This window comes from Gossypium arboreum, chromosome 7, assembly GCF_025698485.1.
Source record: "Gossypium arboreum isolate Shixiya-1 chromosome 7, ASM2569848v2, whole genome shotgun sequence".
NCBI classification, from domain to species: Eukaryota; Viridiplantae; Streptophyta; class Magnoliopsida; order Malvales; family Malvaceae; genus Gossypium; species Gossypium arboreum.
In genome coordinates, this window is record NC_069076.1 from 78840535 (window position 1) to 78912623 (window position 72089).

The 72089-nt window shown below is 32.9% G+C and overlaps 2 protein-coding genes, 1 non-coding gene and 1 pseudogene across 3 annotated transcripts; 1 reads left to right on the plus strand and 3 right to left on the minus strand.

Annotated features, from left to right (window-relative positions):
- Positions 1-18558: 18558 nt before the first annotated feature.
- On the minus strand, positions 18559-20097 carry LOC108486718 (uncharacterized; annotated as a pseudogene).
- Positions 20098-22225: 2128 nt separating this feature from the next.
- Positions 22226-25966, minus strand: LOC128279350 (uncharacterized). The gene is made up of 2 exons (XM_053031003.1): positions 25242-25966; positions 22226-22259 (listed from the first exon to the last, which is right to left on the minus strand). Exons 1-2 carry the CDS (start codon positions 25739-25741, stop codon positions 22226-22228), a joined length of 534 nt encoding a protein of 177 aa, XP_052886963.1. The 5' UTR covers positions 25742-25966.
- A 4346-nt stretch (positions 25967-30312) lies between these two features.
- On the minus strand, positions 30313-37654 carry LOC108453421 (uncharacterized). The gene is made up of 12 exons (XM_017751517.2): positions 36453-37654; positions 35004-35206; positions 34737-34934; positions 33996-34067; positions 33427-33522; positions 32972-33051; positions 32711-32786; positions 32358-32568; positions 32018-32214; positions 31613-31718; positions 31426-31509; positions 30313-31293 (listed from the first exon to the last, which is right to left on the minus strand). Exons 1-12 carry the CDS (start codon positions 36964-36966, stop codon positions 30542-30544), a joined length of 2589 nt encoding a protein of 862 aa, XP_017607006.1. The 5' UTR covers positions 36967-37654; the 3' UTR covers positions 30313-30541.
- Positions 37655-61283: 23629 nt separating this feature from the next.
- On the plus strand, positions 61284-61391 carry LOC128296016 (small nucleolar RNA R71). Its single transcript, XR_008286564.1, has one exon. It is a non-coding gene; the product is annotated as a small nucleolar RNA R71 (small nucleolar RNA).
- Positions 61392-72089: the final 10698 nt, after the last annotated feature.

Genomic DNA, 72089 nt, shown 5'->3' on the forward strand with positions numbered 1-72089 from the left:
TTTTATTACAGTTTTATCGACAACATCGAGACCACTATCGCATAAAAAATCGACAAAACAAACCCTACATTATCGTACTAAAATTGCAATAGTAAATCACAAATAAACAAAAAATCAAACCAAAAATGGAATTTATTTTCCCAACAAACCAAATAAGAAAGCACCTACCTTTAGATTTTGGGTTGCGAAAACTCTCACGACTGTTGAAGCTTTTTCGTTCCTAATAGTTTTAGGGATTCAAAGATTTGATTTGTAAAAATTTTAGGGATTTCAAGAAGATTTCGGAATGTTAACGATTTAGGTATTTCAAGATTTAAGGATTTGAATATTGTTATGGATTCAATGAAGATTTTGGAGATTAAAAATTTAAGGAATTTCATGATTTAGGGATTTTAGAAATTGGGAAGACAGTTTCGAATTTAGGGGTTTGGGGATTTAGGGTTTTTTTGTTTTATGATTATTAAATTTGTTTAATTTTTTTCCACGTCATCAGTCAACAGGAATGCCACGTAGACCAACTTTTTTGACCAGTTGTTGACTAACAGACAGCTGACGATTATCGTTTCAATTGGGTTGATGTCTAAAAAATCCATTACATTAGGGGTTGATTTTAGAAAAAAAAAAGGTTAGGGGCATATAGCCAAAAGCCCCCAAAGGTTGAGGGCTTTTTTGCAATTCTGCCTTTTTATATGGCAGCGATACTCGTTATTGCAGGTGAATTAAATGTTCTAGTTTTCACATCCTCAACTGCTTTTTTTATCTCTCCAACAACCACAATGGTTGGAATTCAATTCAGGGGTATAAATACCAGCTTCCAAATATCCTACAACAACAAGAAGTATACTCAAGCAAAAATCATCAATCAAACAACCTTTGTGTCCAATACTTCCAAAACTTTCTTGTACACACTTGTGAGCTTTTATTGTAATCCTTTTGCTCAAGTGTATTATTATCTATTTGTACTTAATTGGAAAATATTCTGATCTTGCAAGGATTATTTCTTTGTTTGCTTCTTTGTATTTCCTTGAGAGGGTTTGTATCCTAAGGTTTCGGTAAAAATCTTAAGGGAGTTGTAATGAATTTGGGAAAATCCTTAGTTGTAGAAAACCAAGATAGTGGAGTAGGCATTTGGGGTCGAACCACTCTAAATCGTTGTATTCATTATTCTATCCTTTCTTTCTAGCTTTCTTATATTTTTAAAAAAATCCAATTCACCCCCTCTTGGCGATTTTGGTTTGATGAATCGAGCTAACACAATCTATCAAATCAAATTCAAAAACCTTTTATTTAGTTCAAAATAAGTTGAAAATCAATTTAAAACAGCAAGTTAACTTAATATTTTGGATTTCACCATTTTTGAACCAAAATTCGATTTAAAAGCTTTAAGTATTTTAAAATCTAGTAATAGTTGATCAAATCTCAAATTATAAAAACAACAAACTTAGAATTATCAATAGGAATTTGTAACACCCTATATCTGACCCGACTGTCGAGTTTGGATACCGAGTGCCATAATCACCCAAATTTCTTAAAAAGTTCCTAGTTGAATATTTGCAAACCCAGCCAAATTATATACCCTTACCCATTACTCAATTTCATAAGAAATAATAATTTCTCATTTTAATTGTTGAAGCAATTATTATTCCATACATTTACTAAGCTCGTGTCGCCATTCCATCTTGAGAGACTCGAATAGTTATCATAGCTTAATAAGACTTATGACTTTGCTACTATTATATCCAATAATTTACTTAAGGCGTGACCTCAAAGAGTGCCCCTTTATATGCAAGAAATAGCTACCACCATTCATATGGACGTGGCTATGTCTAGCTTGATCCCCCTTCACGATCCTCGAGTCAACACTTGACCTTGCAACCATATATTTCTAACATAAGTTCAAATGAACTTAGTGAGATCTCATTTAATAATGTTACATAGATTCTCTAGTTCAAGAGATAATAAATGAAACACAAAATCTAAAACACCCTGTGTATTGTTAAAAGCACCACGGATTTCCTGGCTTAGCCAGCGCTTAGCATTCCTCGTTCTATAGTAGCAGGTTATTGGGTGATCCATCCCAATTGGCAGATCCTTACAGCGCTACCCTTATTATGTCCTTACAATTTAACATAGGTTAGAAACTTCCTTTAGAATAGCACCCTCTTTTCAATCATTCTCATCAGCCATCTTTCTGAGGGGATTTAGCGTATATATAAACTTTCATTTTCTTGCAATTTTGTACTTGCATAGTGACCCTATAAGACTTTCCCCACTTTTTGTTATCTTTCCATGTCATCCTCGAGGTGTCAGTCAGTATTCAACGACTAACTCTTCCTCAAGTTTTTCCTTGGCGAACTCATTTGACATGCTCATGGCACTATTCCATATCACCTTTGGCGGGTTCCCTTATTGTCCCGGAGGTCTATGCCTTTCGGGTGTCCATTGCTCGTCTATACTTTGTGGTTTATCGCGCCAGTCAAGTTGCCCTTATGGTTTCAGTTCTTGGTGTACCTACTGGATGACAAGCTCCCCCGTTGGGGTTTCCATGACTTACATCTTGGCAAACTTCTCCGCTTTTGCCATCTATGCAAACTACACAACCTAACCCCATGTTTAACGTTCTAGCGGACTATCTATTCTTATGTCTCGATGGATTCTTTTGGTTTCATTAGCCGAGTTAAGGTCTTACACCCTTATTATCACATATTGTAACACCGTGAATAATTTAATTTTATTTCCGTGAAACTTGAAAAATGTGTATCTGCTTCAGTGGTTAAGTGTTCCGAGTGTGTGTGTGAAGTCTTGGGTTCAAGTCTCACATTTGCAAATTCTGTTATTTTTTATCCTAGCCTAATCCCTACTAGGTAGGCTTTTGTAATATTATTTGTAAACTCATATCAGAATGAGCCTTTTGGTTCAAGTGGTAAGGAGTTAGCTTGTCAGAGGCCATGTGTTTGAATTCCCACGTGAGTGTGGGTGATAATTTTTAGCGATGGTGGTTGATAGTGGTTCAGTGGTAGTAGGATTTTGAGTTAGTTGGGTGGTTAATGGATGTGGATGTAGTGGGATTTGACTTAATCTTTTTATTTTATTTTATTTTATTCTATTTTTCCCAAAATTTCTCCATTTTCTAGTTTCTGAAGTTCTTTTTCTCTGTTCTTTCTTTCCATCAGAATTTCTTTTCTTTTTCTTTATTCTGTCAAAATTGTTCTTCCAAAATCGCGATGATACGATTTTTGAACTCTTCATGTGTCTGGTAAGTGAGGGTAATTATTTTTGTTCAAATTAGTGGTAATTGTTTTAATTGTTCTATACCAATTCTGGTCCTTTCAATAATGTGATTCCGGGTTGATTGGCAGTGAATCGTGAGGAACAAAATTCTTCTCCTACAAAATCGTAGTAGGGTTTGTTCATGTAGTTGGGTAAGTAGCAAGCTTTTGATTTTCACTTTTGAAGATTTTGTTGGTTTGGTTAAATTGTGGATTAAAAACTGATTTTGGGAGCATGTAATATTGTTTGTAGGTTCTGGTGGGCTCGGATTACTTTCGCATCAAAATCGAACTAGGTGTGTACCCTAAACACAAAAAATTAATGTTCGACGAAATTCAAAATAGGGGGTTGTCGATGCCTTATAGGTGTGTGCCAGGTCGTGTGGCTGGCCGTGTACAAGACACAATCGTGTAAATATCGTAGGTGTGGTCATGTGACAGCAATAGTATGGCCGTGTGGGCCACATGGGCTAGGCTAGATTTGGTATGTGGGCCTACACGGGCATGCCACATAGGCGTGTGGGCCCACATGGGCATGTGAGCCCAAAATTTTAAAAATTTCCTTAGAGTCGCATAGGTCGTTCCGATCGACTGTGGGCCTATCATAGGGTCGGTAAGGCCTAACCAAACCCTATTTCATGTTATTTGATACTCTAATAGTCTAATCTGAATAGGAAACTGATATGTATGTCTGACTATACTGTTAAGTATGTATTTATCTGTATACGAGCATGTTAAGCATGTTTATTCTGTTATTTTTGCATCTGTATTCTGTATCTGTGTTTGGAGTAGGATTTGTATATGTGGAGGAAGTGATCTGTACAGCGACATTTCGTCTATATTCTGACAGTTTGACTACATATTATCTGTTATGTGTCGCATTGACACTATATGGTGTGTAGGGATGGGTGGATGTTTTTAACCCCACATAGTGTGATGGGATGGACAGAGATTGTGTGTAGAGGATAGGGGTAGCATTTTGTACGTCTGATCTGTTATTTGATTATGATATCTATTTCTGTTATGGACTTAGGTTCGAATCTGTATCTGACTGTATATGAAATTCAGTGTATGTTGCATGACTATCTCTGTTGGGTTACACACTAAATTTACAAAAACTCACATATGTTTGTCTGTTCTGTTTAGGTAATCCACATACATAGGCAGGTCGGTGCAACGGAGGCTCAGCGGTGACCACTTGACAGAAATTATTTTCATTATTATTATTTAACAGTTTTACTGAAATTTTCGATTTTCGTGAGAGTTTTGTAATTTTTAGACTCTCTGGACTTTTTGGACTGTTTGGTTTGAATTTTTGGGTTTGATTGCGTTATGATTTCTAAACTGCGATGATTCGAAAAACTACCAATTTTATGCGGGTGGTTTTGTTTTAAACGATTTTCAAACTTCCGCTGCAAAATAATTGGTTAACTTTAAAGAACAACTTGTAACGATTTCAGTAATATATATAAATGAATATGTTTTATTAAACTTAGACGTTTTATCAAATAACTAAATATTGTTTTATCAAAGTATAATCAGTTTCAAAACCCTTCTTTCTAACACTCCCGGATTCGGCCATAATGTCTAGGCCAGTTTTGGGGTGTTACATGTATTCCCTTGGTTATGATGAACCACCCCGTGTTTACTGTCTCGGTGGATTATCTGTTCTGTGTTTATTGTCCCAGCAGACTATCTATTCTATGTTTACTATCTCAATGAAGTATTTTTGTGGATGCCATGGAGCTTTCATCAATGGTCTTACTCATTAGACCTGACTACCATAGCATCTTTCATCTATGGTCTTACATCGTATACCTTATACCTTGTACCATGCTACCATGTCGTCTTTCATCCATGGTCGTATGCTATGTACCTCATATTAGACTATCATAACGTCTTTCATCTATGATCTTATGCTATATACCGTCATCCTGGTGTCGTCTTGAAGGACCAGTCGATGTCGTCGTCACGATAAATCCCTTTCCATAATGCAGATTTCCCAAATCCTCCTCCCATTACCTCCTTTACACCATCTAACATTGATGCTCGAACATCACAATGTTCCCTCCACAAAGCCCAGATCTTTGCTTAAGGCGATAACTAATAGGATCACTCTCATTTTTCCCTTCCTAACTTCGTTTATCCCTTCAACTGTTTTCCCTACGGTTACCATGCAGTATATGCAAAATATTGACATACAACATAATAGCATGGAGTACATTGAATCCCCTAAATCATACCATGATCATTTTATGCATACTGGCATGCATTGATGAATACTTATGTTACCATGCATACATGTCATACTAACCCAATACAGAGATCATACCAACCGTGTTGGAGTATAGAATCTCACCTTGTTTCCTTATCCTTTGTAGGTTAGCTCGTTAAATTTACTAGATCCTCCCTTATCATGGAAATAGTTCCTTTTTTCTCTACTGTTAGACCTGGCTTCTCATGATGGTAACAACATGCAAAGCCTTTTACAGCTACATCATCCTCTTCTTCAATATTGTTTGAAGATGATACTTGGTTTAGAGAAGGAGAAGACGGGTGAACAGTGTAATGACCCATTTTCAGTGAAATCAAAATAATAGTTTCGTGTGAGCTAGAAAGAAAATTTATTTTAATATTGTGATACGGTCTATATTATGATAGGAAGGTTGCATGAAAATTTTAATAAGAAAATTTTATTGATTATATGATTAAATTGATTTAAAAGGATCAAGTTAAAAAATACATTCCTGGACTTCATTCCAAGAATCGGATTCGTAAATATTTATTATAAATATTTACGAAGTTAGTTGTGTGTCTAATTAGGTTTTGATTAGGTGAATTTGACTTAATTAGAAGTAATTAAGAAAAGGATTAGATTGAAATAAGTGTGAAAATTTAATTATAGATTAAAGAAAGTAAAAGAACTAAATAAGTAAATATGCCATTATTATAAATTGAGGCGGTTTAACATTGAAAAATCTAAGAAATTTTAATTTAAAATATATATTATATTATATTTATTTAATTAATAAGTATGTTATTATATTATTATAATATAATATAATATAATATTATATTATATTATATTATATTATATTATATTATTATAATATTATATTATATTATATTATATTATATTATATTGTATTATATTATATTTTATATATATAAAACAAAAGAAAGAATAGAAATAAGAAAGAAACAGAATCGAAACAGAGAGAACAGGAGAAAGAAAGAAGAAAGAAAAGAAAATTTAGGATTTCAAGGGTTCAAACTTAAATTGGTAAGTCAATTTAATTTATTTTCTTATAATTTTTGAGTTTTATGATCCTAAAACAAAATACTATTAGGTATATGTTGAAATTTTGAAAGTTAGTAGATTTTTAAATGTAGTTTATATTGAATTAATGGATGAATTGGAGATTGAATTGATGGAAATTCAAACTAGAATTGGGAAAAGGATTAAATTGTGAAATAAGTTATAAGTTCAATGCAATAAACACTAAATTGTAAGAAATTCGAGATTGGGGTTTATTAGTAAAAATTTGAGAGTTAAGTTAAGTTATAAGTAGAATTTAAGTAAAAATAACGTATAGATTGTGATAGAAATAGAAATAATTTTAGTTATGGATTAAATTGAAATGTGAGCTAAGGTAAGAAATGATAAATTTGTTATATCATACATGTTTATTTTTATTAATTAGTATAGGAAATTCATTTGATTGTTTTTCTCTAATATATAAATGTTATATGTTTTATATGAAATTGAAGAGAAAGAAAAGAAAAGAGAGGATCTAATTGAAGAAAAAGGAAAAGAGAAGGCTAAGGAGTGAAGAAAGACATCATCTCAACCTTTTTGTTGTAAGTACTACAAGTTTTTAAATTATTTTTATTTAAATGCTTATATTGCAAGATAGAATTATTTAGAAATAAAATGTAAAATATATATTTAAATTTGTGAATAAAAATAAAATAAAATAAAATAAAATATAATAAAATAATAGATTATTGAACTATGAAATTTGTAAGGAAAATTATAGAGGGAGAATATAAGATGGTATATTGTTTGAACATTAAGTAATAATGTTGTAACAAAAGTATATATGTGAAAAATGTGTGATATTTGTGAACTGTGAAATGTGCACTATATTGTAATGATGGAGAAATGAGAAATCATTTTCGAAATATTTGTGTGAAGTATTTAAATGTGTGAAATTCAGTTTTAATGCCCAAGTAGATGGAATTTAGAATTACTAAGATATTAGTGGCATACCATTAAGGAACCTTAGCGCGTGCTCTGATTATTAGCACGTCAGTGCTATTTGATTATTATCACGTTAGTGCTCTTTGATTAGCACATTTGTGCTCTCTGTATAGCACTTTAGTGCTCTCTGTTCATTAGTGCATAATAATGCACTTCTGTATTTTTTCCGTATATCTGGTGTATTCTATAAAATCTACTTTGGGCTAAGACTATGAGTTGTGAACAAAAATGAATCATCAACATGTTAAGGTATGTTTTATAACTTACAAAAAGATATATTAAATTTTATTAATATATAGCATAGCTAAAGAAACTTATATGTATGTAAATATGTATTAATGGAATGAGTTTAAAATATTTTATTAGGATTTATTTACCTATTTATTCTTGTAGTGCTTACTAAGCCTTCACCGGCTTAACGCGTTTAATTTTAACGCATAGGTACAGTTAGACTCGAAGAGGTAGAGTCGAATTAGAAGATTTCTCATCTTATCACATCCTCAAGAGCTTCAAAAGTAGGTACTATATTTTGAATTAAAATGACATGTACATAGGCAGTTCAGATGTGTTCCTATGTATTAGGGACTAAAATGTAAACTCTTGAAATTCTATCTATTTTGAGTTACTTGAAGTATTTTGGTATATATGAAATGAATTAGTGAAACTATAAGTATGTTTGCAAATATGGTTGGTAAGTTAAAATACTATGTACAAATATTTTAATTAAATAATATCTAGCCATAACCGTTTTGGCACCAAATGTAATAGTCTTATACCGGGTCTGTACGATTAGACCGGGTATAGGGTTGTTACAAATAGAATTATGAAGAATTTTGTTTCCAACTCGTCCTATTTATACTCCTTTAGCACGATCTCCACAGATCATTGCTATCACTCAGCCCTAATTATTGTGTCTTCCACTATAGAACTAGCCTGTTCTAATCTAACCAAACTAGTTTTGAGATTTAACTTTCCCTAACTAGCCACTTAAGTTTCTAAGTGCCTTATTAGTGCCCATGAATATCTATTCATATTCAATTAGATCCTTGACTCTTCCTCGAGTTCGGGTATTTAGGATAATTGGGTGTGACAGAATCAGAATGTTACCTCAATTTGAGAAGAACGACGAGTTTTAAATCTAATTCGGTGAAAAATGTTTGAAGAACAATAACGAAATTAATGAAGAATAGAGGAGTTTTCTTTAAAATTGAAGGAAGAATTGGTGTTTGGAGTATTAGAAAATCGGTAGGGATGAGTTAATTTGAGAGAAAATCTCAATTTTTTTTTTTATTTTAGAAAAATTTTCAAATGGAAAGATAAATGGAGGGAAAAAAACGTAGGTAGTTTACATAGGCAATCTAATTTTTAAAAATTGGAAATTGCTCTTTTGGCCCCTTTCAGTCTCCATTCTATTTCAAATCAGTCCTTTAATTCAAATTAAAACTCATTTCCTTAATTAATTTCAAATATGGTTTCATTTTTAAAATTTCGTTTTAAGAAAATTAATAACAGAACACTAAATTTTAAAAATTCTAACCTAAATTTTAATCTTGATTATTATTTTATGATATTTTATTTAGTTAATCATTGATCCTAATTTCGTAATCCGGATCGGATATTTGATCCACTAACCAGGATCCACTAACCCAGTTCTACTAACCTGAACCTGGACAACCATTTGTCCAGGTTTATCTTAGATGTGATTTTTAAATAAGTATTTGAAAAAATTACAGAAAAATTATAAATTTATTCAAAACTTTTAAAAATTATAAGAAATTATAAAATTTATTTAAAAGTAAAAATTATTTAAAACATGCCTAGAATGAACCTAGACAAGTAATTGTCTTGATGAATTTGAACTTGGACAACCATTTAATATTTTTAAATATTTTTTATTTTTACTAAAATTAATATTTTTTATAATTCCTAATAATTTTATATTATTTTATTATTTTAAATAATTATTAGAAAAAATCATATTTTCCCAAATTAATACTAAATGTGATTTTTTAAAAATTATTTATTTTTAGGGTTTTATTTTTAAAATATGTGCATGTGGATGTCATGTGCCATCGTCTAATTAGTTTGTCAGCCATGACAGTAAAATTTAACAAACAAACTTGGCTAATGTTAACAGTGAGACTTCATTGATAAACTTTTTATATTTAAGGGCTCAATTAGATGCACAATTTTTATGAAGACTTTATTGATTTTTTGCTGAGGACCTTTTTCGCTTTTAAGACTTTTATATCTAATACATTGTCAAATTTACCATTAAAAGATTTTTTCAAATTTTAAATATATATTTACAAAATAATTTTGGAGTTTAAATTTATAAAAAAGCGAGAAAAAAAGTACAACAATATTTTCACAATTTTATATATTTGAGCTAAGTATGTGTAAAATTTACAATTTATTTATTTAAATATTATAAAATATTCATTCTTTTAATTATACCGTGAATCTTTTGAATATGGCAGTTTATTATAGGGATTTGTATAGAGCAATATTATATGGTCAAAAGAATAGCTGTCTTTTAATTACTTAAATAAATTGTAATCAACAAAATTTTAGGATTAGTATAAATAAGTTTACAATTTAAATATTTAATCTTTTAAAAATTTATTTATTTAAATATGATAGTAAATGATTATTGTAATATAAAATATTTAAGGTTTAAAAATGTTTTTAGTAAAATTTGCCTAACAAAATAAAATATTTTACCTAGAATTATTCAAATACTCAAAAAAAAATCATAAAATCAATCCTTTTTTCAAAAGCTATTTTAGTAAACAAATACAACTTTATTCCTTTTCCTTTTAATTATTTTTATTCCTTTTCATAGGTAAATACAAATACAAACAAATAATAATTTATGCTATTAGAATAATTTTAGATTTATAATTAATTATAATATTATTTAATTGTAGTATAATTTTTTTATTTTTAATTTTCTTTTCTTTTTATATATATATATAAAATAATTTTATTATAATTTTAAAAATTAACAAAACTACTTTTTAAAAAGTAATAAGATAGTTTATAATTTAATAATGTTTATTTTCTTTCTTCCTATTATTCCTTTTTGGAAATAGTATTCTACTTCAAACTAGAACAAAACTAAATAAATTTATTGGCTTATACAAAACTTTAAAATATGTTAATTTAAATTTTTATTATACTTTTTATCGTATTATTTGTTTATAATAAATGCAAATAAAAGTAGGAAAAATTTTATTTATTTTTGGTATTCTCTAGATTTGTTTTATGAAACTTCATATTCGAGGTTTGTAGTTGCCCTCTAATAATGTCATATCTCTTTTTAGAATGCAGTGTTTATTATCACAGCAACCAACACTTGTTGGTAGGTAAACTATATATTAGTTAGTATAAAATTCATTTTAACTAATTTAATTATAAAAGATAAATATTAATAAAATGAAAATAAAAAGTTTATAAGTAATGTAAATAAAAGTTCATACTCCATAAATATTTTTTACATAATAATTTATTCAAGAAAGAAAAAAAGTTGACAACGAAAATAAATAATTGTTATGAATATTTTATTAAGTGGATATTCATTAAGATCTAGATAAGTTTTGATATACTTTAAATTCTAATAGTCATTAGAAGTAAAGTTCTATTTCATTTATATTTCGTTTGTCTATAAATATAGACTTTGGAGAAGCATTGTAAATATTCTCATTGATTAATAAAATATGCTCTTTCTTTTACTCTCCTATTTTCTTTGTTATTTACTTTCTGTCTTTTTATTTTATAACACGTTATCACCATGATTCTCTTTTATTTTATAATACGATTACTCCAAATCTGTTGCTCAAGTTGTTGTCAATTACCTTCTAGAGCTATTACAATTTCGGTCTTTAAATTGAGGCCTACGCACTATGGGTAATCATTATCTAAAGAAACTTATATAATCCTTATGTGGGTGATAACAATGATGTTAAAGATCTTCAAGTATATTTTACTATGATTTATTTATTATATCATATTTATTATAATTAGAGACTAATCATGACAACATGAATAGATAGATTCTGATTTGAAATCCATGTATGTTTGCGATGGTAATTATGAAATAAAGAATCTATTGGGACGTTTATAGGTTCATCCTAATAAATTTATTGCATTCCCCGAAGTGAACGAAACCATAAAAGAAAATAAAAACCATTATTCCAATATTTGGTAGTACAAAATTAGTCAAAAGCTCCAGAAGAACTAATATATTAATATCTTGTGATTGTTAATCCATTGGTTTAAAAAAAAATCATAATGGATCTCATATTGAGATTGTAAATGAGGAAAAGATTTACTTCATATGAATCAAAAGAGGGTTGAGTTATTGATTTATATTTATTACTCTTGTTATTAATTGAATTGACTGTTACTATCTTTTTTATCTTCTTTTGTCACCATCCCCATTAAAGGATTGAAAGCAAAATATTTGATTGTGAAAGGATCTACTTGTGAGCAATACAATATGGCAATTCTATCTAAAGCTTGTTATGGTTGGATGCACATGAAGTTGTAAGTTTTTTTTTTTTAAACTGTGAGTATAACTCTACAGTATTCAGAATAAGTTCTTAATTAAAATTACGTGGAAAAATATTACTGATGAGAACTTATAAGAAAGAAAACTTATGTATGAAAAGTCATTAGTTATGTACCTGTTGTACACCTGGAAAAGAGTGATTTAGATATTTCCAGTAGTAAAGATCACAATAGTACTTATATATGGATACAAAGTAGAATGAATGACAGTAAAATTATCAATTAGTCACTATTTATATTGACATTATTATTACAATTGAAATGCATATTAAAGTAAACCAAAAGTTTACTGATACAAATACATTTACTACTAAGCGTGACTAGTTAGACCATTTTGGATCATATATAATACGAAAATTAATTGAGAATTCATATGGACATTCATTAAACAACCAGAAGATTTTTTAATTTAAAGAATTCTCATTTGTTGCCTGTTCTCAATGAAAACTTCTTATTAGAAACTCATTAGCTAAAGTTGAAATTTAATGTCTTGCATTTCAGAAATGAACATGGGCCCACTTATCCACCATGTGGATGATTTTGATATTATATGATTCTTGGTAGATGCATCTACAAAATGATCACATATGTGTTATCAACTTGCAACATGTCGTTTGTAAGATTACTTGTTTAAATAATTAATTCCATATTATGCAATTAAGACAATTCATATTGTTAAAGCTGATGAGTTTATATCTCAGTCTTTTATTGATTGAGTTTGAAAAACTTTCGTAAAAGCTTGTTATTTATTCGAATAATGGTTTAGAGAAATTATTGATTGAACGCATCTGATTAATATCTAAACCATTACTTATGAGAACTAAACTTCCTATTTCAACATGAGATTATATTGATTTGCGTGCTGTGCACATCAAGCAAATAAGTTATAAAAACTCTCCATTACAATTGGTTTTTAGTCAATAGCTAAATATTTCTCATCTTTGAATTTTTGTATGTGCGTATACGTTCAAATTGCTCCATCACAACGCATAAAAATGAGTGAATCCTCAAAGAAGGTTGGGAATATATTTCAATTACAAGTCTCCTTGTATTATTAGATGTTTTGGAGATTCAATTATGACATGATTTGTAATTTCTATTTTGATTTGATAGTTTTCCCTATATTAGGGGGAGTGTAACACCCCAAACCCGACCTAGATGTTATGACCGAATCTAGCGATGCCGCATGGTAGTGTGTTTGAAAACATAGCTTGTGTTGAAAAACCGTAACTTAGCTTAAAACATTTTCTGTTTAGAACTCGTCATTATCTTTTATTAATTTCCAAAGTTGTGGTTTTGATTCAGTTGTTAGTTTTCAAAACATTATACATTGCGGAAGCTTTTTAAAACAGTTTGTGTCCTTGTAGGTATTTTGCTAAAACACAATGTTTTACCTACCTCTGGCAAATATAAAATAGAAAGCAGTATAAAATCCAAATTTAAAGCAAAAATCCATAGAGGCCATTATTAGAGTAAAATACCTCAAATAAAACTTTATAAATCTAATTAAGTACGAAACAGTGTAAAAAGAGGTCGTGTGGCCACTGCTGAGTCCTTCGCCGCTCCGATCCGTCTAAGTCTGGGGATTACTTGTACAGATAAAACAGAAGGGTGAGTTTACGAAAACTCAATGTGTAATTCCTATATAAACAAGTAGACAGAATGCAATCATAATCTGGCTCTAAGCCCATTTTAGTAACAGTTTCAGTTTCAAATAAGGCCTTAGCCCATTACAATAAAGAAACAGTTATGCATTTGGGCTTTGGCCCATATCAATATTCAGTACAGTAACAGATATATAATATCAAATCCTACTCAGCCAGCCTCTACACTCCAACTCCGTCCAACCTTACACTCCATGTAGGGATTTAATCAACTCACCCATCCTTACACTCCAAAAAATATCGAATGCGGTACTAAACAGTAGTTTGCAGCTGAACTGCCAGTAAATTAGGCTCGAGGCCTTTCAATAGACTTCCTCCGAATAATATAAACCCCCAGCCCAATGTAATGCCATATACAGATATGACATGCTATAACATGATATCATGAATGTAATCAGGGCATACAGTATTAAATCAGTGGAACATCATCATATATTTTTTTTCATATCAGTCATACAGTTATTTCAGTCAATTAGGGGTCTAGGTAAGTTTACCGACCCTACAATAGGTTTACAGTCGACTCGGGCAACTTGTGCAACCTTAATAGTCAAACAGTAAAAATGGGCCTATAAGCTTATGTTGTTTGTCCGTATGGGCCCATACGCCCGTGTGGCCCACATGGCCCAAAATGGCTTTAGACGTGTGGACCACAAGATCTGGCCTAAAAATCTCACACACCCGTGTGGTTCACCTTTGGGCCCATGTATCGCACATGGCTAGCCTCGTCGATCACATGTTGGTGTTCGATTATACGGCCTACCATATGGGCGGTCGCACACCCGTGTGGTGTCTGCAACCACATTTTTCGGCTTTTTACCGATTTCTATCTACAATGTTGTGGTTAGACACCTAATTTCGTTTTGAAGTTAAACTTTAATCCGAGTACTCCAAACCAAAAACAACCAAAATCACTCCATTGATTCCTTGAGGACGCACCAACCCACTTTTAGTATCCACTTAAAACGAGAGTCACAAAACCTTTTCGTTAAAGCCTTAATCACATTTCATATTAAATTTCAATTCAACCATACTTACCGATCAAGCACAACCGACTGTTGTTAGAGGAGAACCTTAGTTGAAAGAAACGAAGAAAGAAAGTGTAAGAGAGGAGTTGAAATTCCCTTGCTGGAAGAAGAAGAAATCGAAACAAGAAAATTAAAAAGCACACAATCAATTAAAAATCCAAGAATATAAATACAACCCTTCTATTAGCAATTTATAAAACGGAACAACGAAACACCTAAATCGCTTACCAAATTATCGACAAGGCAGAGTACAATTTAGCAACACAAGAGTAAACGAATTGAAAAGGGGAACTAATGACTGAAATAGGCAAAACAGAGGAGGTGACGACAAGAAGAAGAAAAAGAAAAACGATGGAAAAGGAAGTAAAAAACCGAAAAGGAACAAAATATGTAGTAGAAATTCACCTAGCAAAATTTGGGAAAGGGAAAAGGGAAATAAAAAGGTAGAGAAAATAGGAAAAGAAATGAGAGTTTCAGTAGCAACAAGGAGAAGCAATCGCCAGCAAAGAAAGGAAAAGATTTTGACAGTAAGGGGATTTGGGAAGAACAAAACGGAGGCAAGTAGGGAAAAAGAATGCAGAAATTTGGCAGAGAAAAACCAAAGGTAGAAAAAAGGAAACTATCAGAAAACTGAGAAGGTGAGAGAGAGTAGCCGAGCTTGTCGCCACCAAATTTGGTTATTTTCAAACTCCTCCATCCGTATTTTTCTCCCTATATCCCTTAATCCACTCCCTAAACCGTCCACCAAAAAATCCTCAACAACCGAATTCAAACCCCACCCAAACACTGTAAAATTTCAGTCAAACTACAACACTCACATGGCACCAACAGTAAAAATAAATCCCCTTGATCACGCAAAGATTCAAACTTCAGACCTCCACCCCCTTAACACTCCACTTAACCACTAAACCAGCAGGCCCATTTTGACATATTTTACCAACATTTATTAATAAGCCTACTGATTAGATATAGGAGTTTATTCATTTAAAAACAAAAAATTGCCCAAGCTAAGGTTTGAACTTGGAACCTCCCAAATACTCCCAAAACACATAACCACTAAAGTTGACAGATATTTGTGTCACAAACATACGAAAATAAATATATAAGAGATTTTTGGGGCGTTACAAAAAGGGAAATAATAGCTGAATGAAATCATTGCTTGTAATGAGTTATCATTATCTAGAACTTTATAGAGAGTAATTTGAACCAGAAGTTCAAAAAAGATAACTCACTTTATTATAAGTTAACTGTCAGATGTATTTACAAACTTAATGAGAATAACCAAGAATTATATACCATCTAATATTCTGAATCAAAGTTCCAGCTGGACAATCAGTTAGAATAAATAATAGATTGATTAGTTCCAAAGATGAATTCTGGCGAGTACTTCAGATTAAAATAATGAAACTGAATATTAAAATAACTAATAACTGAAACTCTATAAGAGATTTAGGTACCTGAAACTGATAACTAATAACTAATAACTAAAACTAAAACTCCATAAGAGATTTAGGTACCTGAAACTGAATATTAAAATGATAATGAAAATAAGAGATCTCGATAAGTTATGTCAATTTGAGAAAATTATTGAACCAATAATAAAACTGGTCGACAATGGTTTTGCATGCAATATTATTGTTGAAATAATGAAATAAAAGGAGAATCTTAAATAATTCTATTAAGAAATATAGATATGGAATAGATTGTTCAAAATAGAAAGACACAACTCCAATACAATTAAATTTGTGGAGTTTTTGGTCCAGTACTCCAAATATCTAAAGGTACAAAGCCAGTGAGGGTACAAATGAAATAGTTTTGCAAAAGCGGAATAAAAATTAAAGTTTTTCGCTAAGTCCTGATATTGATTATGAAAAGATATAATATTCTTTTATGATGAATGTAATAACCTTTAGATATATTATTAAACTGACAGTTTATAAAAGATTTAACTTGCGTCTAATGATTGTTGTTACAACCTTTTATAAATCACTATATAGTAAAGTTTATACTAAAATTCTTGAAGGATTTAGAATGCTAGAAGAATATTGAAATTCTCGAGAAATTGGTCATTTATATGAATTGAAATAATTTGAATATATGTGGTAAATTTGACTTAGTGAATAATAGTTAAAGAATGATTATAGAATGATCCAAAATACCTATTTGTGTTTTTAAAGAAGAATCATGATTACAGTTTGCTATGATTATTGTTGAAACTCCTGAATAAATTAAAATATATTTCCCCAAATTTTCTCTCATTCATAACTTTCAAAAGAACAGAGATATAAATGCTTAGCAATACATTCAAATAGTCATTTGAAAAGCTAGTATTCAAGATTGAATACGCAAAATATGAGACATAATGTGATGTTTCCATCAGGGAGAGTAAATATACATTGTACTCTTTTTTGCTTAATTGAGGTTTTGTCCCATTGGATTTTCCTGATAAAGTTTTAATGAGGCAGAATATTAGGCGTATTATAGATATGTGTACTCTTTTTCCTTCACTAGAATTTTTTTTCTCTCATAGGGGTTTTATCTTAGTAAGGTTTTAACGAGACACATTATCTACAAATGAACATTCAAGGGGGAATGTCCATCAAGATCTATATAAGTTTTGATATACCTTAAATTCTAATACTCATTAGAACTATAGTTCTATTTTATTTATACTTCTTATGTCTATAAGTCTAGAGTTTAGAAAGTATTGTAAATATTCCCATTGATCAATAAAATATGCTCTCTCTTTTGCTCTCTTATTTTCTTTATTCTTTACTTTTTTTCTTTTTCTTTTATAACAATAAAAAATAATTTTGTAAAATTTTCATAAATTATATATTAAAAAACTAATTTAAATTAGCATCTAAATTATTATTATTTATTTATTTATATAAAGAAAAGGAAATTAATAAAGCATTTTATAAAAAAATTAGAAATACTTTAATTGTAACATAAATGTTAATTGTAATTATTTATAAAAAAATGAATAGAAGAATAATTGAAAGAAAAGAATACAGAGAATAAAGTATAAAAGAAAAGGAAAACAAAATCAAGGAAACACTAACCTCTGTGCAATTAGTTGGCGACATGTCATCAACTAATATCCAACGGAAAAGCTAACACAATAGCTGATGAAAGGATTTAATTGGAGGGATGCAAATAGTATGCGGAGTGAATTGGAATATTTTGAAGTTTAGAGACCAATTTGAATTTAGGTAATAGTTTGTGGATGTCATGTGAAATTAATCCTTAATATATGAATAAATCAATCTAATTATGATTTTAGTCCTTCATTATGCTAACTTCGGAATTTGAAGAAGCCTCATCGTTTCAGGCCAGGAACCATGGCCTTAAGATAAATCAGAAAGTATCAGAAGAACATGGAGCTGCTGATTTGAAAGCTTCCATTTCAGAGGTTGGTGAGGGAAATCGCTCAGGATTTGAGGTTCCAAAGTAGTGCGGTGGCTGCCCTTCAGGAATTAGCCGACGCGTATCTAGTGGGGCTTTTCGAGGGTACTAATCTCTGTGCTATGCATGCGGAAAGACTTGCAATTATGCCCAAAGATATTCAGCTTGCTAGAAGGATTAGAGGAGGAAGAGCTTAAGCCATCATATGTTGGCTTGGATTTTAAGATTTAGGATTCCGTTAAAGTTTTTGTTAATCTACTGTTACGATATAAATAGACAAATTAAAATGCCCTTTTCCTTTATAAGTCTTCAGCTTGGCTGAAAATTTACGCTAATCCTGTTTTTGAGGTTGCCCACTCTGTATGTGTTTTTGTGTTTCTTTTGGAAGTTAATAAAAAAGCTTAAAGAAGATGATTTTTTTTAATAAAGAAATTAAATAGGTATACAATGTTAAGAAAACAACACGATAGGTGGCTATTGTAAACTCCAATTTATGAGCACATCCGAAATCTTATCCACAATGAAGCAGAGAATTGTACTAGGTGGTGCAAAAATCATACCCAGTTGTTTGGAAGGGAAAAATCATGAAATCTAAAGGAGGTCTCCCCAGCAGTGTCTCGCTGTAGTCTGCGATCGGGTTGCTGCTGCTGCTCTCTTGTGACTACGCTTTCACTCGGTTCATCAGGAGGTAGAGGCAGTATTTGATTACTATTAGGATGGTGGGCTAATCCAACTTCACTTGTCAATGGCAGCACTGAGGTAGAAGGAACACGAAGCCTGACACTACCAAAGCTACGGGAAACTAATGATGGATCCCAGGAGAAGACATGCATAAGAATTGGCACCTTGGCATGCCGGTGTAGTGTGACAGTTTCTGACTTAGGGAAACTGTATCAAAGCATCGAACCGCTCCAGTCGATGAAACCGTCCATGGAAGAACCTTTTGATTTGATAATCTTGAGACAACCAGCAGCCTAGATGCACTCATTGATTCTTTGTACAGAGTGCAGAGTCCTGATCTCGTTGAAGGCAAGTCTTCAACATCAATCACAGATGATATATAGATGAATCCCTGTTATCACACACAAAACTATAAGCAAATACTCTGTGTTGTTTCTCTATTCCATCATATAATCAGATGTGTAAGGTCAAACTGATGGAGAATGAAATGGTGCACCTCTTCAGTGCGGCTAATGGCGAATCCAAGTTTTGTGTCATCTTCTTCTAGTTTGATTTCAACTGCGATTTCTCTTGCAAGCGGGGTGTACCATAGGCGAACTGCTCGAACAACTCCAATGTCCACCCCATGGTAGTCCTCAAAACCGTATAGGGTTGCATTGCCTAGGTTTGCTAAATCAGATAAGGACCCCGCATTTACAGTGGCCGAGGCTGTCTCTCCTGAGATCTGCTCCAAATATTAAAGATCAGTCCTAAACGGTCATGTGATGGAAGGTAAAACAAAGAGGAGTGGGTATGGCTGCTTAAATTCAATAAGAACATTCAAGTAACAGCAACAATTCTTAAAACATTGTTGCAAGTGGGATTGTAAAGCATTGTACCTTAGTAAGCAGGAATTCAGTCTGAATATTGATGAAAAGAATGGGAACCCCGGAGGCCTGAGATGCAAGGAGCCAAGCATCAGCACGAGCTAGGGTATCCTCCAAGTCATTGTATCGGGAGGCCACTCGATCTGAAGCTTTTGGAAGGAGCAGAATAGAAAGAAAACAGCTTGAGTTTGGAACTGATAGTACCTCTTGCATCCTCCTCTGCCACGGATACCATACATATCCATCCTGGAGCCTTGTCCTCGATAGTTCACTCACAATCCTCGAGTTCCTTGAAACTGCAATTTCATTGTTTAACGTTGCATCACAAATTATCAAAGTGAATAACATGATTCAAGCTTTTTAGACGCATTTGGTCCTTTCTTGTCTTATCATTTCGATTAATTGTACAATAATTTCAATTTTATTTTCTAAAACTCCATCTTCTATAATTAAAATTCATATTAACGTACAAATTGGAAATTAAACTGAAACTAAAATTATTGTACAATTAATTTATATTAAAAGAGACATGTCAATAGGCACAAAAATAAATTTATTATACGATAAACTGAATCTTCACCATGTGCATTAATAATTACAAAACCATATAAGATGTAAACTAAATTAAAAAATATTAAAACTACAAATTAAGATTGGAATTAAATCAAAATCTAAAATTGAGGGACCTAAATAAAAATATCCCAAAATGTAATATAGCCTAAACCCTCCCTACCCACGTGAATTAGGTGTGGTTGTTGTTTATGCAACATATTTTTTTAAAAATGTATACCCAAAATTACTGTAGCTTTCATACAACTTTGGTAAGTGGTTTCTAACTTATATCATTTTCTAAATCAATTTTATTTTTCATATTATTTTAATAAAAAAACCTGAAATCAAATCCAGCAACTTTCCATAGTATTTTCCACATGTTATGGGTTGGTGCAAAACATTTATTAGCAGCTATAGAATTTCTATGCAAAAGACTACCTGTTAGCCAGAATAAAAAAGGGTAAAAAGTGAAATGATTATCAAAACCCTATTCCTCTACATATTCAATTACTCTACTCCACAGTATAAATCAAGAAAACCATATTACTATATAAATTGAGAACAGTGACCTTTTAGTAGCATTCATGCATGCATGCTTATAAAACTTATCCAAGCTTTTGCAGGTTACATCCATATTAGCATATAGCGATAAGGAAGATACAATTATAGGATATTCAAATAGCCAGAGAAGCAACATCATTCATTTTCTGTATGGACTAATTACAAACAATTTATATTCATCATTTCAAGTTATGAAATAGTCTAAGCCAAGAAAAGAAATAGATAAAGTTGGGTTTTGAATATTGATGTAATAGTGGAAGCCAGCAAAGATCTAACTCAGCTTTTCTAGTCTGAACTCTCTACTCTAAGGGGATCAGGTGTGAAAAACAAGAGCTGCTATCCGAGGTAGTTAAACTATCATGGCTGTACTCAATGCAAAAGCATCTTGTTAGGTCGATTAACACTACAAATTAAGAAACATCATTTCTTCATATATACAAAAAGCGAAACTAAGTTGACTATCATAAGCCCCCACAAAAGGTCAAGTTTCCATAAAAACTGGGAATTTTCTTTTCGAATGCCTTATATAAAAATAAGTTTTTATTTACATTATTTATTTCAGAATTTTATGAAGAGTGAATATTCTATTTATGATATATAACAATTTTGTTTTATGATTCTCAAACAACCGCGGGATAAGGTATTTGTTAGTGAAATTTACATTTTGTTGGAGTCAATAAAAACGGAATAATATAACACTTAAAAAGATTGGAATTAGTCATACATATTGTTTTTGAATTTTATAAAGATAGTAATATGAAATTGTTTAGACTTTATAGAGTTTAAACAATTAATAGTTTTAATACAACCTTGGAAAGTTCCGCCTCAATACAAAAAGCTTTTGATAAAGAAATATTTTTTTTCAAAAACAAAAAAAATTATACCGAAACTTGGGAACAGGATTAATCAACATTTGAAAAAAATAGAATTTTTCCATGGAATCTTAATTCAACCTATATCATTGTTATTAGAAAATATAAGTTTAAATAAAATAAATATGAAATTAATATATAAATTTTGAATTAAATTTTGGTTTTAATTCAATTTTATACGGTGAATACATACCTTTCTTCTTTTTTTTATGTATATGTATTGAATTAATATAATTATTTATATATCCAACATTTCAACATAAATCATGCTAATTTAATATATTATTAATAATTTATGAAAATTAAATTAAATAAAAAATTATACAAAATCAGAGCTTCTTTATATTTATCTCATGGTTTAGAACAAAAGTTTGTAGTTTGTTGGCTTGGAATTTCAAAATAAGTGGGGCCAAAATTCTTTTTAATAAAAGTCGTGAAGTTAGAAAAATTGCTTGGCAATTCCAAGCGGGAAAGTGTAATCACCCCAAAAATCATGTAAAAAGTTCCGACAGATGGGATTTCAACCTGCACAATATCTAAAAGACTTTAGGTCAAACCAAAAATATTCCCATTCTGTTTTTTTCCATTGGCCAAAAGCAGAAATTAGGAGAAACTCCACGGCCAAATTCGACGGATAAAACAGAACGCAAATTGCGATAAAATCTTTTATGGATGGACTGAATTAAATTTTTAAAATATCAGATATTTTATGCCTTTTATAATTTAATATATATTTTTATTATCGACTTAAAACTTGAATTAACAAAGATAGATACGTAAATAAAATATCAACAATGCTGCCATGTTTAAACCAAACCTTTTTTTAGTATATATATATTTGAAGTACTAATAATACACATATTTATATATTAGAATTTCTACTAAATGTAGATAGTTAACTTTGATGGAAAGACAAAAATAAAAATAAAACTTGTTAAGGGTTAAAGTATTCGCCTATTATTTAGAATTAAATTAAAATTTTAATAATAAAATAACTATTTTATTTAAATATAATTATAAAATACATTAATATAAACATAAATATTTTTAATAAGTGATATAAGTTAATAATTCGGTTAAGTCTTAATGGGCTTAGATAATTTATATATTCTATAAAATCAACTCTTTTGAGGGTCATTAGGAGTTAATAGGGTAATATAGTCATTGACTTATTTTTATTTCAAGTTGTTAAGTCTATATTTAAAATATAATTTGAACTCCTCTTTGATCCATGAGAGTTAATAAAGTTAAAATAGCAATTCAAACTCATCATCTTTTAATTCTTTACTCCTTTAATATATAAATTACTTTACAAGCATGAAATTAATTTCATAAACTCTATAAAGAAAATGTTTTGGGTGAAATTTATATCCTTAAGAAATTTACATGCAAATAATTTATCAAACATGCAAGCATATTATTTATTTTATTGAAAAAGTGTATTAATTTATTAAAGAGATTCTAACATATTGATAGTTTTAATACTATACAAATACAATTAAAAGATTGATGTAATAGTGCTAATACATCTATTGAAATATTAATTATTTCTAACTATTACATTAATGTTCAAAAGTCTAATTTATGTATAAAATACATTGAATAAGATAGAGAAAAGGAGAAAGTTGAAAATATCTCGAGAAACTGATGAGTTATTTATATTCGTTATTATTATAGTTTGGCTTCCTCCTTAAATGATTTATAACATTCCTTTGATTTATTAGAAATTTCAGTTTTATTTTCTTAATATTTATGGACTCCTTTTAGTTACTATTATGTGATGTATAAATAGTTTTATCTTTTATTTGAATAAATATGTATATATGGTCATAAACTTTTTTCTCATTATTTTCATGTTCCTAAATATTTAAGTTTTAAAATTTTTTCACAAATATTATTTACATTTTACGTTTTTTCATTTTTTTAGTAATTTTTATCTGTTAGTTATTTGATCTTAAGCTGTGTTAATCTTTTTTGTTGTTGTTATTTTAGATCATTAATGTTTGGAAATTATATGTTGAAGTATTGATTATTTTCCTTATTATTTTGGATGATGAATTGTTTTATTGTAATTAACCTAAATATATTGCTTCAATCACATTATTACTTAATTATTTGAGATAAAATGATCAAAAAAATTTTTATAGCATCTAAAAATGTAACCTCTAATCTTAATTTATTTAAAATTTCAATTTTTTAAATCTATAAATATAAGTTGATAATGTATATTGCTATAACAATCAAATTGAATATTCATTAAAGAATGTACAAACAATTACATTTCTTTTATCATATTTATTTGATTATTCAATGTATTTATCTAGAAGAAAGTTATATTCAATTTAGATATTTAAAAAAGAGAGTGAGAAAGTTTTAGATTAAATGTTAATAGTGTTAAATAACTCAAATTCAAAAACATTAAAAATCCTATTTATCCCATTCAAGAGGAAGCCAAACAGAATTTGATAATCCTAAGTTAATAAGTATCAAATAAATTTTAAAAATATATATTTTATAAAAACGAATAGAAAATATTGAAGAGGGAAGAGATAAATGAAAATTTAAAGAAAAATGTGAATGAATATATTGAGTTTTTTAGAAGGAATGATTAGGAAACATGCAAATTTATTTTGAAGTTAAAACCGAGATTTAAATCTAATTGATATTATTTAGTACTAATGAGGAATAAATTTTTATTTAACAGTGATTAACTTCTTTATTTAAATTATAATGAATAATTTTTAAAAATATATTACTCTATAATTAAGTATTATGTCGTAATTTAATTATATAGACCTTAAATTATATTTAATTGTGTTTTCATAATTTATAAATATCTAAAGAAAATTTACAATAAAATTTATTTAACGATTATGTGAAACTAAACATATATAATCTTTATATTAAAGTTTTTACTAAATTTAATACCACGAGTTAGTAGGTCTACCAAAAATAATTTTTTACTAAATTTAATGCCACCAGTTAAATCACACTAATCTAATAAAATGTATTAAATTATTGCACATGACATTTATGATGTGCATAAAAATCATATATCAAATTTATGTAAAATTAGTTTAATTGAAATAATAAATGTTAACCGTTTTGGTTTCAAATCATAAAATTTATGTCCTTAAAAAAATTTTATAATCCATTTTGTATATATTCTTTAAAATTTATGAAAATATAAATATTTTTAAAATTATATTTTTTGTTTTATAAAAATATTAATTTTTTACAATTTTATAACTAAATTGAGAATAGATTAATGGATAATGCTAACGCAATAAATTTTTAATATATAGTTTAAATATATATATATATATATATATAAAGTATAGATGAGCCAAAATAAATAATATACTTTTATAATATGTATTAATTAGATTTATATTTTTAAAAAACTATATATTCTATTGGTGTACTTTTTCTGATTGGCTTTACTCTCTTATATTTATTTTACTTTATTTATAATTATATAGATATTTATTTAATAATATTTCTAACAAATTAAGTGCGAGCAGAGGACTAGTTACTACGAAATGCATGCATTCAATCACTGAAAGAAAGACTAAATTTGATAAAAGAAACTCACCTTGCAACTCGAAGCACTCGGACTCGGAGCGATCCGAGAACCCGACAGTGTAATTGGGATCCGCTATAGACCTTAACATATATTGCTTTTTCCCGCCAGTCTCGTTAGGCACGATACATGCCTGTAACTGAGCGAACTCGTCGCTGGCTCGCCTGACCCGGACGAGGATCGAGGTCTCCTTGTTCCTATAGGAGGTGTGAAGGATCTTCTGAACTCCGCTCTTGCCGCCTTTAAAAGGTGCCTTATGGGAGAGAGCAGAGCCGGATCCAATTCGAATCTCTTCCACAATATCCCCCGTCTGGAGCATGTCTACGGTCCATTCGTCAGCTTTGGAGCTCCCTTTTATACATTCGATTGATAGTACAGTCGGCGATCTCATGCTCTCTGATTGTAGGGTTCGGTCCATCGGCATTTCCGGTTCCTGGTTCAAACTGAAAAAACTTGTGGAGTTTTCTCTTCTATATTTTTTCCCGAGAAAAAGAAAAAGTAGAGAAAATTCTTGAAAGAGAGAGGTTAATTTGAGGGAGGCTCTGGAGAAAGAATGGGAGAATTGAGTAATTGAAATAAACAAAGACTACGATTGATTACATGTTTTCGGATTGTAATAGATTTGAATAAAATATTTACAATTTCAGATTTGAATAGAATAGGATTAGATTTAGCCCATACAATCGATAAGGGGAGGGGTTTAATTGTCAAAACACGTAGTTTATTATTATGAGTTAATTACACTATACATCCCTAAATTATAATCTTTATTGTAAATTCACCTCAATACTTCCAAATATCATAATTTCTTTAATTTGAAATATATATCGTATGGGATACTTCGTTTTTCTTGATTGATGCATGTAAAACAAAATGTTGTTCCTCACGTGTTTCGTCTTTTATATATATATATATATATGGGTGAATTAATTTATGCTTGAGATAAAGTTGAATTTGGAACAAAGTGGAGTGACTCAGAGCTCAAAGGTGTCCTCCAATCGTGAGTTGACGTTGGTAGAAGCTGTAACATTCATTATTCAGCCCAATTGTCGGATTCGAGTAATAAAATGTTATGACAAAATTCAACAATCAACATATATTTTACAAAACAAAATTTCAAATACTTAATATCAAATCATATATAGTCAAGCATATTAAAATTTATAATCTACATGGACTTATTTGTGAAATTTAGGTATATGGTAGAATTAAATTGTAAAATTTAAGGTTTAAAAATCAATATTGAAAATTCACAGTTGATATTGATATCGAAACGATACATTATTAAAAATCGATACCAAAATTCAATTATGTTTTCTTTGCAAAATAAAGCTATCGATATTGGTATCGATATTTTATGAAAAAATATCGATACTTAAATAAAAATCGATACTATTTCTGCATTTTATTTGTTTGAAAATTATTCATTTGGTTAAATATCGATACTAGATGCAAAAGTATCGATATTTGAGTTAAAAAATGGTAAAAACTTATATTTAAAAGTTCCACTTATGCTCAAAATTTACTGAAAACTCACCTAGCATATTAACTTTTCAATCATTTAATCAATATCCATAAAATCAAACTACTTTGACAAGACATATTCAATATGATCAATGCTACCAACCACATACATACATATATGTAATACTAACAACATGGAAACCCAAATACCAACAAAATATAAAATGATAATTAAAATACAAAACTAACTTTATAACTCAAAAGACTTCCTAAATACATGCCAAAACCAAAATAAGAATATTACCAACACTTGAGTTCAAGATTGTCGCTTGATGCTGAGTCGACGTACAAGCTGAATAATACCTAACCTGTGCATGAACAACGATAACATATGCTGAGTATAACTCAGTGGTATTTCTATATCCAATAGTAAATTATAATATAAATTATGTAATGCATGAGTTAACAACAACATCAAGTACAAATTATTATTGGAAAGCTACATGTCATAATGCATCATTTAATGTTACAATTCTATTTACTTATAATAATTCAGTTTAACATAATTGTAACACATTTACATTTCTCCTATAAAAATCAAATAATTTTATCACATCAATATTATATACACATTCCGGACTTAAGTCCAATATCCTCTACTCAATTTCATATATAATCAATGTCTCAAATCCATATCATTGTTTCATCCATCATACTTATATACATATACGCAATTATATTTATATATATCACATCTCAAAACAGATTCAATTTCATATTTATATTATTATACGATATTTCCAAAACTATTCACTTTAATCCTCATCACAAATAATAAATTTGAATCAGATCAATTAAACCCTTTTTATCATTTATAGTTTACCTTATGGTCTTCCCATGCAATACAATTCATAAATGCATCAATTGAAGTTATTCAGGTTGTAAAAACACAAACCGTAAACTCTAAGCTATTCGTCAACGAACCTGTCTTTTCCCTTTTTTTTAAGGAATTTGGGTCGATGTTAGCTACGGAATAAAATAAACAACATATTTCATCAGTATACATACAATTTCACATTCAATTACTAATTAATGCAATTTTTACATTTTAATCAATTTAGTCCCTAAAACCGGAACTAACATAACTTTCACATTTAATCCCGAATTTTTATACCAAATTCACTCTAAGCTAATTTTAACTCCCTATTTCTCATTTCTACCTCTAAATTTTAAAATTTTCATAATTTGGTCCCTACTGCTCAAAATCAACTATTAATTTCACAATGCAGTCATTTTTCAATTCTAACCTAAAAATCTATCAAATTAGTCCCTAAAACTTTAACTAACCAACAATGTTAACATCTTCAATCTTAAGCAGTACCGAAGAATAGAACATGGGTCAACTAATTTGAGATACCAAAATTCTAAAAACATAAAAATTATAAGAAACGAATAAAATTACTGTAACGAAGCTTAAACCCTAGCAAACCCTTGCCATGCGTTTCTCTTCTTCTCCCTAGTCTTTCGTGTTTCGAAAATGAAGCAATTGAAAAGAGAATTATCACCTTCTCTTTCAATCCACTACTAGTATTTTGTTTTTATTAAAATAATTCATTTTATAACTTAAATTTTAATTTAACTTATAAAATATAATATAACATAACATATCTATATATACTATTAACCGGCCACATGTTTTCATTTTAGGGAATAATTGTTACTTTAATCCCCTTAATTAACTTTAAATTATAATCCCTTAGAAAATCGCACTTTTACCACTTATACGATTTAGTTCGTGTACTTAAATTAAATACTAATTCGACTAAATTACCTAACTGAAATTCAATTTGCCTTTAATATAACTCCGTAAATATTTAATAAAAATATTTACGAGTCCGTTTTACGGAAATGAGGTCCCGATACCTCAATTTCCAAAAATTACCAACTTTAGAACCGATACACTTGTACATTGTCTAACTTTTCAAATAATTAAAATTATTAGACCTAACCTCAATATAATATTGTAATACCCTCTTAAATATTAATAAATAATATTCACAAATTCTATCATTAGAAAACAACATTCCAAAACCATCATTTCCGACTCCACTTGCTTTTGGGTTATTACAAAAGCGGAAATGCATCTGGGTTCGAGGTTTCAGATGCCGCTACACTATCCTCCACGGGCGTAGTAGGGGGTTGGAAAGGCCCTGACCCCTCTAAAATGGAAAAATTTCCATTTAAACCCCTTTAAAATTTATAAAAATTTAAATTAATAAAAATAAAATTACACTTTTCCTTCTAAAATGATAAAAATTAATATATCCTTTAAAAGTTATAAATATTAAAATAATAAAATTACATATTTATTATTATAAAAATATATAACTTAATTTCCAACCCTAAAAAGAATTTTCGGCCCAGCTATCCTCTTTACACGAAAGCTTTGAATTTGGGCATTAACTTCCAAGCATGAAGGAGTTTTTAATTTGGATTGATGAGCTGATATCTAATGTGGGTATGGATAGAGTCCACATGTTCAAGGCTTGGAGGGTGAATAATTTGTATATCTGGTTCTCCCACCCGCAATGCTTTTTGTTTCGAATGCCAATTTTCTTTTTATTGGTTTTCTGATGTCTCCATATGGTACTAATGGTTGTGAGGTTACCTAGGGATTTTATTCAGGCTTTTTGATGAATCATACAGGTTGAGAAAATTAAAACAAGCCAAATTAAAAAAAAAAAAAACCAAAAAAGGGAGTTCATGTGGCAAAGGTGGGATGATAGCGATGTGATTTAAGTATAAGGACAATTATATAACGTAAATAGAGGTTTGATTTTCCATTGCAAATAAAAAAGAAGGGACTAATTGCTTGTAAGGGCTTGAATTAACTGGTCAAAGGTCGATAAACAGACACACAGTATTTCTTGATTGGTCAACATGCCACGCATCAAAAAATGTAATGACATTAGGATCATGTACCAAAATGATTAATGGAAGTAAAATATAGTTACGTAATATAGGTATCACATTAGAATAAATTTCAAAGTATAGAAGTCATCTATGCCATTATCCCTTAAAAGATTATAGGTATGTTATGGATCCCTAAAGAATGATTCAAAGAATTTCAATGAAATGATTCAAAGAATTTCAATGAAAAACCATATGTAATCTCTAATTTAGCTTTGATGACACATGTAAAAATATTCAAGTTCAAATTTAATATTGCATAAATAAAATTTTATTATATCTTTATAATGATATAAATTTTAATCTATTACTTGAAATAAAATGGCTATTTGAATTATCTTGTAAATATTCTAATTATTTTTAACAAGTATAAACCTAATAAATAGAATAATTAATTTACATATGATTAATTTTTAATCTCGAACGTCCTGGCAATAAAACTTGCATATTCTCCATATTATAAAATGATTTTGATAATTGGAACTGGAATATTTATTTAATGATAAGACAAAACGAGTAGGCTTGTTACTTGTGGACTATTTTCGAGTACCTGTATCAGTGTTTCTATTTTGTTGCAAAGATTCAGAATATCTTCATTCCATGCAACCAAATAATATTTTTTATGTTTGAATTTATTCGTAAAACAATCACCACGTAACTCCCAAGTAATCTAAATCAATACAAATACAATCCCAACCAACAGCATACACTGACTGGTAAGACCAGTACCAGGTTCAAAGCCTCTAATCAAAATCAACATTACCTCATCTGCACCTGAACCTGATTACACCTATGGTTGCATATTGAAATATACGCTGTAAGATTCATCTCTGATGCTCTGCAATGGTACCATAAGGTAATTCCTATTTCTCCCTTTTGCAACAAAGCTGATTGGATGGTATGCACTTAATCCGTTGTTCATTGTAAAGCTGGTTGCCTGACTGAATCCGGCCTCAGATGATGATGAGGATGAATTGCAGCTGAGCTTCATGCCAACACTAGAACTATAGTTTACACCGCTATATATGTAGCATCCCTTTTGGGTTACCGACTCCAATGACACACTATTGTCCTTTCCATCCAATCCATGAACTATGCCAAAACTAGAAGTTGCAGTATCATTGGGAGGATCAGTTACCACAAGATTATTTTCCGTTCCTTGCGGCACTAATACCATTCCTGGAAAGTCAAAGGACTCAAGCATGACAGTTTTACCAATGGCTTCTTCAATGCTTGAAATTTTTTCCGAGGTGTCATCAAAGATGAGCCTGAACGTGGCACGAATAGCAGCATCAGTTCCAGCTTTAGGGAACTTCTCCATTCGGATAGATTGGTTCATGTTTGTTAAGACAAAAGTTGATTCACCAGACTCTTGGGAAAAAGTAACAAGATGATTGTTATAAGAAGCAGGAACTGGAGAAATCCAGTCCGCATCTGAACCTGTTGAGCCGGTTTTTATGTCCCAGTCACCGCTGCTATAACCGCTGAGCAGGTATGGGCCATAAAGTATTGCCCGCACGGATGCATACTCAGGTCGGTCATCTGAAATTTTATTTAAAGAAAAGAGTTCAACCTTCATGTTATTGATGGTTATTTTGCAGATTATACAAAATAAGTGAAACACATCATTTTGCATATACAGGGAACTAGGAATTCATCATCTAATGAATATACCTTTAATTTGCTCAGTTCTTATACTAATTGGCAAATTAAGTGTCAGTTTATCGCCACCACTCCATTTCACCTGTAAGAAGCTACCTGAATTGAAATGCAATGCACATAAGAAAGAATTAACATTTTAGAAAAACTGAAGATCTTCTTATAAAAAAAGAGAGCAGCAAATTATGATTATATTCCGCACCAGGAGCTGGTAGGTCGAGATTCTGAGCATTTAGTGTTGCCTTGGCACCTTTTGACGAGGTCCAGATTGGTATCCTCAAATTCAAAGTAGATGATTGCTCAGCTCCCTGCACAAATCAGGTTCCGAATGATCTTTCCGTGTTTCCATTCCACATAAAGAGTTAAGTGCAATTAGTCATACACTTGATGAAACTGAAAAGTCTTTCTTTTTCTCTATGATGTGAAGCCTTAATAAAATATGTACAGAAGCTAATAATATAAACATTAAGTCCAACCAGAAGACAGGAGCCATGTTTGATCACTGCATTTCGCAAGTTTCTTTAATCCATATAAAATAATTTAAAAGGGAACATACATGCAATGAAGACATGCTTGGACCATGAAATGAATTTGTTGTTTCAAGTACCTCTTTCGAAGAGGAAGTCAACGTCACATGAAGGTATGGATCTGAAGAAACAACAGGATCAACTTTCTGGTTGAGCACAATTTTTCCTGATTTCCAATCTAGAGTACTTGATACATATTGGATAATGTAAAGGCTAGGGACGCTCCCTTCCTCTTCGAAATATATAGAATCTCCTAACTTGGAAAACGATTCAATTCCTGCCGAGGGAACAAGAAGGAAAACTATTACATGATGGGAAGAACTGCAGAATATGCATCTATGGCCATAATGGTCGGAGAAAAGTTCACTGCAGTTCATTTATCATGGAAGGTATAGTTAAATATGGGCAATGAACCCTAACCTGTACCATAGCAGCACCAAAACGAATTAAATGGCGTTCCCCACTTGTGGTAGCTTACAGCCTTTGAGACTCCACGACCTTGTGGTAGCATGTAAATCATCACTCCAGGTTCTGTCCCCCTTTGGATGCCTAGTACACCATTTGTGAGGGCCCGTTCATAGTAATCTGCATATGCCACTTCTTTTGTCCATCTAAATAGGTGGCGAGAGACCTGAAACCGCCAAAAAAAGGTTTTCATTTCTATATCCCCACATAAAATTGTTTTGATATTGCGATTGATCAAAATCTTTCAGGACCCCAAAATAACTAAGATCCAGCATGAAATTCATAGATTGAAAGAGCAATGGACAAACCTTGAGCATGTTATAAGTTGTGCATGATTCTTCATTCTCAGTCTGTAATGTGCTTGCCAGTCGTTTTGGATCTGACCTTCTCATAGGGAAATACAGAATCACAACAGAATAGACCAGCAATGGAAGGAACAAAAGTAATTAGATAAAGCTTCAACTATTGTTCTAAACTAAAAATTAGGAGACCAAATTGGCACCAAGTGAAAGGAAAGATTATTTGATAGAAGAACAGAAAATGCGATCTTGAAAACGACAAGTTAGTACCAGAACTCGCTGACTGATGTTCCTCCTGTTGCATAGCTATGAGAAGAATTAACAATGTCCATAAAGAATGTTGATATTGTCTGGCATCACAAAATAAGAAAAAAAGAAGAAGAAGAAGCAATTAGAATGTTTAAAGTAGTATTCAAAACCACCTTCAGTACAATTTAAATCATTAGAGAAAAGACAAGGTAGTGACGGCATTAAATCGAGAACCTCTAAACCAAAGAAAAAGAAATGCCAAGAATAATTATACAAGCCTCTCATAGCACAACAAGAAAATTACATATGCAGCAACAGCATCCAGAAATCAGTAGCGCAATGGGCAAAAATGGTGTTATATCCCCATTACTATGTTTAAGGAATTTATTCTACATTGGATGTCTTAACACAGTATTGAAATCACGTTTGTTTTCAATCAATCCCAGTTTAGGAATAAAGCATATCAAGCTATTTACCTTGTAAAGTGGATCACCGGTCACTTCATACCGCATTTGAGATCCAATAACAATAGGAATGTGTGTATTGGCATGGAACCCCGATATATCATCAGCCTATAAAACGAGGAGTTAATAATAGTACATGGTATTAAAATAACTATTTGCTTCATTGTCATATTTCTGCCTCCTGCATACTATAAGAGCGTACTTTGATCAACCAGAAACCCCTAAACGAAACTAAATCTCGCATAAATTCATTATTCAAAGTCTTGGGTCATCTTGAACATATTGCTTCTGCAACCTTAGAACTTAATATGTTCCACCTGGAAGGAACTTCAGTACTCAACTTCAGAGCAATTTTTCTTGTGAAACTTTTCATCTCAAATTTCTGAACATTCTCATTCTCTGGCCCCAACACTTCAGAAACTGAAGCTCCATAAGATTTGATTTGTCAATGGTTTAGATACAAATAGCATAACACTTCCGATTTTTTTTTGGGCTAATTTTTATCAGTAGGATACATACGAAACAGTAGACTGATATATGAATCAACAGTTTTTTTAAACAAAAGAAATCTCGAAAGTTACCTGAACTGCAAGCAATCCTAGAAAACAGGGTTTGTCGAAAAGGTGAGCCAACAACAAATGCTTTGGGTTCCCCTGCACAAAGTAAAATGAAAAACTCAATCAAATAAAATTCATAAAGTTAATCTAAGAACTCTGCAACTACACTCAGAGAGACAGTGATAAGAATTATGCCAGCTTTATCAAGTCAAAATGCTAGATAACAAGTTTTACAGCTTAGAAAATTCAAGACCTCGATCTTTTTTTTCTCCTTGTGAATAAATTTTAAGGCCTTTAGAATCACAGTTTGCACAAAGCACAGACCCATCATATTAGGCAAATATCAGGCCATCATGGTGCTGCTTCTTTCACAGTCATATTTTGTTCATAATTGATTATCTAGTCATAAGCTTAGATTAGTTTGTTGGACACACATATAGCTGACAAAATGAATGCTTATGTCATACTAAGAACATTCAAAGGCTTGCTTCTCATCAAGCATTGAAAGCCCAATAAGCTTTCCAATATTTTTTAACTATCTGAGATAGTGAGTAATTTGTCAAACATCACTAAAAAACGTGAAATGCTATGCACGGTTGTTAAACTCTTATGTTCTGAATGCTGTGCTAAATGGAAATTTCAAATTTCTTACATATGCCAGTAAACACTCAAAACAAGCAAGCCAAGACTGACAATTTAAACCACGTTGTTGAAGTAAAGAATTCAGATAGAAGCTGAAGAACTTAAACAAAATGGTTTACTCACCGTTATGGCAAACAACCTGTAGAGGACATCATTCATACCACCAGTTTCTTCATTAAGAGACAACCAATGTCTCTCCACAGTGTGCGTTCTTATCACATTCTGAACACGATTATAGAAGTATTCGACCATCCATGTTGTCATAACTAAAGCTTGAGCATCATTAGCAAATGTATATTGATCTAAGAGACCTGCCAAGATCTGTGAAAATGACCAAGTTAGAAGTTATCATACATCTCCTTAACATCAAACTGCAGAACTCGAATCTACCTTGTGAATGGTGTAGTATGGAGCCCAGACAGGTTTTATTGCTTCGAAGCGATCAAAAAGTTCCGATGGAAATGCAGAAAGATATCCTGTGCCCATTTTCTTCTGACAGGCAGAAAGCGCAGACACAACGGCTGACATCTTCTCTTTGAGAGTGTCATTGTGAGTGCTAGCCCACATCTGAGCTGTTGCACTCAAGTAATGCCCTTCAAGATACGAAAGGTAATTTTAGATTATAAATTTACAATCAATGATCAAAAAGCAAAAATAAAAGTTGAGAGGTGTAACTTGCTTCAAGCACATTAAAGTTTCATCGACACCCATGTATAAAACAAAAGCAAGGTAGCAGGAGAATCTAAACATTTTTGCAACTAACATGGCAGGGAACTTGAATAGAATCTATCCACAATAGCTACAAAATGGAAAAAATCTAACTTCAGACAGAACTGAGAATTAAAATATTACAAAGTCCTCTCAAAATGCCATAGCAGATATATTAAAAAGAAAAGAAATCTTTACTTGACCAACAAAGCAACGCTTCATAGATCATGTCAATTAATGTTTGATCTTGAACGGCTTATAAATGGTTATATAACCTGAATTAACTTTTAAGGTCCCAACAAAGTTTCTACTTGCGATTTAGCAGGGGTGGTAGACTAGTGAACCATATAAATAAATGGATCAATGGAGAGATTATCAGACTGTCAAGTGAAATTTGGAACTAACATATCGGATTGTAGTATCATGAATTTCTTTGGCTGCAATGGATACCTAAAGGTATGAATAGAGTAGAATTAATGCTTTTACTAAGTATGCTCAAAGGCTAGAAAAGGAGCAAGTGATGTATATGGATTAGATGCTATGTTGCTCCGACTTCATTTTTGTTTAAGTACTCGTGTCCAACACATGGGAATGGTATGTGATCTCCGAGAATTCATACATGAAGAAACTTAAAAATGTCTGACCATACCCGTGTTGGACTTATAGCCGTATCAAACACTCGCATTCGACTATGAGAAACATAGATCAGGCCAGAATTCTTTCCAGTCAAGATTAAGGGGCTCCTTTAGACAAGAGAGAAGAGTAATAAAGCAGAAGAGAACCCTAACAAGCCAAAACTTTACTCCAAAAAGGATGTCCCTAATTCAAACCGCCAATCTCCCAAGTTTACTATCAAAACCTAACTGCAAAAGTTGCTGCATGGAAACTAGCAGAAAAGTAGACTTCAAAAACGAAAAAGAAGAATGGCATGATTACTGTTCCATTTCCCATTCATTCATTTACTTTTTAAAGGTTATAGAGAATCCCCTTCTAAATGAGCAAAAAGTAGTTGAATTAAATGTTTCCGCATCAGAATAACATAATTTAATAATAAATTACAATGGCATGCAAAAAGACAGTAAATTAATAGCTTTTTTGACAGCATGGAAATGGAAGCAAAGCAATGATTACCGACAAAATGACCACGGAGCTCAATATCTGGGGCTTCCCACCCTCCATATGGCTTCCCAGGCGTTGGCAAATTTGCAGTTTCCCTAAAACTCCAAACCAAATTATCCACATCCAGCATCAATAAATACTTCAAGTTGGTCTCTTGTGCTCTTCCTTGAATCGAATCTGAATCCAATCTAACGTCATGCAGAGATATCTCCTTCAAGAAATCTCCACCCACCTTGAAACTACCAGGATTCTTCATTTTCTTATACATCATTGACCAACTCAGTTCATCAGCTTCTTGTCTTAAGATTTTCCTTGGTAATAAATCAGACCAAGCGGAGTCATCAGTTGGGATCAAGTGGTAATGAGCAAACATCTCTTGTTTCCATGTCTCGTTATGTGATTTCAACAGTTGGTAACGAAAAGTATGCGATGAAAGTTGAGTTGGAGTGTTGGTACACTCCTTGCTCAAAACACTCCCAATTACGGATAAAATAGCTAATACTTGAAACAGAGTAGAACCCTTCATTTTTCTTTCAACGAAAACTTCAAAAAAAAAAAAAAACCAAATATTTCTATAGAATTAAATTAAAGATGGTAGCGAAACTGAGACAAGGATCAAAGAAGTTCTCCAAGAACACCAATGAACATTATCCAAAACCCAGAAAGGACAACCAAAAAAATGTATTGAATTGAATATTCCCAACACAGTAAAAATCATTAAGACCCCATTAGAATAATAATAATTTTATATAGGTTGCAACTTTATTAACAAATTACCCAGAAACCTAAAAAGAAGCAGCTAAGACCCCAACTTCAAGCTAAGAAGGATAGAAGAAAAGAATTATAGTAGGAATAGTTTAAAGCATAGCGCAACATGTGACTCCCGATTCTCTTCATTTATACAAAAAAAAAAAAAAAGAAACAGAGCAGAGAACCCCAAGCATTCAAACAAAGTTAGAAAGACATCTCGTGAAAGGTAAGAAATGTTTTTATCTTTTTTTATGCTTTAAAATTGGATAAAAAATAATTGAAATACAAAGATTTTTTATAGGGGGAAGAGTCAGAGAATTATCACGGGTAATAAGTCATTTTCCAAGGGGGTTTGGTTTGTCGACTGAGTCAGACACAGAGACAGAATCGGCATTTCTAGTTTTACAGTGAAAGAGAATCACGAAGCAAAGTAAAGGAGAATCTCCGTGATCTTAAGTGAAACCCATCCATTTATTTCAACTGCCTTCGCTTAAAAGTCAGGATTTTTTAGGTCTAATTAGGGTTTTAGTCCTTTACTATGTTGAATTTCAAATTTAATCTTATTCTATACTGGTAGATCCAACTTGATGACGTTATTAATTGTTCTTTTATGGTTATTGGTGCACTTAAGGCAGCTAGAAAATTTAGTTAGAATTTAAACATATTCATTTAATAATTAACAACTGTTTAAGATTATTTTTCCTACCAACAATCTCTTAATCCAATAGTAAGAGTATAATGTTGTAGAAATAATTTCATTAAAGTATAAAAATTAAATCTAAAACATTTGAAGGGATTACAATAAGAATTATGCCTTTTTGTTTTTTCGCTTTCTCTAGTTTTTGTTACCATAATTCTGTGCCATCCATGCGTTTTTTAAGGCTTAATTGCCACGTTGAGTCTGGGTTAAACTTGTTATTCAACATTTAAATTAATTTAACAACAACAATCATTTTAAATGTATTATTTAAAAATAAATAAATTTTGTTGTCTTCGTGTAAATACTTAAATATTGTTTTTAATGTAATAGAATGTAAGTTTGTATGTTGAAGTGTATTATCTTTTATTTATGAATGAATTAAGAGATTATACTTAATTTTAGGTGTTGTATAAAATTTAATCTATTTTAATCATTTAAACTTGCTTGTAAACTTTTTTCTTTTTACCGATATTATACCAATAATATCCCTTAATTGGAGATGGAATCCATTCCAAGGCTGACATTATTGTTGTAATTGGTTTTTAACTTTTAACAACTTTTTAATGTTTGACTGGGATTAAATTTTGAATCAAGATGTTTTCAAAATTTGAAAATCTGTAAAATTTGTAGAACGTAATTTTTATAAATTAAAAATTAAATTATATCCGATTACCAGAACAAACCAATCATTGAAATATTGAAGAGAAAAAGAACATCTATTTTGAAACAAATAAATAAATAATAAATCAAGTTAGTGATTTATAGATATCGAAGAAAGAGAAAATACATCCTATAAGTTAATAAAGTCGTGAATTTTTTTTTTTAATCATGGAGTTAAACACAATTTGGCACTATTCTTTTATAGATCCCTTCAAGCTTGGGAATCTATTTGTTTTCTCATCCGCTATTTGTTTTATTTTTTATTTTTTGGTAAAATAATTTTCAAGTTATTTAATTTGAGGTTCCTTCTATTATTTGAAATTAAAAATTCTAATAAAAAATTGACATCTGACATCCTACAAAGTAATGTTTAAAGTACCCAAATAGACATTTTCAAAGTGGATATACCATATCAAATGATATAACAAAATACAGGGACCAAATATGGTATTATTCATTTTTCTTTTTGGGCTTTCTTTTCTTCACTCCAAATCACACGTGCCAAATCATTAGAGAGAGAGAGAGAGAGAGCTAGCTGTAAACAGAAAGGGACAGCCAAATATTAAACGGTGCCGTAAATGTGTGTTGGTTTGTTATAGAATCTTTGTTGGACCATCACTATTTGTGCTTTGACAATATTTAGTAATTACTGAATGGAGATCACATGTTCCGGCGTGAATAATGTTAAGTATCTTAATTAAATCAATATTTTTATTTTTATCAAATAATGGTTTGCATGGGGAAACTAAACGATATTCTTTCTATTTTGGTTTCTCAATTATAAAAATTTTCAATTTTGAATTTTGAATTCTTCTTTAATTATGCTTCAGTTATATAGTTAACCAAAAGATAATACATTCTCTTAAAATTAATATAATGGTGAATTTAATTCTTAATGTTTATAATTTTTTAATTTAATTTAAATTTTAAAAAATTAGCTTTAAATGTTTATACATATGGTCAATTTGATATGAGTTATTTGCACCAAACATCCTTAAACTACAAACCTAATTATAAATTAGTCTTCAAACTTTAAAATATTCTAAATATTTTTCCAAACTATTAAGGTTATATCAATCAAGTCCTTCTATTACTAAAACCGCTAATTTAACTGTTAAATGACACATTAGATCTTATGTTTCTTAATTTAAAATGAAAATATAAAGAAAACTAAAACGTTAAAATGAAAAAAAAGAAGAGAAAAGTTAAAATGAAAAATAAAAACTAAAACATTGATGCATAACTTTGCTTATAGTTTTTATTGTTTTTAAACGAAATTAATTTTTACTTTTAAAAATTATGCTACAACATTTCAATTTTCTTTTAAATTTTTTCACTTAATATTTTTATTTTAATATTTTATTTTTCTTTAAAATTTTATTTTAAATTATTCATATAAGATCTAACATGTTACTTAAGTTAAATTAACGGTTTTAGTAACCATGAGACCTAATTGATTTAATCTTGATAGTTTGTGGATATAATTAAAACGCTTACAAGTTTAAGGACCAATTTAGAATCAATGTCATAATTTAGAGACGTCTAGTGAATTAACTCATTTGGTATTGATTCTAAAAAATACAAATTTTAAAAATAAAAACAACATAAAATCATTAAAAACAAAATTTTTAAAAATTATAAAATATTAAAAACTACATAAAAAATTAAAATAATGAAAAGATGCATAAAATTCTAAATAATAAATAAATGACAAGAATAGGGTAATCCCTTTCAATCTTATTTATAGATCTCAAGAGTATACATAATATTTATCTTGCAATAGTCACGTAGGAATAAGAAAGATATATAATATGTTCCTAAATATATGAAAACATATATAATATATTCCTAAATATATGCCAAAAAGATATGTAATATATTTTAATATTCCTAAAAGATAATATCCCATAATAATATCCTAACACCCCTCAAGTTGGAGCATACAGATCATAAATGCCAAACTTGCTCAGAAGGTATTCAAATTTTATTTTGCCAAGTGCCTTTAAAAAAATGTTAGCCAACTAAATGGAGGTTGGAACATAAGAAGGAGCAATCAACCCATCCTAGATTGCATCCCTAACAAAGTGATAATCCACTTCAGTTGCAATATGCAACGCAGATTAATTATGGCTTCAAGAGCATTGTTCCTCTTTGTCAGCTTATTCTTAGTGGAATTGAGGCCCCTTCCATTCTAACCACATTGGTCTTGTAAGACTCCAACATAAAGTCCCTAAATTGATCCTTCATTGAATCAAACTCATTAGTGTATCCTTTAACCTCTTCGAACCTCTCTCTCACGTCCCCCATAGGCCCCTCGAGATTGACCATTCGTTCTTCTAAAGCCATCACCATGTCCATTGACCGACTCGTAGTGGTGGTGGAAAAGAAGAATCGTCGCCAACCATTGAGACCAATAAAAAAAAATGTGTGTTACAACACCAAGTTTAGACAAGGCCCTCAAAAAATATTATTAAATCGAGAAAAGGACATCAGAAAACAGTGAATGAGAAGAATAAAGAAAGAAAATGTTGGTAGAAGGGACAAAAAGGCAAGCGATAGCCAACTTAAAGGCTGACACCGCCGCGCCGCCAAGCAAAACAAAAGATAATAAGCAAACGACTTGAAGAAGAAAATAAATAAATAAATAAATAAATAAAATGGAAACTAAGCTCTTGATACCATGACAAGAATAGGGTAATCCCTTTCAATCTTATTCATAGACATTTAGAGTACATATAATATTTATACTGCAATAGTCACGTGAGAATAGGAAAGATATATAATATATTCCTAAATATATGGAAAGATATATAATATATGCCTAAATATATGCCTAAAATATATACAATATATTTATATATTCTTAAAAGATAATATATTGAACATAACAAAATAGTAGACTAAAGAATAAGAATAATACATGCACGGATGGGGTGAAATTTATTAAATTTCATTCACCGAAGCTGCCAATTTTCAAATTTGGGAAATCATCATACTTGGGACAACTTTTTGGATGGGATCCAGGTATTTATTGGTTAAGATGTCCTCATAACATTCAAATATCTATCTCTTAACTTCAAAATGTTCTTTGAATCACTCGATTTTAAGTTCGGGAGCTCAATTTATGATCATTTTAGTGAAGACTACGCAAGTAGAATATCCGGACGGGATTATGACGAGAATTATGAATTTCGGGCTTTTAATTCGAGTTTAAATCATATTGGGTTCGGGTTTTAGGCTTAATTTTTATTATATATAATCCCAATATTGTATTTATCAGCTCTTATTATTTTATTATTTTATTATTTTATTATTCTAAAATTTATTATTATTATTAAGTATTTTAAGTTATTTAGGAGTTTTATGTAAACAAGAAAGTTTAGTTTAAAACAATTTTTTTTAGGTTAATTAGAGTCCTAGTATACTTAAGAGTTTTATTTAGATTTATTTAGCTAGCCTATATAAATGCTTCTTCATTGTTCATTAAGGAGACAATTGTTTTCATTAGTAAAGTTTTCAACTTTGGGAGTTTGTTTCTTGTGTAAGATTTCTTTCTTGTGATTGTTAGAAGTTGTTGTCTTCTCGATTTTCTTCAAAGAGCCGTAAGAATTCATTCTTCACCCTCTAATTTGCCAATGACTATTTTTTAGAGGGTTGATTAGCGTCATTAATTGAATTTGTTGGGATTTGTATATCAAAGGGTTTAATTGGACATTTATCCTTTTATCCATCATAACCATCGATTTATTCAATCCATCCTCCACTTTTAAATTTCATCTATTTATTTATTTATTTATATATTTTTATTTTTATTTTTTCTTTGTTCTCAAATTTCTTCTTTTACTGTTTTTGACTTCTTTATTACTAAATTAATTTATTCCTACTTTTCAGATCAAATCTAAATCTTTCCTTCTTGAGTCAAACAACTTGAATTCGATCCGCTTCCGTCTCATTCCATATAAAAGAAAAGTAAATACACATCAAAAATTAGACCTAAGCTTAATCCATGCTTCAATTTCTTTAGGTTGCTAGAATTTTTGGGAAGAATTTTTTTTTTTTAGGAATAGGAAGGAGAAGAGAACCGTAACTACTATTGCATTTCAGCTACTCTTTATAATATTGGATATTAGTTTTAATCCTAGTAAGTTGGTTTGATTTTTTTTAAAAAATCATAAGATGCCCACCCATAGGAATGGAGCACTTTACATGACCAGTTATTTACCATTTCAATTTCAACTATTCATGTTATATATACCAATTTACACACTATCATAATTGGCAATCAATATAACATATCATGTTTTACTTTTTACTAACAACCCTCCAGACTTGTATAAATTGGTTTGCATGGTCTTTCAAATTTTGTCTTTAGTCACCTTTCACATATATGCACATGTAGTACAATTTCATATCATCATTTCAATTCAAATATTATTTATCAAGTTCGTGCTTTATAATCTCTATTAACCAAACAAGAATTCAGAGCAGATACACGGATCAGCCGACCATTACACCTATTTAGCTCTCAGGACTCATCAGATCATAGGGTGTGCAAAATTCGGGTAAAACCAAAAAAATTCGGTTAATCGACTCGGTCAGTCGGTCGGTTAACCGAATTAATTCGGTTGGGGGTCAGTTAATAATTTTTTGAGTTTTCGATTAACGGTTAATTCTGTTCAAAATCGGTCGGTTAACCAAAAAAATTAATAAATAAAATTTTAATAAATAAATAGCCCACAATTCACTCAAACCCAATCCAACATAAACCCAAATACCCAATCTAATAAATATTAACCCAAGCACCCAACCCAACCCAATCATAAAAATTACAAATAATTTAATAAATAAAAATAAAAATCTAAAACTAAAAATAAAAAAAAAACTTATAATTTTATACAAATAATTCGGTTAATTCGGGTAATTCGGGTAATTCAGTTAATTCGATTAATTCGGTTAATTCGGTTAATTTTATACTTATTTTAACCAAAAATTAAAAAAACATATAATTTTTGGTTAATTCAGTTAACCAACCGAATTAACCGAAAAATTTTCGGTTCGATTAATTTTTTTTGAAAAAAATTCGGTTCGGTTAACGGTTAAAAATTTTGAAAGGTCGGTTAATTCAGTTAATGTTATTTCGGGTTGGTTAACCGATTGAACACCCCTATCAGATTGTTCGAAGTATAATTTTTCCCAATGATCATTGATATAACTGAAGTAAAATGTGCGTACGTCTAGCACTCATCGGAACATCCGAAGTAATTTGCACCCAACACTAGTCGATATATAACCGAAGTATAACCCACACAAACAATCCTATGACATGCCAACTATAACTGAGTCTCAGGGTAATCAATGAATCAATCCATATATGTTCAATATCACATATCATAATAATCTTCGTTGTAACAGCCCATTTTTTATAAAATTGGAACAGTGGTTTCGGGACCACATATTCAAGTCTAAAAAGAAAACAATTATTTTAATACTATTTTATGATCTACAATATTGATAATAATATTGTGTGAAATGTTTAATTTGATAAAGGACCAAATTGCACAAAGTGCAAAAGTTGAGTTTTAATAGCTAAAGGGATTAAATAGCTATAAAACTTTAAATTTGAGGTCCTTATATGATAATTAGACCATTAAAAATGCTTAGTTGTTAAGGATGATGATTCATCCATGAAAAATAAAATAAAGAAAAGGATGAAATTGGAAAGATGAAAAATAAAAGGTGATAAATTAATTAAATAAAAAAATATCATCATTTTATCTCGTCTTCTTTTCCAAAATGCATGGAAACCCTAGGAAAGAGAAAGCAAGCTTTCTTGGCTAATTGGGTAAGTATTCAAGTCTTGTTTTTAGTAATTTTTATATATTTGAGACCGGGATAACCTAATCTAGCTATTTTGGGGATTAATTTGTAAAGTTATCAAAGTATGAAAATTTTTACATGGATGAATATACTGAAATTTTGAAATTTATGGTAGAAAATGAAAGATTTTTGATAGATAAACAACTTTTACAAAGTGAATTTTGATGAAAACATGATTTAGGGACTAAATTGAAAAATTGTAAAATTCATGGAAAAATTCTAAATTTTATGAAATACATGTGCTGTAAATGTTAGATGTAAAAATTTTCTAGGCTTGGAACAAGGATTAAATTGCATGAATTTCATTTTTCGAGCTTAGGGACGAAATCATCATTAATTAAAAGTTTAGGGGCAAAATGGTGATTTTTCCTAAGATGTAAATTGGACTGAATTGTGTTTAAATTGTATTAAATTGATGTTAAATTTACTCGTATAGATCCAGATAGACCAAATTCGAAGCTAGAACGAAGAAAAGAGAAAAATATCGGATTAGTAGATTTTACGTACACGAACATTTGTAGAGGTAAGTTCGTGTAACTAAATTGTGTATATTTATATGCTTGAATTAAATGTTGTGTTTGTGAATTGTATAAATGTCATATATATATATATGACATTGAAAACATATCCGACAAAGCCCAATAAGTGATAATACCTGAAATAAATGATAATGTCCAATAAATGATAAATGATAAAAATGATATTTTTATGCTTGAAATTAATGTGGAATGGATTTATTTGAATTATATGAATATTATAAATGTATAAAATAATCACATGCCTGATAATACTTGAAAAATGTTAAATCCCGTTTGAATAAATGAAAGTTGATGGATACAGTATTTTCCGTATTAATATTAAGGTCTTGTATATGTTGTAGACGGGATTTAGCTCGGATGAGTAATCCCAATATAGCCCTCTCGAGCATCCTGTTATATAGTTCCTGCAAGCATCCTGATCGGTAGTGATTTAGCATGTGTTGCGCACTACCGCAGCTCTTTGTGAGTGTCCTATTACATGATTCAATCGGTTGTGATCCAGCATATAATGTGGACACAAATGCAGCTCTACATGAGCATCCTGATATGAGCTCTTAAGAGTTTCCTGACATGACTTACTTGAACTTCCTATTACCCTATTCGGTGCTACCTGATATTATCTCTTCGGAGATATCTGATAAGCTCTATAAGCTTCCTGAGTTAAACTCTTATGGGTTTCCTGATTAGCCCGGATAAGTGTCCTGTTACATGGTTACATGACTCATCTGAGCATCCTGACATGTGGCTCGAGAGTCTGCTCCAAGGTTATGTACCATAATGGGTGCCTCTGAATATGAATTAACGGATCCTGATTTGTACACCTCGAGTGTACTACTTGTGTATCCATTAATATTTTAGATAAATTCAATGAGAAAAATCCTGACATGAGAAGATATGAATAAGAAATGAGTTGTTACACCTGCTTGAAATACATGAAAATGATGATACATGATAATTGATATATGAAAACATAAGATGATGTTATTTGTACATGGAATTTATTTGATGAATATGTTCATCCTTGATTATAGATTTGTACACCTTGAGTGTACTACTCGTGTGACATTGATATTTAGAATGATATGAGTAAAGTTCTGATATGAAATAATCTAAACTCGAGATGAATTATTATGCAAATATACTTGTAATATAAAGATATAATTTATACATGTTAAATGAATATGTGATGTGGAAATCATATATGTCTGGAAATCTGATTGGTGTGGAACCCATATATGTTTTTTGATGATATTGTGGAATGTATGACTAATAAGGGCAATGAGGATATGTGTTGGGCTTGAGATCAAATTGATTGAATGTGCCTTACATATTTATCTTAAAATAAAATAAATGGTATGTTAAGTACCATGTTATACGAACATACTAAGTATTATATGCTTACTTAGTTTTATTTCTCTATTTTATAGTATATCGAAAGCTTGTTGAATTGGAAGCTTGGCGGAGATCACTCACACTATCCATCGGCCCATTTTGGTAGATATGGTAAATCAGTTTTGGTTATAATGGCATGTATAGGTTAATTGGTCATATTGGCATGTAAATGGTTTATTGTAATCTATCCATTGGAATGGCTAGTAAAGATTTGTTTTGGTAAAATTTTAAAGTTATACCATGATGAATATCCATGTGTTTAGTGTGATTGATTAAATTATGTTAACACGTATGTTCACAAAAGGGTAAGATTATAAACATGAATGCATGTAATGATGTACCATGTTAGATGTTAGAATTAACTTAGTTATAATGCTTGAATTGGTTGGTATATGAATGTAAGTTTTGGTGTAGATTATTGGCAAAGTTTTAGGTGAGAAATAAAGCTAGAAATGACTTTATTTTGTCCACATGGGTAAACACATGGGCGTGTGTCTTGATCGTGTGTGACACACGGCCTGATACATGGGGCATGTGGTTAGGTCGTGTGTCCCCTGCATCTTAAATTTGAGAAACAAAATGCTAAAAATTGAGCACATGGGTAGAGACACGGGCGTATGTCTTAGTCGTGTGTGCTACACGGCCCAGAACTTAGGCGTGTGTCTTGGCCGTGTGAAACCTGCACCTAATTTTGAAAAATTAAATTAACCACATGGCCTAGCATACAGGCGTATGGTTGGCCATGTGGAACAAGCCAGAGAGCTACATAGAGTTGAACACGACCAGCAGCACGGGTATGTACTAGGGTCACACGGGCGTGTCTCTTGACCACACGGGTGTGTGTGCCCTGCATCTAGGAAAATTTTAGAAATTTTTCAAAAAATTATCTGAGTTCTCGATTTAGTCCCGACTCAATTCTAATACTCATATTCAGCCTCGATGGTCCATTTAAGGGGAGTTATGAATAATCTCGGAAAATGAATAGCAATTGACATGAAATATCTGTAAATGTTCTGAAAACTCTAGTAATGCTCCGTAACTCTATTCCGGCGACGGACACAGTTAAGGGGTGTTACATTTGTAATTTTATATGTCAAATTAGGCTTTCCCGTTATACTTAAGGAGCTTGTTTTCAAGAAATTAGCGTTTTTTATGTATTTTAGCATAGTTTTTAGATTTTCGATTAAATAAGTGTAAATGCCTCTTTTTACTCATTTTGAGACCCAAATTGGCCAATTGTTCCATTGAGGACCTTAACGTCTGATTGAGTGATGTAGGTACTCGACAATGGCCAGAAATTATGTGGAAACATCTCTGAAAAAGAGGTATCAAGACATCATGGCATGGATATCGCGACACCTCCCACAGGCTTAAGATAAAGACCACCTATAGTGGTATCGCGATAATCACTTTGGGTATCGCGATATCCACCTTTTAAGGGGCACCTCATTTCAAGACTGATTCCAATGTCGTGATATCCTATCCTAGGTATCTCAATATCAACATCGTAAATGGGACAAAAAATGACGTTAGTGTAGTCTTTGTCCAACCGAGGTACCTATCAGATAAGGCCCATTCAAGGGTATTTTGATAAAAAATGGGGTCAGATTTTGTTTCTAAAAACAACTAATTTTAGTTGAGGAGAGGAGGACATATATTTTTCTCTTTAGTTTTCTCTTCATATATTCTAGGGTTTCATATTTTTAGCCTTTTCCTTAGTTGTTGAAACACCCCGAACCCGAGACCATTGCCGGTGTCGGACACGAGGGGTTAACAAGCCAAAACCACTTATAGCACCGACCAACTTGACATTCCCAGGCAAGCTGGAAAACTGCGTCACTGTTGCCTTAAAAAGCATATCTCGAGTTACAGAACTCGGAAACTGATTCCGTAAATTTTACCTGAATTTAGACTCATATATCCATCCCTGGATTTTTTTCTAGAATTTTTGGTCAGGGAAATTGGTACAGTTTATTAGTTAAAGTCACCCATGTTATAGGGGTCGACTACACTGACCTTCACGCATTACAACTTGAATATCTCTCTGTACAGGGTTTCAATACTGATGCCGTTTGTTTCTAATGAAACTATACTGAAAAAGGAATCTGGAAATATAAGGCATGACTTCTAATTCATTCTGGATAATTTATGGTAAATTTTCAAAGTCGCGACAGGGGACCCAGAAACCGTTCTGGGCCTGTCTCACGAGAACTTTAATATCTCTCAGTATACTGTTCATATGATCGTTTCGTTACTTTCATATGAAAATAGACTCGTCAAGGTTAGATCACATAATTTATTCACTATTTAACACCATTCCTACAAATTTTGGTGATTTTTCACATCCACGTCACTGCAGCTGGCAGCCTCTGTTTTTAAGGTAGGCTTTACCTATATTGTAGTTCCCATAGACCAACTATAGTCTAGTCATACTTAGGTCCACATATGATCATATTTAGCCATTCCAATGGCTGATCATGTGACCAACACTCTCATTCCAAACCATAATCACATCATGAAACCAAATATAATTACAAACCACATATGGTCAAATTCCATACTCCACTTTTACGAACCATTTTCGCATGGCCGCACACATATACATCACAAAGTACTTAAAAACAACCGAGGGTGGTCCTATACATGCCATATCCAAAACTCAACTAAAGGAGTACCAAAAAGGGCTTTGATAGTGTGGTTGACTTCAACTTCTATGATCCCGAATCCGATCGCTAACTAGCAAAATCTATAAACAGAGAAACAAAGAAACGGCGTAAGCAATTTATGCTTAGTAAGTTTCGAGCCATAATATACACACAACCAAAGCATAGCATTCAAGTAGCTAAACAATAATTCATATGCACAATTTCTCAAAGACATGCTTACTTCACAATCCCAACTCTTATATTCATACACAAATAACGGCCTAGTTAATGCCGATAGCTCATTTATCATTAGGCGAATATTCATACGCACTTACTCATAGTGTGCGAAGCACACACAAAACATACCTTGTTGTTGGGAATTTCACAAGTGCATTAACTGAAAATTTTCCAGCAAGTTCAAAGTTCTCGAATCACATACCTTGGAGTTTATCCGGATATAGCTACTCGTTCAAACGCCTTGGGACATAGCCCGGTTATGGTAACCCGCACAAAGGCCTTCGGGACTTAACCCGGATATCACAATTTGCACAATTGCCTTGGGCTTAGCCGGATATCATAACTTCGCCCAATTGCCTTGGGCTTAGCCGGATATCATAACTCGCACAATTGCCTTGGGCTTAGCCCGATATCACTCGAACATTCATACACATCTTTGTTTCAATTTCATAACACAACTTTTATGCACAATTCACTTAGCAAAAATATCATTTCGGCTCAATGGCCACATACAAAGGCACAATTTCGATTGCTTATTACTTCATTCAATCGAATCAAAATCTAAGTTTCGATACTCGAAAACTTACCTCGGGCGTGGTCGAACGATTTGACGGCTATTCGACGACTTTTTCCTTCCCTTATCGGATTTAGCTCCCTTTGCTCTTGAGCTTAATTTAACAAATAAATTGGTTTTATCATTTGAGCATCGAAGAGGAATTCAAGATACCTAGCCAATATATATGCTCATTAGGCATCAAAGTCGCATATGTACGAAATCACGAATCGAACTCAACACATTAGTTAATATTCCTCTTAGCGAATTTTCTAAGCCAAGAATAGGCATCAATATGCTTGCCTCTAACCGAATGCATGCACACCAATTTCCCCTCATGTGGCGAATATGCATGTCCATGTTGAGGCCAATTATGCACTTAATACCACACAAAAACAGCATGCATTTTACTAACTAACGATTACATATTGTAGCTCAATACACATCTCTCATGTACTTCATAACCGAAACATCATCACAAGCAAATATATACCTTGAAATAGTATATATGTCATGCCAATACATCATGTGCAAACATGTATACACATATAGGTGCAAGGTCAATCTCAAGGGGTTCATACCCATCCAAACACAAATTTTACCAATCAAGTAACAAGCATAAATCATGCTCATGAATGCACCATGGCGAATACATCACAACCATACTCTTTCAACTTCGGTCATGGTTAAACAAAGAATTCAATGTCCTACTCAAGAATACTAAAAGAAATTTCAAGAGTAGTCAATCCATCATTACATGCATCATCAACAAGCTTCACATTTAGCATGCAATGGCTTTAACACAATATCAACCTTGGCCAAATACTATTTTTCATGGCATAGCAAGGATTTGAACCATGGCTAACATGCACATCAAGTTAGCAACCAAAACAAGCATGAATCTTATGACACAACCTCAACATACCTTAATCTTGATGCAAGTATAGCCAAATCTCCTTCTAGATCTCTTCTAAACTAAAAATGGAGCAAAATTTCCTTCCTTCTTAGAATTTTCAGCCCAAAGAAAATAAGAATGGATGAACCAAATTTTTTCTTTTCCTTTCTCTCAACTCACGGCCAAGGGGGAAGCATGGATGAGACCATTTTTTTCTTTCTTTGCCCATGCTCTTTATTTTATTATTTCACCCTAATGCACCAACAAAACATGTTTCATGACATGTTTTGCCCATCCACTCTTGCCATGGCCGGCCACTTCATGTTGGGGAAATTGACATGCAAATCCCTTATTTTTGCATGCATGTTCAACTAGTCATCACACCTTTCCCCATCATACTTTCAAAGTTTACTACTAGGTCCTTTCTAATGAAATTCACATTTATAACTCTAAATCGAAACATCAAAATGTCACACATGAATTAACACATATTATAGGCATCAAAATAAATTATAAATTATTTTTATGCCTCGGTTTTGTGGTCCCGAAACCACCTCCCGACTAGGGTCAATTTTGGGCTGTCACAGTTGTATATTTAATCTTTCTACAATTTTCTTCTTGTTCTTATTAATCTTCAAGTTAGTTAAGTTAGTTAACACTGTATCTAGGGTTTATTTGCACTTTTAGTCCATTTTCTTTGCTTGTAATCACAGTTTATTCTTTAGCTTAATGTAATTTCAGTTTCTTTTAGTTTAATCTGTTACAGACTCTCACTTTTGTGTTTCTTATTCTTCAGTTTACTGTTGAATGCTCATCGTTACTTTCCTTTTTAGTTTTCTAAATTAAAAATCCAAACTTTCATCTTTTTCTCAAGTTTTATGTTAATGGCTGCAATAGTTTTTTATTTCATGTTTCTTAGCTTAGTTTTTAATATGGTTAACTAAACTTTAAAAGGGGTTGGTTGATGGAGATGTGGGTAAGCCGATTTTTGAATGAGAGGCTAAGTTGCAATAAATTGGACTAAATTGAATACACATAAAACTTAGGATTAATTCCCCTAAGGGAAAATCTAGGCAAGTGAGACTGATAGGTAATCTTGCTAAGCACCGATTTGTTAATCTCAGGTTAGCCGGTGAGATCGAGAGATAATCTAGATTAACTTGCCTAATTTGTTAAAATTGAGATCGAGAGGTAAAATGGAACCATTTTAGGAGTTTAAGCAATTTAGATCCCTAATTTGAGGATTGGTGAACCACATCAAAGTCAATCAACCACCGTTTGTTATTTAATTGTTAATTTCATAACTTTGCATGCTTTACAATGTGGTCCTTTGTAGCTAGCTTGTAAATTAGTGTAATTATTCTTAACTTTATGGTTTTTTGTACTATAATGTTTAGCGATTAGTTGGTTAGACTCTTTATTATGCATGTTTGTAGCTAAAGTTAGTTCAATCGCTGATTTATGTGGGTTTGATCCTTGGAGTACTCTGTACCTTGTTGTACAATTATACTACAACTGACTTGTCACACTTGCAGACACCGTACTTAGTATTTTATTCGATTGTTGTTTTTAGTGTTGATTTCCTCCTGTTGTTTGCAAGGGCAACGAGGAGAGCAGTCACATAATTCATAGTATCCTTGATTATGTTAAGCTCAAAATAATTCTTGACAATTTAATATCATCATATTCAAACTGAATCACGAGACATGTGATAAACTTACCTTAATTGTTAGTATGCAACAATTATGTATGACAGTATATATATTGAACTCGAATTATAAAAGTACAAACCGAGTTTTCATTACTCGTCTATAACTCTTGTCTTTCCATTCTCTTTTGATGGGTCAGCGTCGCCTTTAGCTACATTTGAGAATTCAATTATAAAACAATGTTATTTCACATCCTAATCCCATTAAAATACATTGCCAACACATTTTGCATTTTATTCATTTTAGAAACTGTATCTGTGATACTCGTATTTTTTCATATCTAACATTAGACTAAAATCTTATTTCACATTCTATCATTAGGGACCTTATACTTTTCATCCATAACATAATGTCATGATAGTTTTTAATTTATTCAATTTAGTCCCTAATGTCACAAAGTTATCTAACAAGTTTAACTTACTTTCTAATTTAGTCCTTATCAAAATCTAAGCTTATTAACTATCAATTTCTTCAAATCAAGCTCAAAATCATCAATTTCACTATAATGAAAACTTGTTAAACATTGACTAATTGAACAAACTAACACACGAGCTACCTAAATCAAGCTCCCATGATTCAAATTCTTTAAAAATTTTAAGAAAATTGCTTGGTTACTTTTGAAAATTTGTGGTTGAATGCTTGAACAAAGTTTAAGGTTTTCATTCTTATTTTTCTTTTAGCATGGACGATTAGAGAAGAAAGATAAATAGTTCTTCTTTCATCCTATTTATTTTGCTATTTATACCATGATTAGAATTATATTAATTTAGTTAATCATGATTATAACTTTAATTAATCTTGTTTTATTCTTTAATTATACAACCATCTAAATGGCTACTATCATCATCATCATCATCATCATAGTCCACTATCTCTATTTTATGATTGGTTGAAAAACCATTTCAATCATTTGGATAATTGCTAGCTAGGTCTTTAAGCATTTTTTGTAACAACCAGTTTGGTGTAGACCGTATTGATGTGTTGTTTGGTGTTTAGTTGGATAAGCTTAGGGTAGAAAAAAGGTGAGATTGGTGAACTATCCATTGTATGTTTAAGTGGCATATTGCATGGATTCGACAGTGCGCCCATTTAAGGGACGCCTTACTGGAATTCATTATTTGATGAACTCTTTTTTGTGACAATTCGTTAACCTAACATACTTGGGGTGAACTCATTAGTTTGCGGATCGAAAGACTTGTTTTCTGTATTTTTTTTGTGAAAATGATGGCTCAGTGAGCATCGTTAGAGTTTTGTTGAGACCTAGTTTGAATTAAACTAGAGTCATGTGGATGACAACTTGTTGTGTTTAGATAGCTGAATAACTTGTTTTAGTGGACAAGCAACGTTTTACTACTTACTAAACTAATTAGTGGTAGTAGTTAAGTTTGGTGGATGATACGTGATATTTGCGACAGGTTTTAAAAATTTATAATTAATCGTTCTTGAAACTAACTATTATCACGATGAAGGCAAGTGTAACTATCGAACAGTAGTATAGCTTTAGCAAGACCGGATTGTCGAACCCAAAGGAACCAAGAGTACTAGTACTTACTTTCTTTTTATTATCTAACCTAAAAATTAAGGGGTTTGTTTATCTAAATTAATTAACTAAACTAAGGGTGCACGGAGAGAAAATTAGGGAAAAGCTTTTGGGAAAACTCGATTGATTAAGACAATACCCAAGGAAAAATCCACCTAGACTTCACTTGTTATTTGACTCTGAATCAGACGATTTATTCATTTGACTTGATCCGTAGAAATCCCTAAGTTATATTATTATCTCTCTTGAGACTAATAACGTCTAACCCTAAGTTGATTAATTGAAATCTCTTTCCAATTAACACCATAGTGTTGCATTAACTCGATTTATGGACTCCCTTATTAGGTTTCACCCTAATTCGACAAAATCTTGTCACCCTATCTCTAGGCGTGTAATTAACTCTGCTTAATTACGAAAAATTTACTCTTAGACAGGGACTTTTGCTCCTCTGAATAAGCGCATTAACTTGAATCAATATCCTGGAATATTAAAACAAGAATTAAGAACACATAATTAAGAACAAGTCAAATATTTATCATACAATTTAGATAATAATAACAAGACCTGTCTTAGGTTTTATTCCTCTTAGGTATTTAGGGGGTTTAGTTCATAATTATGAAAGAAAACATCTCAAAAGAATAAAGATAACAAAACATAAAGAAAACCCGAAACTCCTGAAAGAAAATGAAGGGAGATATTCAGTCTTGACGATGAATCTGGCTTCTGAGATGGATCAATCAGCTTTCCTTCAGTAATTCCTTGCCTCCTACTCTATGTGTCTCCTTCTAAGTGCCTCCTCAGGTGTTTAAATAGGCTTTAGAATGTTTAAGAGCCCTCAAAAGTGGACTTTTTCGAATAGAACTATACTTGGGCTCGACAGGGGCATGCCCATGTGCAATTGCTTCAGACTGTGGTCAAGGCTGTTAAATAGGCACGGGCGTGTGGTCTACCCGTGTGAGGAAGTCCAGGCCGTGTTGATTTCCCATATTGGCCCATTTTCTCTATTTTTGGCCATTTTCTCGCTCTTTTTACTCTCCTATGCTCACCTAAGTATAAAACATGAAACTAAAGGATTAGGAGTATCAAATTCACCAAATCTAAGGAGAAATCATCCATAAATGTGCTAAGCATGAGATAAAAATATGTATAAATTACGGTTTATCAAATACCCCCACACTTAAGAGTTTGCTTGTCCTCAAGCAAAATCCTTAACTCAAAATTAAAATAAATTCTTCTCAATTTATAATCCCTATCAATAATATCTCAAAATAAACCATAAGTAATCATACATTGAGAATTCAACTAGAAGAACATCAAAGTTTCAAACATTCCCAGTTGAGCATTTTATCATGAAAACATAGGTGTCTCCCCTCATTTAAGTAATTACCTTTGATTCAAAACATCACAAAGTTTAACATCCTCACTAAAGATTCACTCAAATCACTCGAGGTGTTTAAGGACAATAAATGAAGCACTCATTAGTCAATATGAAAAGTTACTACCATAGGCTTGCATGAAAATCAAATCTCCACCACTATATATTGAGATGATACGTCAATCAAAAGGTCTTTAGAGGGTTGTAACCTGGCTTTGGTTAGGGGGTGTGGTCACAAGCTAAAAGAAAAGGTTAGAATCAAGATTGAATTGAAAAATTTCCTAACTAGAAAAATAGCTAATCATTTTGAATACAAGTGAGCTCCTTCTCAGAATATAGAATTAACACTTAAGCTCAAAAAACAACGAATTACTACTAATATATATGTATGTATTGTATATATATATTTTAAGAACAAGACAAATAACATAGAATTTTGCTAATTATTACAACGAAAAATAAAACATAGCTAAGCAATTAATTCAAATCAAATCTCGACAAAAATAGGGATCAAAATAGGGGATTTCAACAATAATGGGTTATGGGTTAATATTGAGGGTAAATCAATGAATGGATTGTTAGGCTCAAAGGGGTTCACTAAGGGTTAATTATGAGGGTAGGCTTTTATGGAGTAAGTGAGTTAACCTAAGTGCCTTTATCATCTCGACATAACAAATCAATGGTGTGGTCTTGACATGCATAATCAAGCAAGTTCTAGAATAACGATTCGATATTGACACACTCAAAGCAACAATAAAAGTGAGTATGAAAGATATAATATATGCTCTAAGGGCTCAAGATCTCACAAAAATTATAGCTTTTTGATGTTTAACCTGTGAATTTCAACTCAAGATAATACCTAAACTTGAGGAAACAACCTAAATTTTTTTTAATTCTCAAAAATCAACTTATCATGCTTGGTTCTCTAATTCCTTAAAGTTTAAACAGTCAATGCATAAATGCCTGTGTTTTAATTCAAGACATATTAATAGAAAATCATAAATCAATCAAAATTCATTCTAATAATGATATGAGAAAATCATATGAGAACAAGACAAAATTCAGGGATTTTTCTGATAATGATATAAAAGACCCCCCACACTTAAGATGTATATTACCCTTAATGTACAAAGTTAGATTTACGATGATATAGATATAAGATCATAAGAGAGGGAGAGAAGTGAAACTTCCTGAATAATGAATGAACTCCTTGAATTGGAGTTATGGAGGATAATTGGCCAAGGCAATGATAAGATTGGAGGAGGATACTCTGGTGGGGGTAGAGATTGGGTTCCACAACCACAGTGTCTAGCAAAGAGATTATCGTGGTGGTCGGGCAGGACATGACAGTTGTGGAGAACCTTTTCCAGTGGAGTTTCGAGCTCCTAGGTGATGATGAGCTTTGGAGCTCTCTATAACTGTGATAACATTAAGAACTCTTTAGGAAATATAAAGAAGCATAATTACTCATAATGAAATAGTCGAAACTATAAATTATTTAATAAAAATTATACAACCTAAAAATGAAATAATATTAAAGGAAAATAAAATAAAAAGTACTTAAAGAAGATAAATAAATATAAAAGTAAAAATAATAAATAATAAATAAAAAGTTCTTAAACATCGTCATCGCCGGATGGTTCACGAGGTGGTGGTGGCGATGAGATGTGAAGGTGCTGACAAATCTGATATAGAGTAGCATCAATGTAATCAAAGCACTGGAAACAATGCTGCTCAAATCGAGTAAGGCACTCAGAGATGTCAGAGTATGAAGCCGCCGCATGAACTGGACGATGGATGGGTGGTGGCTGAGACGGTGGTCCTCATGCTGTGGAGGGACATCATCAGTAATGTCTTCTGGGTCCTCCTCTTCGGCTGATTAGACAAGGCGGTACTGAGGAGTGTAGGTTCCACGTCGTTTCTCGATCATCCTCATATGTAGCATACTCAAGTTGCCCTGTGGGGACATCTGGCCGATAAGGGTGGGGGAGGATGATTGTGCTGCTGTGTTGAGGAGCCCGAAGTACCGTGCCAGTCTAGTCACATAGGGGCCAATAGAGATGACTCCTCTCCTATGCCGCTCCTTCTGATGGCGAATGGTGAGGGCAATGAAATAGGCAAGGTCAAAGACGTGCCCGTTCGCCATACTCCATAAAAAGCTCACGACGCTGGTGCTCTCTCGCCGCCCTATCAGAGTGTGGGCTAAATTGGTGTGTAGTACCTCAGGGATGGGGCGAGGGCCGATGCCTTAGAGTGAATAGGGTCGTAAGTGGCCGAGTTAGGGACTAAAGCTTGCCCGCATTTCGTAGGAGAGTAGTGGATGTGGCGATGGAGGGTGTCGAGTTTATTGTCGTCCATGAATTCCTCCATATATAGCCCTAGTGCAATTCCAAACTCAGGTACGCTCAACTGGTGAACCAAGCCACCAAGGTGGAACTGGGCTATTCCTGGATCATCAAAATCGGTCATAACGGTTTAGAAGTGGAATGTCGAATAGAGTTCCAGTGTAAGCTCGAGGTACGTCGGCTCGATGATCCCAAAGAAGAGCTCCCATGGATCAGTCGACAGAAAGGCTCTGACCGCTTCAGCCAATTGGACTTGTTCAAGTACGGCCCAGTCAATGCAGCGGCCCACACCTAAGGGTCGGACCTGAAGTATCTGAAAGAGTTCTTCTTGGGGTCCTAAGGGAAACTGAATAAAAAGGCGCCTAATCTCCGCAGTAGGACCCGAGGATGACGCTATTCCTTTCCTCTTCTTTAAAGCGGAGACTGCGGTTTTCTTACCACGGTTTGACATGATATCTGCAATGGCAAGACGAAATAAACAATAATAAAAATAAAATTACTCCCCAACAATGGCATGGAAAAAAAATATGCAATGCATGTTAGAACTAAATAGAGATACTTCATAGGAGTCATGTACTAAAAACAATTATGCTGACAGATAACCTAAACAGATATTTTAAGTCATTACTACGAATAAGAAAAAGAGAATAATGCCTAGTAAATGAATGCATATGGGAATGATAATATGGGAAATAGATCGAAGTCCATGGCAACATAAGAATTAATGTACCTTAATCTATCAACTAGAATAGCAAGAAACAAAGAACATAAGCATGACTATTATTAGAACTATGAAGATTAACAGTCAAAATAACACAAGCAAAATCAAATTAGTAAACGAAATGAAGAGGAAAGAATGAACAAACGTAATGGCTTGGTAGAGGGAAGGGCTTGGGACGTCAATGGTGATGCTATGGTCAGCACACGGGCGTGGTAAGGAGGGCGTGGTCAAGAGTTGCAGCGGCTAGGATTAGGGATTTTGGGGAAGGGGATGATGAATAGTGAGGGGTTTTTTTTTATAGATTTTGGTGCACACAGCCGTGGGACACGTCCGTGTGCCCTTATTTCAGCCTGTTTTTATCGTGATTTTTTAAATTGGGCGCGTCTAAAATTCATCCCACGCTCGTGTCCTTTGGGTGTGTTGGTGCATACGGCCATGTCACATGCCCATGTCCTACTTCTTTCGCTTCTCCCACGCCCGTGTGTATAGGCGCACGCTTGTGTTGTTTTATCAGTCTTGAGTACAGATGGTGGGCACGGGCGTGTCGCACGCCCGTTTTAAATTTTCAGTTTCAACCACAGTTTCTAGACAGGGGCGTGTCGCACACCCATATTGTTTTGACAGACTCGCCTACGGTCACGTCGCACGACCGTGGCAACTTATCGCATCTCGTGTTGGGGAAAAATTTGCCCTATTTTCACACGTCTGTATCGTATGACCATGTCACCACCTGTGGTGTGATCACGGCCTAAGGTACGCCTTTTCGTGCCTGGCCGTGTGTATTAGACAACCTATGTTTCAAGGACTCAGTTAGTGATTAGATGTTAAAAACTAAAATTTTAAAGAAATCAATACTGTTAGTGTTCGGGTTGCCTCCTAAGAAGCGCTTATTTATAGTCTAAGCTCGACTTATGTTGATTTCGTATAGTCATGGTGGTTCAAGGAGTTTACACTCCTCATCACTGCTATCAATTTCATCAAAATAAGGTTTTAGACGAGTATTATTTCCCTTAAACATACCGAATTTGGGATGAATTACCTTGACTGTGCCGTATGGGAAAATGCTAAGTACCATAAGAGGAATTTCTCCATTAGGTTCAGAGGTGGCAATCCGAGGGTTTGGTGCATCTAGTAGTACTTTGTCTCCAACATTGAGTTTGATTTGGTGAGATATTGAGCTTGTCATGGAGTGGTTTTGGTTTATTGTGTGTCCTCAGTTTGTGTCCGCCATTCATCTAGTTCCTCAACTCGTAGCATTCATTCTTCATAGATAGGTCCCTTGTCGTTTCTCGAACATAGCTCATGTTTGCTCTTCGAACATGTTTCCTACAAAGAATTTTTCACCACATGATCAGTATTAGTAGTATGATTTATACAATCACCCTCGATATTTGATGTGTTACTTGAATTACGAGCTTGAAGAGTGATTATTTCAGCACCCACACGAAGTGTGAGTTCACCTGTACCAACATCACTTATCGTTCTAGCAGTTGCTAAAAAGGGCCTCCCTAAAATGAAAGGCACATTACTATCCTCCTCTATGTCTAGAACAACGAAATCAACTGAGAATATAAATTTGTCAATTTTAATGAGTACATCTTCAATAATACTCCTAGGAAATCTAATTGTTTTATCTGCTAATTGAATGCTTATTCTAGTTTGTTTGGGTTTCCCAACACCTAGTTGCTTAAACATTTTGTAAGGCATGACATTGATACTAGCCCCTAAATCAGCCAAGGCATTATTAACATCTAAGCTACCAGTTAAATAAGGAATTGTAAAACTCTCTGGATCTTTCAATTTGTTGGCTAGCTTATTCTGTTGAATGGCTGAGCAAACTACATTCATCTCCACATACGATGTCTTGTCTAACTTCCGCTTATTTGCTAAAAGCTCATTTAAAAATTTGACTGCGTTTGGCATCTGCGAAAGAGCCTCAATAAACGGTAAGTTAATATGTAATTTCTTTAAAAGTTTAAGGAATTTACCGAATTGTTCATCTGAGTGGTCTTTCCTTGTTGCATTGGGGTATGGTACATGTGTTTTGTACTCTCTACTTACCTATTTTTGGTCATTGTGGTCCACCTCTCCTTTACCTTTACTTTTCACAGTTTCTTGCCTCGGTTCTGGTTCAGGTGCAACTAACCCTTCCTCATCTTGAATGGTAATCACATTGAGCTGCTTTCTTGGGTTAGATTCAGTGTTACTCGGTAGGCTACCTTGTGGCCGTTCAGATGTCAATTTAGCGAGCTGGCCTATCTGAGTTTCGAGCCCTTGGATCGACGCTTGTGGATTTTTAAGTACTATCTTGGTATTCTGAAAATGAGTTTCTAACACTGAGATGAATTTTGTTAGCATCTCCTCAAGGTTCAGTTTTTTCTCTTGTTGGTAAGGTGGTTGTTGGAAGCCTGGAGGTGGTGGTGGTCTGTGATTCCCTTAGCCTCCCTATGAGAAATTTGGATGGTTCCTCCATCCTGTATTATAAGTGTTGCTATAAGGATTATTTTGAGGTCGAGGATTATTACCCATATAATTTAATCACTCGTTTTCCATGTTGTGGCCATAAGGTGGGTATTCTGAATTGCTCGTTCCTCCTTCACTTACATTGCATTACATTACTGGGTGAACCTGTGAAGAACCAAGAAAACCGTCAATTTTTCTGTTCAAAAGTTCTACCTGATTAGAGAGCATGGTGACCGAATCGACGTTAAAAATACTGGCTGCTTTTGTTGACTTTGTCCTCATGACTTGCCATTGATAATTATTCAGTGACATCTCTTCTATAAATTCATAAGCATCTTCAGGTGTCTTATTATTGATAGTCCTACCAGCAGCTGCGTCAACCATCTGTCTAGTTGAAGGATTCAGGCCATTGTGAAAAGTTTGAACCTGTAGCCAGAGTGGTAACCCATGGTGAGGGCACCTTCTCAACAGGTCCTTGTATCTCTCCCATGCATCATATAGTATTTCTAAATCCATCTACAAAAAAAAAAGAGATATCATTCCTTAATTTAGCTGTTTTAGCCGGCGGAAAATATTTTAGTAAAAACTTTTCGGTCATTTATTCCCAAGTAGTGATTGACCCTCGTGGTAACGAGTTCAACCACTGTTTAGCCTTATTCCTTAGTGAAAAGGGAAAAAATCGAAGGTGTATGGCGTCGTCAGAAACGCCATTAGTTTTAAATGTGTCGCAAAACTCCAGAAAATTTGCCAAGTGATTGTTTGGATCCTCATCTTGCAAACCATCAAACTGAATAAATTGCTGTATTATTTGAATCGTGTTAGGTTTCTGTCGAAACCATTTTTTGAAAACAGGGGGTCGACTTTGATTTTGAAAATGAAAATGAAAAAAATGGGAGTCGCCACCAATCCTTTTTGTTAAGGTGTGATCGGGTCACCTCGAAAAGTGGTTGTTTTTAATAATCAGTTTGATTTATCAAAACAATGATTTTGGTCTACGAAAATCAGAAAGACGGTTTCGGGAGTCGGTTACGCACGAGGAAGGATTAGCACCCTCAAAACACCCAAAGTTGGTACCTAATTGATTAATCGGTGTCTTAGTGTCGAAGATTTGAAAACTTAAAATACGATCCCTCTTTGTATTAACGTTAATAAAAAAAATGATTGAATAAATTGAAACAGATGTTAAAGACCTTCTCATCTCGAAGTAATAAAATGTCACATTCAATAAGTTAGGACACGACATCTTGAGCCTTCAAGAATGAGCTTGCCTTTTATTTAAAATTCATGTATTTTAACCCTTTTTTAAAAGGATATTCGATTATTTAGGGTAAATGAGGAAAATCGAAACCCAGTAAGATAGGGCACGATTTCTCGAATTTCCAAATACCGAATGTTGCCTTTATTAGCAAAAAAAAAAATCTTATCTCGAGGTAACAAGATGTCATATCTAGTAAGTTAGGGCACAACACCTCGTATCTTCGAGAATAAGCATTTTATTCAAAACTCGTATTGCGATTTAAAAGAATATTTCGTTATTTAGGTTAAATGAGAAAAATCGAAACCCAGTAAGTTAGGGCACGATTTTCTCGAATTTGCAAATATGAAATATTGCTTTTATGAAAGAATTATTTTTGTTGGGTAAAGGTTAATAATAATTATAATAGTAAAAAAATAATAGTTAAGTAGGAAATAATAACAAGACATTAATAAGATAAATAATATAATAACAATAATAGTACTAAAGAAAATAATTATACTAATATTAGTAATAAATATAATGGTAATAATAATAATAATAATTAATACTAATACTAATAATAAACATAATAATAAAATACCATAATAAAAATAATAGAGATAATAATAATAACAATATTTTAAATAAGATAATAATAATAGATAGAAAGTGGTAGTAGTTATAATAATAATAATAATAATAATAATAATAATAATAATAATAATAATAATAATAATAATAATAATAATAATAATAATAATAATAATAATAATAATAATAATAGTGGTGTTAGACAAATTAATTTGAAAATAAAAAGAAAAATAATCGAAAAAGGATTAAATTGAACCTAAAATGAAAATTCGGGGCCAATTTGAAAATAAATAAAGAAGAAAAGGACTGAATCGAACGCGCAAACAACAAGAATGGACCAAATCGGGCAATAACCCCTCCTTCTAAAACGCGCAGCATCAAGTAGGACCCAATTGAAATCCAAGCACAATTTTGGGGTAAAATTAAAACAAAAAAAAACTTAATTGCAAAGTAATAAAAAAGGGAAAGGGCTAAAAGTGCAATTAGCCCTTCCGTTAAAAAACACGCAGATCCCAAGCAGGAGCGGGTCGGATCGGGTCGGACTAGGGCAAAACGACGTATTTTTGGGACTTGTGGACGCCGGCCAAAACGACGTCGTTTTATATGGCCTATATAAGTTAAAAATAATAAAAAAAAACTCATTTGATATCAGTTCTTAAAAAAAGATCTTTCTTTCTTTTTTTTCTCTGCAGGTCTCCTAATCTGGCGAGGGCTCCGGCCAGTCGCGATCGTCCTCCACCATGCCTCCGCCACCGGAGACCGCCGTGTACAGCAGTCGGAGGTCAAAATTTCCCTTTTTTCTCAGCGCTTTGAAAGTTATTTGTTTCTTTTATCTTTATACTTTGTATTTTATGCATATGTAAATATGGAAGGGAACAGATTTGAAAATAAGAAAGAAATAAAATAAAATTACCTTAGGCCTTCGATTTTGATTTTTGGTATTTTGGTTCTCTGATTTGGGGCTATTCTCTTGCTTTGGTATTACTAGAATCATTGTTTTGCTTGTGTTTTAAAATCGAGTGCTTTGTATTTAAAAAAATTGCCGAATGTTACAATGGATTTTGGCTTGACTTTTTATATCCATTTTACATGCTTTTATTTATTAGTTACTGCCTTTTCTTCATTTAATCTACAGGTGTAAGTGGGCGGCTGCATAGTGGCGGTGCTGATGCGACAATGGCGGTGGCAGACCTGGCATGGGGCGGCTAGGCTAAGGTTTCTTCTTTTTTTTTTTGTTTTCTGATTAGTGTATTGGGCTAGGGTTAGGCCGAAATTGGGCATTGCTTTGTAATTGGGTTTAAATGGGTTTTGGGTTGTAATGTTTGGGTTTTAGAAATGGGCCCGGGCAAATTGGGCTTACTACAGCTGCCCCTCTAACGAGAACAGAGTAAAGACTTTTAAGAAAAATCAATTTTGCTCAGTCTTGCTGAGTCTCGGCTTATTTGGTGTTCCTCTTCTTCTTGTGGCCTCGCTCTAGTCCACTGCATCTTGTTGTTTTGATCCATCCCACTGCCACTTCAAAGAGATAGGACTTGTAACTTCAATCTGCTCCACTGCTGCAACCTCAAGAGGGTAAGGTTTGTTTATTTTTAACCTGCTCCACTGTAACTTCAGGGAAATAAGAACTTGTAGCTTCAATTTGTTCTGCTACTGCATTTTAGGGAGAGAAGATTTGATTTGGTAGATTTAATCTGACCAACTGCCACTTTAGAGGTGCAAAACCCATCATTTTAATAGCTCCACTGCAACTTCAGAGAAATAGGATTTGTAATTTCAACCTGCTCCACTGCAACTTCGAGGAGATAAGGTTTGCTAAGATCTACTTTACTGCAACTTCAGAGAGATAAGATCTGTTTATTTATAGCTTCAATCTGTTCCACTGCAACTTCAGGGAAATAAGATTCTCTATCCTCAGTCTGTTCCACTGCAACTTTAGGGAGATAAGACTTGTAATTTTAACCTGCTCTACTGCAACTTTAGAGAGATAAGGTTCATTTTGATCTGCTCTACTGCAACTTTAGAGAGATAAGGTATGTAATTATAGTTTCAATCTGTTCCACTGCAACTTCAGGGAAATAAGATTCGCTATCTTCAGTCTGCTCTACTGTAACTTTAGGGAGATAAGACTTGTGTCTTCAACCTGCTCTACTGTAATTTCAGAGAGATAAGGTTTGTTTTGATCTGATCTATTGCAATTTTAGAGAGATAAGATCTATTTATTCATAGCTTCAATCTGTTCCATAGCAACTTCAGGGAAATAAGATTTGCTATCTTCAGTCTGCTCCACTGCAACTTCAGGAAGATAAGACTTGTGTCTTCAACCTGCTCTACTGCAATTTTAGAGAGATAAGGTTTGTTTTGATCTACTCTACTATAATTTTAGAGAGATAAGATCTGTTTATTCATAGCTTCAATCTGTTCCACTGCAACTTCAGGGAAATAATATTTGCTATCTTCAGTTTGCTTCGCTGTAACTTCAGGTAGATAAGACTTGTGTCTTCACCAATCTTGCTACATCGTCCTCTGGGGAACGTAATCTATAGAATTAATTTCATGGGCCTATGCTCATGCCAAATGATTAGGATGTGATGATTAGAATGAATCAAATGCTCCTAACTAGATGTGTATGAAGGATATTTTCATGTGTGCAGCATGTTATGAGAATGATCCCTTTTTAATGTTTGGGTTGCCATTGTTCTTTGTTACATCAAGGTTCTATCACTGAAACAATATCCTGTCTTCTTGTTCAGCTTAGATCATGGACAAAAAACCTGAAGAGGTAGTCTCAATTTAAACTCTTCTTTCTCAAATGTTTCCAATCCTTAGGTTTGGTTAGTTCTAAATAATAGTCTTGTTTCAGATTCTTGTACTATTTAGAAACTTTTAGAGTAATATGCAGAACTCCTTTTGTGAATGTGTCATTAGTCCATTAATCGTTATTTCAATGCAAAATGCTTGGAAAAGATCGTTACAATGGACGGAACTGAAATTTATCAAAATTTTTTTTGAAAAGAATAGATTAATCAAAGAAAGCAAACATTCCTAGAATACAAAATGAATAAAAGGAAACTAGGTGCCCCAGATATCGCAGCATGAGTTTCTTTGTACGAACTTCTTGAGGACCCTTTTTTGAGCTCAATATGTGTTTAGGGGATCTAGAGTGCTCTTGTTGATGCCCCAAGATGTAACATCTCTCCTCCTTGTTAATTCAGGTATCACAAGACTACCGCATGCCCCATCTTTGATCAAAATTTGAATCGCCATTTACGGGTTTTCAATTCAAAATCCCTTTGGGCTCAAGGTGCTCTTTGCGAGTTTTCACCTTGGCGTCTCCATTTTTTTTAGGCGAAGTATTTCTTAACCGAATCTGAATTCACAGGATTGGGTAAAGTCTTGCCATCCATTTCGATCAATATCAACGCTCCTCCAGAAAAAGGCCCTCCTTACCACATAAGGTCCTTCCCCAATTCGGTATCCATTTTCCTCTGAAATCCTTTTGTATAGGTAGGATCTTTTTTAATACTAGGTCTCTCTTGTGGAATTTTCTGGAATGAATCTTTTTGTTTTAAGCTCGCATCATCTGTTTTTGGTACATCTGACCATGACGGATAACCCGTAGCCTTCTTTCTTCAATCAAATTCAACTGATCGTATCGGGACTGGACTCATTCAGCTTCGTCCAACTTCACTTCTAACAAAACTCTGAGGGAAGGAATCTTGACCTCGATGGGTAAAACCGCCTCCATTCCATAAACCAAAGAGAAAGGCATTGCCACGGTAGAGGTCCTGACAGATGTTCGATAAATATAAAGGGCGAATGGTAGCTTCTCATGCCAATCTCTATAAGTTTCAGTCATCTTTCCCACAATCTTCTTAATGTTCTTATTGGTTGCTTCCACCATACCATTCATTTTTTGGCTATACAGCGATGAGTTCTGGTGTCTGATCTTGAATTGACTGCAGACCTTTGCTATCGTACTGTTGTTCAAATTTAATGTATTTTCAGATATGATCCTTTCCGGCATTCCATATCGACAAATGATTTCCTTTTTCAGGAACCTGCCAACTGCCGATTTTGTAACATTAGTATATGAAGCGGCCTCTACCCACTTGGTGAAGGAGTAGATGACCAAAAAGATGAATCGATGCTCATTGGAAGCTTTTGGCAATATTGACCCAATCACATCCATGCCCCACATAAGGAAAGGCCATGGAGAAGTCATAACATGTAAAGGTGAAGCAGGCACATGAATTTTGTCTCCATAGATTTGGCACTATGACATCTTTTGGCGTAGTTAATACAATCCCCTTCTATGGTGGACCAATAATAACCAAACCTCATAATTTTCCTGGACATTGTAAAGCCATTAGCGTGTGTCCCACAGACGCCCTCATGGGCTTCTTCCAAGATCTTCTTAGCTTCCATAGCGTCTACACATCTTAATAGCACCTGATCCTTCATTCTTTTGTATAGGATCTCCCCGTCCAAGACATTTTGTCCTTAACGTCCTTTTGTCATTCTTAGTAACTTGGTCGGGGTACTCACGATTCTTCACTTATCGCAATATATCATAGTACCAAGGATGATCATATTTTTCTTCTTCTTCTTCGATGTTGTAACAATGAGCCGGAGCCTCGTAAATACTCAACTGGATCGGTTTCACATCCTGTTGTTTATTCACATCGGTTTCACATCGGTTTCACATCGTAAATACTCGCGGGAGGTAGCAGAAGATGATATCATCAAACTCTTTAATTAATTCAAGGACCAGACTTCGGTAATTGATCAACTTGGGGTCTTTCGTCTCCCATTCTCCTTTGAGTTGATAAATTACTAACGCAGAATCTACATATACTTCTAGCATTTTAATCTTGCGTTCTATGGCTGCGTGGATGCCCATGATGCATGCTTCGTATTCTGCCATGTTGTTCATGCAGTAAAAATCCAATTTACTAGTGAAGGGATAATAATCTCTGTTTGGGGATACCAAGAGTTCCCTGATTCCGTTACCTACAGCATTTGATGCTCCGTCAAAGTTTAGCTTCCAAGGATGACCTTCTTGAGGGTCTTCTTTAGTGGTTGCCACGTACATTAGATCTTCATTTGGGAAATAAAAATTCAGAGGCTCGTAGTCTTCTAAAGCTCTATTGGCTAGAAAATATGCTATTGCACTCCCTTTTACAGCTTTCTCATTCACATAGACTATATCAAATTCAAAAAGTAGAATTTGCTATCGGGCCATTCTCCCATTCAAAGTAGTCGACTCCATCATGTACTTTAGGGGGTCCAGTTTAGAGATCAGCCAAGTTGTGTGGTACAACATGTATTGTCTCAGTCTTTGGGTTGTCGATATTAAGGCACAACACAACTTTTCAATTGGCGAGTATCTCGTCTCACACTCAGTAAATTTCTTTCCTTCTTGACTCATCGTGTTGACCAAGCACACATCCTATAGAATTTTCAAATACTACCAAATACAGTATCAGCAGCTTATCTAGACTAGGTGGTGTCAACACTGGGGCATTAGACAAGTATTGCTTAACCTTGTCAAAAGTCTTCTAGCACTCCTCATCCCAAACACCAGAGTTGTGTTTCTTAAGGAGACGGAATATGGGGTTACATTTCTCGTTAGTTGTGGAATGAACCGAGCGATGTAGTTTAGTCTCCCTAAGAATCCTTGAACTTCCTTTTAAGTACGCGACATAGGTAACTCTTGTATGGCTTTGAATTTATCTGGGTCAATCTCAATCCCTTTTTCACTGACTATGAATCTTAGCAGTTTTCCTGACCTGGCCCCGAAGGTACATTTTGCTGGATTGAGTTTCAGTTGGAATTTCTTCAACCTCAAAAATAATTTCCTGAAGACTTGCACATACTCTTCTTCTATTCGGGATTTTGCGATCATGTCGTCGACATAGACTTCAATTTCTTTGTGCATCATATCATGGAACAGGGTTACCATGGCTCTTTGATATGTTGCTCCCTCATTTTCCAGTCCAAATGGCATCACCTTATAGCAAAAGGTTCCCCATATGGTTACACATGTGGTCTTATTCATGTCTTCAGGATGCATTTTTATTTGATTGTACCCTGAGAAACAATCCATGAAGGAGAACAGTGAGTAACCTATCGTGTTGTCCACTAAGGTGTCAATATGGGGCAATGGGAAATTATCCTTCGGGCTGGCTATGTTCAAATCCCTAAAGTCTACACACATTCATACTTTTCCATCTTTTTTAGAGACGGGGATGATATTGGCTACCCATTCTGAGTACTTAACTACTTGTAAGAAACCAACATCAAATTGCTTCTTTACCTCTTCTTTTATTTTCAACAAAACATCCGGCCTCATCCTTCAGAGCTTTTGTTCAACTGGCTTGCACTCTTCTTTTATAGGGAGCCTGTGTACCACGATATCAGTACTTAGCTTAGGCATATCTTGATACGACCATGCAAAGACATCTTTGAACTCTTGGAGTAACTCAATAAGGTCTCGCTTTGTCTCTATGGTAATGCAAGCTCTGATCTTTACTTCTTTCTTTTCTAATTCATCTCCTAAGTTCACAAATTCTACTGACTCTTTGTGAGGTAAAATCTGTTTCTCCTCTTGTTCTACCATCCTTAACAAATCAGGGGATAAATTACAGTCTCTGTCATCTTCAAAGTCTGAGATCCCTTCAGACACATATCCCGCTCAAAAGGAGATTCTAAGTTAGTAGCAACGTCCCTCATATCATTGATATCTAGAGACTTGTTGTAGGTGCGAAGGAAGATACAAAGAAAAAGAGAATCTAAGAATAATGATATGTATGGTATGATTATGAATGAAAGAATAAAAGAATATTTGCACGGAATAAGACAAAAGGATGCATTTTACTGAAATAACGATTTTGAACATAAGCCTATTTCACAAAAAAGACTCTTATTACTCCTAGGCCTAGAGCAATAAGTGTGTTTTGGACATTACTCTATGCTAGTTTTAAAGACTACATGAATCTCTTCCGCAGTCCAATTATTCAGAACACTTCCTGGCTCATAAGGGCGAATACCCGACAAATTCTCTACTCTAGTTCCTTCTTCATATGTGGCATTGATGTCCAAATTTCCCAACATTCCTTCCACGATTTCTTTCTTTAGTGTACCCCGCTCAGGGTGAATGATTCCTCTAGAAACAAAAGTCTTCCATATATGGGGAAAGATTATTGGTTCCCATTCGATCTCCTCCTCGCTCAATCGCGCTATACTTCTCTCTTGCTTCTTCTCTAGTTCCTTCTTTTTTTGTTTTGCGTCTGGCTTAAATCCTAAGCCTAAGCAGTCTTGTTTGTCCTTCATTATTGGTGCCTTAATCCTTCCTTGGAGGTATCTCTCGAATCCTCTTCTCGGTAGTGCCCCTTTTCCAACAGTTAGCCATAGGCCCATTCTTGTAGTCTTAGATAACCTGGGCATTGGAATCCTATTTCCTTCGGTAATGAATGTTGCATTTACAAACTCTAAAGACCAAAAGGAACATTTGATTGCTTCATCATTTACTTCTAGATATAGCGCGTCACTGGTCACTGCTGCGATGATGTCCTCTTCGACATTTATCGTTACCAACCGACCTGCGGTTACCAATTTCAACTTTTGGTGTAGCGACGAAGGGACTGCCCCTGTTGAATGTATCCATGTCCTCCCCAACAGGAAATTATACGAAGGCTTGATGTCCATGACTGGGAAATTTACCTCGTACGTGCTTGGACCAATTAGAAAGGGTATTTCGATTCTACCCATTACCTTCCTTTTTGTTCCATCGAATGCCCTCGCTATATTTTGGCAGGCTTTCATGTGAGAACTAACTACAGGTAATCAGTTTAGTGTGGATAATGATAGAATATTCAAGGCCGATCCATTGTCAATCAATACCCCCGGTAATGTATACCCCTTACAGCGGGTCGTGATGTGCAAAGCCTTAGTCCCCCTACCTCCTAGTGGTACTTCATCATCATTGAAGAATATGAAGTTGTCAGCACTTATATTATTAACTAGGCGGTCCAGTTTGTTTACCTAAATATCGTTGGAGACATAAGTTTCATTCAGCACATTCATCAATGTACTACGATGGGTTTTTGAGCTTAAGAGTAAAGCCAGTACCAATATACGAGCTGGTTGTTTATGTAACTATTCCACGACACTATACTCTCTATGTTTTAGAAATTTCAAGAATTCCTTGACTTCTTTTTCTGTTACTGATTCATTAATAGGCGGTTCAAGTCTAACCGGCTTCTCTTTCTTTTGCTCAATCACCAATGATTTTCCTTTAACATTCTCAACTTTTGTATTTGGGGTATCATAACACCTTTCGCTGCGCGTATAGAAACCTACATCTTGACCTTCCTCTAATGCGTTAGCCAGGATTTCCTCTCCCGGGATCATCACATTGCAGTTATAGTTCCAAGGTACCCTTTTGCTATCTTTATAAAGGAAAACAACGGGCTTCTGGATTACGACTTTTGGTGCGACTTGTGCCCCAGCTTCGTTAATTCTCAGTCGTGATATGATAACCACTGGGTGGTGGGCTTTCTGAATATTCTTTGTTGACCCCTCTTCTGAGGTACACACATCTGTTCCTTCTAGATTTCTGACATACTCAAAGAATTCTAGCTCATTATTATCCACCAATCATTGAACTAGAGCCCTGAATTCACTGCATTTTTGAATCTCATGATCCTCTTAACTATGGAACTCGCAATAATTCTTTGCTCATCAGGGTCTGTCTCTTGAATTCTGCGTTATTAACCCTCTTTCCACCATTTTCTTCCATACTTCTTTCAGCGAGGTATTCACTTCTGCGATATTCATCTTGATTTCTTTCCCGAAACTCTCGATTATCGCATTTACCCCCTATCCACATGGTTAGGTAACGGATTTTCTGCATTAGATGTATCATCAAATCACAATGCCCATTTTGATGAGTCTTTCAAGCAACTTCTTGAAAGCAGTGTAATTTTCTATCGAGTGTCCTGTAGTTCCCGCATGGTACTCGCATTTGGCGTTTGCGTCATACCATTTGGGGTATGGGGGTTGCATTGGCTTTAGATAGTAGGGGGACACAACATGTACTTCAAATAAACTTTGATATAACTCCTTATATGTCATTAGGATAGGCATAAATTGAAGTTTCTCTATATTTTGCTTTGTGTTAGGCACTTGTCTGGGTGGGCCCTGTTGACCAGTGGTTGTCGACCTCGGTTGGCTTACGGTGATCGATTTCAAATATGTGCTCACATTATTTACCTCGTGCTCTTTCTTTCTCGGGGCTGGCCTTTTGGCATTTTCTCCAGCCTCTATTTTCCCGTACCTTATCGTATTTTCTATCATTTCACCAGACATTACTATGTCTGAAAAACTCTTGGTTGCGCTTCCCAGCATGTGATTAATGAA

What these genes read in the sequence shown, in the direction of transcription:
- LOC108453421 (XM_017751517.2), bottom strand. Translation starts at nt 36,966, where the DNA reads ATGAAGGGTTCTACTCTGTTTCAAGTATTAGCTATTTTATCCGTAATT. An exon ending in CCGGTGATCCACTTTACAAG is followed by an intron (nt 33,052 to 33,426) that starts GTAAATAGCTTG and finishes TTGTGATGCCAG; the next exon opens with ACAATATCAACATTCTTTAT. An exon ending in TTGGTGCTGCTATGGTACAG is followed by an intron (nt 32,215 to 32,357) that starts GTTAGGGTTCAT and finishes TTCCCTCGGCAG; the next exon opens with GAATTGAATCGTTTTCCAAG.
- LOC128279350 (XM_053031003.1), bottom strand. Translation starts at nt 25,741, where the DNA reads ATGCCGATGGACCGAACCCTACAATCAGAGAGCATGAGATCGCCGACT. An exon ending in CCTCTGCTCGCACTTAATTT is followed by an intron (nt 22,260 to 25,241) that starts GTTAGAAATATT and finishes GATATTGTGCAG; the next exon opens with GTTGAAATCCCATCTGTCGG.